General features: G+C 30.7%; 3 protein-coding genes and 1 pseudogene across 3 annotated transcripts; all 4 read left to right on the top strand.

Annotated features, from left to right (window-relative positions):
• The first annotated feature begins 18,403 nt into the window (after nucleotides 1–18,403).
• On the top strand, nucleotides 18,404–21,110 carry LOC148193060 (uncharacterized). The gene is made up of 2 exons (XM_088099678.1): nucleotides 18,404–20,612; nucleotides 20,942–21,110. Exons 1-2 carry the CDS (start codon nucleotides 19,547–19,549, stop codon nucleotides 20,974–20,976), a joined length of 1,101 nt encoding a protein of 366 aa, XP_087955804.1. The 5' UTR covers nucleotides 18,404–19,546; the 3' UTR covers nucleotides 20,977–21,110.
• A 21,153-nt stretch (nucleotides 21,111–42,263) lies between these two features.
• LOC124826589 (cytochrome P450 71D8-like) lies at nucleotides 42,264–46,021 on the top strand (annotated as a pseudogene).
• Nucleotides 46,022–61,120: 15,099 nt separating this feature from the next.
• LOC124848205 (cytochrome P450 71D8-like) lies at nucleotides 61,121–62,836 on the top strand. Its single transcript, XM_047325845.2, has 2 exons — nucleotides 61,121–62,039; nucleotides 62,126–62,836. The coding sequence occupies exons 1-2, from the start codon at nucleotides 61,134–61,136 to the stop codon at nucleotides 62,735–62,737; spliced, it is 1,518 nt and encodes a 505-aa protein (XP_047181801.1). The 5' UTR covers nucleotides 61,121–61,133; the 3' UTR covers nucleotides 62,738–62,836.
• A 3,680-nt stretch (nucleotides 62,837–66,516) lies between these two features.
• On the top strand, nucleotides 66,517–67,158 carry LOC148193059 (uncharacterized). The gene has a single exon (XM_088099350.1). It carries the CDS (start codon nucleotides 66,517–66,519, stop codon nucleotides 67,156–67,158), a length of 642 nt encoding a protein of 213 aa, XP_087955476.1.
• The last annotated feature ends 4,931 nt before the right edge of the window (nucleotides 67,159–72,089 follow it).

Below are 72,089 nucleotides of genomic sequence, written 5' to 3'. Positions count from 1 at the left end.
GAGAGTGGAGAAAATAAATGTTTAACCAATAGTAGAATCCATAAATTAAAGACACGTGCGTAGCCGACTTTGGCACGTGAGTGGAGGATATAAGACATAATTAGGTTGTCGCAATGATGACATGGTCCCTGGCGAAGCAAAGGGACCAGGGAGCGTACGTGTGAGGAGAGTGTGAGAATCACGTGACACATCACAAAAGACTATGGCTGAGAACACTGGAGAAACAGAAGTTGAGCTGTCAATTGTTCTTCTGGTTTAAATTGCAGTTGGAGAAACAAACGCAAAGTGTTTGTTTGGTTTTCCTCTCTCAATTCAGTGTTTGAGGAATCTTGTTGCCCAATCTAACCATACCTAGTTAGTTTCTAGTTACGTTTTAAATATACCAATTCCCACTTTCCCTACTTCCCCTATCTAAAAACCCTACTTCTGTCTCAAGGAAACATACATACAAACAAACACAATTAAATATTTTAATCCATTGATCATCTTTCTAATGGGAAACCTATTTTCTCTACTTATCAAACTAAATTTGCTTAACGTTAACCACAAGCCCTCCCATAGAGATTTTATGCTTCCTATATATGTATGCTCGGCTATATTCTAATCTGGAGGTAAGCTTCTGTGTACACGTCAATCACTTTAATTAATTCACATATAAATATTTACAAATGGTATGTAAATCATGCAATTTCTTCTACCTTAATATCTTCGTATATTAAATATGTTTGGTCGTCTCTGAATTTTTCACCATGTAATATTGTTTTAAAATGTTCTGGTAGACAAGAAAGAAGTCGTATTAGTGATGCTGGACAACTTAATATAAAAGTGTACACAATATTTATATACACCGTGTTTCTGTAAACACTGATAATATATTTTCAATACAGACACATATTTCTCTTTGCTTGGTTGATTGCAACTATAGCATTTTTAAGAGGAAAAATATATTCATTGGTTTGCTGTATCATATATATCGTTAATATTACAAATTGTTGAATTGATTAATATTAATGCGTCTTTTGTCTAATTAGAAACTTCAAGGCCTGTGTCTATATTTATTCAAGTGTGACTAAAGTAAAATTTTGAATAAGAAACTTTGAAAATAAACAATTAAACTAATAGATGTAGAATATTTCTCATACAATTTGAAATAAATTTATATACATGATTTTTTTAAAAGTATTCCTCCCAAAAATGTTTGTTGATTTTAATCAAAAGTATTATTTTTTTATATGATACTTAATAAAAGCTTCATTAAATTAAGTGATGTCTTATTTCCAAAACCCCATATCTAAGATAGCCATATGTTTGAATGGGTTTATAAGCTTTATGGTGAACCATCTGATTAGTTCAATAATGATCTCAGTTTGATTCTGATTATCGATATAAAAATTTATTGAAAAACTGTCTATAACTATTTTTGTAAACTCCTTTTATGCCTTGAAATAATTCCAGAATTTCATTAACATAATTTTTTTGATTAAATTAAAAATACAGAATATGGGAATACCAAAAAATGGTTTTCTGGAATACCAGTTTACAAGAATTTAGGGTATCAACCTCACCTTATTTTCACATGGAAATTAGCACATGGCTGTACTCTAACTGCCTGTGCTATTAAAGGAAAATTGATAGCACCTTTATTCTGATAGGTATTCACACATAATTACTAAGTTTCACGTAAAAAATTATCATAATATATATACACATATATTAAAAATATTTTTTGGTTACATTAAAATTATTTTATGAATTTAATATTTTTGAAAACCTACATCCATAATCACCCTCAAAACTTAATAATTAATAAGCCTTGTCAATAGAAGGAAGTGATTTTATATTTTGGGAGATCAAAATCAAAGAAAAAAATTTATAGGATCAAAATCAAATTTCACATGTAAAATAAAAATAAATTTTTTTAGAAGGTAAAAATATTGATAAATTAAAATACAAACTCAATCCCTTTACAACAACTCACACACACATATATATTAAAAAAATTCCATTTAAATTTTTCTTAAAAAAAATAGAGAATATAAATTTCTCTTATTTCACGAATAATAGATATTACCGTACTTAATATTTCTTATTAAGTTATCGTATATATTAGTAAACAAACACAATTAATTGATAAACAATATAACACTGAGTAACGGTTTGATTAACAGCTTGATAATAAAATTTCAGACGAAGGCCAATAAATGAAAATCTATATTTTGTAGTTTTCGTGATTGTTTACTAAATACAATTGAAAAGAAAATTGGGTGTTTCATGGAAGTAATAATCACCAATTAATCAACTGGTTTTATCTTTGAGGGGCCACTTAAATCAATGTATATACGAAGCTGCACATGTAATTGTCTTGCGTGAGATAACCAAGACAAGAAGAAAATGCCAATAGTAATTTTAAAACGCTTTTGAAAATTTTGCATAAATATTGATAGGACAAACATATCCAATGTATTTAATAAGGCAATTTCAACCACCATATATATATATATATAGTTGCTGTTCTTGAGCTGGAGAAAAGCTAACAGTTGTTTCTTCACACTAAGTCTGTGATTGTGTGGTAAGACATGTTTTTTAGAGTGAGTGGTAATCTATAACAACAGTGTATATATCAAAGCATGAATAAACCTACTAGAAAATATGACGAGGTTGTTCATCATGACAGAATGGACAATTGACATTGCAATTTTGAATGGGTGTCTTCTTTAAATTGATTTTTGTTTGTATTGTTTCAAATATTATTCTTCAAATCCTTTGACCTGAAGTTAGTTAGTTTAAGGTATGGGATAGAGAAAGTCTCACTTGAAAACAAGAAAAGTAATGAATGAGACAAGTGAGACATATCGTTATGTAAATGTGTCTGTTTACGTAGATGATATTGTTAACGTTGAATTCTGAAGACAGATATATATTGCAAGTTTGGTTTTGTAGATTTAAGTGCATTTGAGTGAATGGATTTGTTGGAAAAAACTAAACATCAATGCTCATGATAGAGGATGTGCTGAGAAGAGAAGAAAATCATTTGAATTTTTTTTATTATCTGAATCATGAAAATTTTAAAATTCGCAGAAATAAATTTAAGATAATAAATTTTTAAATCTTTTTATTTATATACTAGTGATATTCATAATTTTTATTGAATATAAGAATTTCAATCCCAATTAATTCCTAATGCCTGTAATAAAAATTAAAATTAAAACTGATAAGCATTAATTACTAATAAAAACAATGCACGATAATAAATTTTAGCAGACAGGGAAGACTAATTGATAAAATTTAGTTGAGAACTTATATAACTAATTATAACGATGTAAATTAAGAAAATTGATTTTGTTTTCTTTATGAGAATTTTTAATGTTGTTCTAAGTAAAGAAAACCAAAATTATATTATTTGCTTTTAAATCACATCACCAACTTTATTTCTCGTAAGAAAAAGAAAAAAAAAAGGGAAAAAGGAAACCTATTTACCAACACACATAAAAATAAAATAAAATCTTATGTATTTCTTTATCAGACTAGTTTTTAACAATAATTTATTTAATGCGTTAAGGTTTTATAATGATTTTAAGGAATAGATTTTTGAAATGTATTAATACCTTCTAAAAATTAATTTCCTAACATTTATCGATTGCCAAGTTAACTTTGGAACTTAACTTATAGAAAGATGATATTTAAAAATACAAACAGAAGAGATTTATAAATAAAAAGTGCTGAAGAAAAAACATCTGCGAGGTTGAAATATCGGATGGTACATTCGATTCTTTCACTTTTATTTCTTTTCAATTTAAATCATATATTTTATTAATTTTTATTCATCTTCTTTTACTTTCTCATCAGAACAAAATAAAGTGTAAACGACTACCTCCAACCCATGCCATATTAAAAAATATTCTTGAAGATTTTGATGAAAAGTATACTTAGAAAAAAAATTATATTTATGTTTCTGGCTTGTATAACAGAATGTCAGTTCCTTAAAAAAAATATGATGCAATATTTGTATTTATTATTAAACAAAAAATATTAAAAAATGTGTTTTTTTAAAGTAATATATTTTTATTTAGTATTGTTGGAAATTATTGAAAAATTGTCCAAAAATGTTGTAAGAATGTACAATTTTTTTTTAATATGTAAGTACCCCAATAATGTTATTGTAGGCAAATGACTAGTTAGTTAAAGACCTTAACCTGGGTTTCTGAAGCTTAAGACTAACCCAAAGTTGTAACTGTGAAATGGGCTACGTAGCCCGGTGTTTATATTTTGGGCTAGAGGGTTACTTCCTACACCACACCACATTACTTTCTGTACCACCACATTTTCTTTAAATTTCAAAATTATCCTTTATATTTTAAAATATTCTATACCCCACCTCTTTTCTTAAAAGAATGTGCCAAATTTGTTAACGAATGTAAGTTTTTTTTTTCTTTAATTTTTAGTTTTTTAATTTATCGTATTTTAAATTGATATATAAATATTATTTATTTTTTTTAAATTATTACTTAATTATTTATAAAATTAATTTTATTTTATTTAATAAAATAATTATTATTAATTTAATTTATCTATTATTATTTAAATAATAATTAAAATATTTTTTATAAATCTATTAAAACGGATGTGGTGACTTCGTTTTCTTTTTTTTTTTAGTTTTTAATTTTTTAATTTATAGTATTTAAATTAATATATAAATACTATTTAATTTTTTTAAAATTATTATTTAATTATTTATAAATTAATTTTATTTTATTTAATAAAATAATCATTATTAATTTAATTTATATATTATTATTTAAATAATAATAAAAATATTTTTTAAAAATTTATTAAAACGGATCTATCACATCGATGTGGTGACATCTGTTGAAGGTTTTTTTATTTTTTAGTTTTTAGTTTTTTAATTTATTGACACCCGTTTTATAGCAATGACAAATTAGATATGGGGTGGTGCAGGGAGCATTTGGTGGTGGTGGAACGAGCAACAAACTATCATTAAGCAATTTTGCTATTATTTATGTATTTGAATATTTGCTTAGTGTGCTTGTTTGTTTTAAGAAATTGTATAATTTTGGAAATTTACTTTCACAACGTCTTAAACACATTTTAAAAATAAATTAAATTTTAACAATACATTCAAAACATTTTGAAAATAAATTTCTGACCCATGTATAATTATTAAAATTCAAATTATTAAGTATATATATATATTTTCGGAAAACATTATTTTAAAAACATGAGGATGATAAATAAAATATTTTGCAGAAAATTATTGCATTACTCGTATACTATATGTTGTGCTATTTTCACTTTGCGACAAAGTGTTATTATATATAAACGTTGGGATGAAAAAATTAATGGGAAGATTTTATTAATATAATTAATCATTTTTACAAAAAAAAAATGTACATTTTTAAATTTTTGGTTAAATTTGATAAGTGCATATTTTTTAATTTATTATTATTTTTCTTAACCTAATTTCGATGCATCACGTAACTTTTCGTACCTTAAGCATTTCATATTTTATGTTTGTCCCATCTCAAATATTATTTTCCAGTTGTTTTAAACTGAAAACTAAAATTAAGAAAGAAAAAAAAACACTAAAATCATAGTTATTTCAAAGTAAACGAGGTGTTGTTGTTTCGAAGTTGATATCAACAATGGACTATAATAACGTTTAGAAAGAAATACTTATTTTGTTCTTTTGTGTTTAACTTCTAAGGATTTTCAAAAGATGCAAAATACAATCAGTAATTATAATAATAATAAAAATTGTCCTTTTCATTTTCTTACTACAATTAAATGCATGTATGTATATTAATTAAAGACATAACAAAAAATATTAATATTGTGTTAATTTTTTGAAAAGAAGCCTCATAACATAACTGGAAAAAATAAAGTAAAGGAGTAATATAGAATAGGTGAAAAATGGTGTGGGTAATATTGTAGAAGAGAAGACGCAGAATGTTTAGAAATGCAATGTATTTGGAATATTTTTTGTTGTTATTCTTGTAGTGATTGGTTGGAAGTTTGATATGAATGATAAGATATGAAAAAAATTTAGATGGTTTAGATTTGTGCATATAAAACAATGTGAGGTAGTTGAAAAGGCATCATGTGGTGAGGAGTGAGACACGTTGTGATGGTGACATATGAGTTTACATAACCTAAAAACTAGGGAGGGGGTCCTCAAATTCATTGCCCTTCAATCTACAATTATCTTTATCTTTGCTTACTTTAATAGGAACAGACATGGGACATATAGATGGCAATATCACTACATTAAATTGGATTTTTAGGAATCAATAAATAAAGCTATCACTAAACAACATGTTATTTGGAGAGGCAGGAAAGTGTAAAAATAGAGGGATGTGATTTGGGATTGTTTTCATTGGTTAATTGGTGAAAAAACGTAAAAGAAAAAGTATTTTTATATAATGAAATTAATAATCAAACCTAGTTGGATTTAATCTAATTGTGACTGTGTATGTTTAGTCAAGCTTACTCAGTGAAATTGCTTCAGTTGAACTTGAAACTTTTTTATGTCGAGTCCTAAGATCGAACTTTTTTCGGATCGAATTCAAGATCGATTATTTTCGAGTAAAACTCTTTTGTGGACTTATGAGTAATAGTATAGGTACATTAAATAGTATGGTTGAATAGTCATAGCATAGTTAGATTAAATAATATCGTAGCATAATTAGATCAGTAATGCTAATGACAGATAATCTTTTAATACAAAAATTAAGTTATGATTAAACTATAATTAGATCGATAAGAAAAAAAAGTCAAAACTAATAATAATTATTATATGTAAAATTATGACCTATGATTTTAAAATAATATACATTACAACATTGATTGCTAATTGAACAATTATCTATTAACTTTAATATAACTGAATTTTGGATGCTGAAAATCGAGTAACTAATATCTAATCTATAATACAATCCGTCCAATTTATGACAACCATAAATTTAATCAAGGATCTCCAAAACTTTAATAAATAAAATGAATTTAATTTAGATTTATTTTAACTTAAAATAAATTAAATTTAATTGATGAATTATAAATCTAGTCCTTTTAATTAGATTTAGATTAGATTTTAAAAAATGAAATCTATGTCCGATCTTAAAAAATAATCATGATTTTATAGGTTTGATTTTGAAAGGACCCAGAAAATAGAAGTAATGGAGTAGATAGATGTATTAAAATAATAGAACCGAGTTTTTGGTGGTAAAATACACCAATAGTATAAAATAGGAAATTTTAACAAGCGGTTCATTATCTTAAAATTGTCTATCTTTCTAAAACCTCCATTTCTTACCTTTGCTCTCCCTTTTCTCTAGATTTCTTCCATCTTAGTTCATCTTTTCAAAATCAGGCACTGCCTAAGCAATCTTGGCACCAAGAGCTTCTATTCCACCGATCAATTTCGTGTTTAAAGCTGGTAAGTTTGTCTCTCTTTGATTCTTGAAATTTTTGCAATTTCTAGTACATGCAAGCACTGTCCGGTTTGCATGTGTTATTCGACTCTTCATCTGAGTTCTGACTTTTTTTCTGGTTCGGTGGTTGGTTTTCTTTCACCGATCCAAAGTCTGTAGGCTATCTTAGGATCACTACGATTTAACAAAACTGTAAAGAAGTTTAAAATCTATCAAGTTGCTTTGAGGTAAGGAAAGCTAGTTAATTTAATTGATTTTGGTTATGATGGATGAAAATGTTGTTTGATGGTTTTGCATGTATGTGAAATTGAATGTTTGTGTGTTCGACATTGTTTATGTGAACTGTTAACTGTTGTGGCCATGCTGATTTCATTTCTGCAAAATTTTGGTTACTTGCCGAGTGAATTGTGAGGAAGTAAAATAGTGAAAAGAGATAATCGGTATCAGGTGTGGATTTGGTTTGTAAGGAGAATCTAGGTAAGTTGTTTAGGACTTCTTAGAACCCTTAAGTCACTCAAAATTATACCAAAAGCGGAAAATCTGATTTTCAGTCCTTGAGTTGGTGATTCTACATAATTGACTCTTGAATCTGAGATGAAACTCTCTAAATGATGTTGGAAAGGTTTAGATAATCATAATTAAGTATAAAGATGTGTATGATATGAGTCTGAAGGATTAGAAGTTGGGAAAAATGCAGTGAATTGGTAAAGATAGGTGTTGATCATAATTTTGCAGTTATTCTGCAGAATTATGCAGTTCGCCGAGTGTCAATAGTTGACCGTTCGACCTTCCTCTTGTGTTCGGTCTTAACTGAGTTCTGCTTTCGTGGAACTTTCCAGTTAATGACCGATCGGTCTTGTACTATTATTTGATTAAATATATCTTTCGGTCTTACTAGCGTTCGGTCTCGTACTAGTATTTGGTTTAGCTAGAGTTCGATCTTGTGTTGGTGTTGTCTTAACTGCGTTCGGCCCGCTCGGTCATGCGCTGATTGGCCGCTCGGCCATGTTTAGGTATTCGGTCATTAACTGGGTTCGGACTCTTTAGTCTTACCCGTTCATGACCGTTCGGTCTTAGGTGGGTAATCAGTCTCTTAGTAGTGCTTGGTCTTGTACTAGCACTCGGTCTCTTAGTAGTACTCGGTCTTACACTAGCACTCGGTCTTTGTAGTTCTCGATTTTGTATTGGTGTTCGGTCTTAGGTCTCTCTTCCTTCAACATCACCGTCCGACCCCCTTTCTTCCTGCTACCGTTCGACATCTTCTCCTATTTTATTCCTAACAAACTGTATTAGGCTTATGCTTGAGCCTTAAATGACCGTTCGGTCATGTCCGTGTGTTGTGAGTGTTTTCCCGTTTGGTTTGGTTCATAGGTTATATTGATCTTTTCCGCTCAGTCGTATTCATGGGTGGCGGTTGTTCTACCATTTGGCCTTAAACTACTGTAAGCTATTTGGTCTTTAAAAGATTATTTTATGTTTTACTCTGGTGTTTATTTCAGTTGTTTAAATGTAGTGTGTATTAGGAAGTATGTTGGTATTGAAGTACGATATGATTTTTATAAGGGGGATTGAAAGAGAGTTCCAAGGAGGAATGTCTCAGTGTTTGGTTATCAAGGTGGTGTTATAGTATGAATATGGACAACGAAACCCACGGTGTTCATCCTAACATTCTAATGATTACCAAGTCTCAAGTAGAGATAGATAAGTCATGTCGTGAGAATAGCAGGAGGCCCTAGCCGAGGGGGGGGGTCCTACGATGAGTGATAACAGGTTAACCTCGTGCGACAACTGATGGTTTTTCAGTTACTACAGCCACGAGTGCATGAACGGCCAAAAGCTACATATTCATACTAGTCCGAACAGTTAAGTTAAAGTGGTCGGTCAATATGTGCTTATATGTTTTATACATGTGTATGATTATCTGACTTGTATGTTTGAATTATATGTTCACATGACTATTAAATTACACTAGCTTACCCTTATTTTTCTGTGGTATGTCTTTGTATGTTGTTTTCTCTTTTGCAATGATCACCTTGATGGTGTGAGTTTAGGGATACAATCTTTCAGTTGTCGCAGCGAGAAATTAAGAGTGAAATTTGCAGTTTAGGTTAAACCTTTATTTTTCATTTGAAGAATTTTGTTCAGAGTTAATATGTAAATCTTATTATATCATTATCCATGTAATGTTTTATTTTAATAGTTTTATATTACAATATAATTAAAATAAGACATAAATTATGTTGATGGTAATATGTATTTCTTTTATTACATTCTTTTAATTGGACTTTCTTTGAAGTTTTAAAATATTTAAAATAATTTTTTGATCAAAAAAGAAAATTAAGTTAAATAACAATAAAAAATTATCATAAATTATTAGATAATAACAGAACACACACCATGACAAGTATTAAGGGTTAATTGTAGAGGTATCCATTAATTAGTACTTAGCAACGATGACAAGTGAACATGTCTAAATTGTTTAAACCTTATGTGTTTATATGATGCTTTTATAATTATTAAATATTAGTTTGGATATGAACAATTTTTTTAATGTTTTATATAAATATTTGACATTTATTTTTTATATTTAATATTTATATAATTATAATTTTTATATTTAAAATTAAAAAATATATTCTTGTACAATGAATACATAAAGAGAGATCCTAAAATAATGTTATTGAGATGCCAACATTTTCGTATATGTTATTGATTTTGTTTTTATAGAAAGATATTTAATGAATATTTGGAACATTGAAGACAGTTGATACACAAGTGTAAATATATATATTCTTCAATTGAATCAGAATAAAATAAAAATTACATCCTAATTAAATATGAAAATAATAAAAAAATTAATTATGTGATTGATTGATTGATGCACAAAATAAAATATAATTATTCTCTGATAATTATTTAAATTATCAATTTTTTTTATCATATTATATCAAATACACAAACTATTTTATTTAATTCAAAAAAATCACTGTTTACACTTTATTCATCTTTCTTTTCGTTCACTTTTTATTTTTTAACCAAAAACATAAGAGATAGGATGTAGCCTCTACAGAGTGGATAAAAAAAACAAGGTAAAATATCTACTTGTATATACCATTAGATTTTAGCTTAATTTCCCTTTAAAATTAATAATAAGAAATTCACTTTTAGATTAGATGTGTTTTCCTTTTTTAATTTGGTTTGGGTTCAGCGTTAGATTTTTGGGCTCTTGTACCTGGTCCACTTGCCAGACCAGTCCTTATTTCCCAGACCAGTCCTTATTTCTTTAAGGATGTTGCTCCTTTCACCATCATCCTATACTTTTTCCATCTTCCCACATTATTTTAAATACAATTATATCCTTAAGTTTAAAAGATTTTTACTTTTATCCTATTTTAAATAATTTGAAACCCTAATTTTACTTTCCCAGCACCCATCCACGAAACTCTTTACTCTTTTTTCCATTTCCGTTTCACCTCCCCACCTCCTGTGCTTACATTCCTTTTTCTTCCGAGTTTTTTTTTGTTTGAAAGCTTCCATTGTCGCCGTAGTGTGAAGGAGTGTCGCCGCCGTGGTGTGGAGAAGCGTCCAGAGCGTCGACCAACGTGAGGAAGTATACATGAACGGAGGTGACATCCTTCAACGGATGTCAACACCCGTTTAAGGAAAAACGGATGTCAACATCCGTTTTACCTTAAACGGATGTGGACATCCGTTGAAGGATGTGGACATCCGTTGAAGGATGTGACCTCCGTTTAAAGGTTACGTTTTTTATTTTGGGGTTTGTTTTCAAGGTTTATTCGAATATGTACCTAGAGGAAGCACGACAAGCACTGCACCACGAGAGCGAATACACCACGAGAGGGAGACTGCTTGATAATTCTTTCCTCCACCACCACCAACCTTTGCAACTTGTAGTATCTCACAACGACGAAAGAAAGAGAGAAAGAAGTATAATGTTAAAATGAAAGAAAAGTATTTTACTCATATACGGGACTAGAATAGGTTATTAGTGAAATAGGTTGTGAATGAGTAAGATTAAAAAATAATAACCCTAAAAATAAAATTTTACTGCGGGGCAAAATAGTAAAGGGGAGGTGGAGGGAGAAATGTGTGGTGGTGGAGGGAGAAATGTGTGGTGGTGGAGGGAGCAACACCCTTTCTTTAATGAGAATTACTCCTTCCATCACCACACACTACTCCATGCATCTTCTCATTATCTTTTTGTCTTTTAGTAATATATTTTTTTTACCCAACAACGAACCACTTCGTTAATGGTCCCCACAACTATGTCAATGCATCTTCACAACAATCCACTTCTTCGCTGGAATGAAATTCCTCTAGGTCCTGTTCTCTTGAGTGGATTTGAGGGAATGGATTTGAGGGGATTTGAGAGGATTTGAAAATAATTTTTTTTTATCGTTTTTTTGAGCGAATTTGGAGGTAAATGAGAGTGAATTTGAAAATAAAATTTGTGAGAATTAGTATAGAATTTTATTGACATGACATATTAAAAAAAATTATTTTTAAATTCACTCTCATTTACCTCCAAATTTGCTCAAAAAAACGATAAAAAAAATTATCTTCAAATCCTCTCAAATCCCCTCAAATCCATTCCCTCAAATCCACTCAAGAGAACAAGGCCCTAAACAAATTAAAAAGAAAATCATTTTAGTTATAATTACATAACAAATTAAAAAAAAACACTAAATTTAAATAGTATATATATATATATATATATATATATATATTAATTTAAAATACAATAAATTAATAAAATAAAAACTAAAAAAAACACTTAGGCCTCAACCGATGTGATATATCCGTTTGGTCTTGAACGAATGTGGATATCTTCTTCCTTTGAAGACACAAAAAACGCAGCCATCAGAAACCAAACAAGATCAAACATGCATCATACAGAATATATTCGAATGCATTCAAATGAAATAATACTATCAAATTTAATTTGAACCAACCTCTTGTAGACCAAACTACACAATAGACGCACCATGAATGAAGCATCACCAAAGCACCACGACCACCGCACCACAAACACACAGTCAAGGGACCAAAATGAATAAGAAAAAACTAAAGAAGTGGAAACAGATATGAAGAATGGGTTGGGAAAAACAAATGTGAAAAGAAAGAGAGAAAGTGAGAGTGGGGTAGGCGGTTGTGAGAATGAAAATGAGAGGTAGAGATTTAGGATTTTCATAAAAAAATAAAAAAGTAAAAAGGTTAAAGTAAAGTTGATAGTTTTATAATTAAAATTCTTTTGGGTATACGAAGCAACAGTCTTCTTCATATATATTTATTATTTTCGTGTATTTCTAAAACAATTTTAATAAATATATAAATTAATCACTTAATATTATTTAAATAAAATATTATTATAATTATTTACCTACAAGTAGTTAGTAGGTATTTTTTTTTCTAGAATTTGGTATGCATTGGAGACAGTGGATAAACTTTTAACGGTCTGTTAAAGACATTTTTGTCCTTTTATAAATTGAAAAAGTTCATCAAATACAAATATTGAAAAAAAAATCATTCATACTGTTAAATGAATCTATATATCAAAATTTTATTATTAAATGAAATTTAATTATTATAGAAAAATAAAATTGTATATTTTAATATTCCAATTAAAAGCACATTTAGAAATATTTTAAGTAACTTTTATTATTGTTTTCTAACTAAACGAAATAAGCATATATTTTAATATGAGAGGAAGAATGTGTAATTTTAACACCAAACTACCTATATGACATTCCTTATCTTATATGTCTTATTCTCAATAAAGCATACCATATAAAAATCATCAAATATAATATAAAAATTTCACTGAACCATTTATCATTTAACTTTCATAACGACTTAGCACTTCATAATTTTATTATTTTCCTTAACCATCACAACTCACTATTCATATTGCTCTTCGTTCATTCACTTTTAACATGTCCTTTTATTCAGAAAAATTCATTGGACAAATTTTAACAAAAAAAATAAATAATAACAAATTGCTTTTAGGTTGCTGTTTGCAAGATGAAACTTAACTCAACCAATGAAAATTTAAGATTTATTAAACGAATTATCATTTGTTGTGTGAATTTTAAGATTTATTAAACAATTGTCGACTATTGTGTTAATTTTAAAAATCATATTTTTTTCTAGTTGAAATTAGTCGAGCAAAATATAATTTGCTAGACAAATTATACAAATATCAACATATCTATTTTGCTCAAATTAGACCAAAACTTATTATATTTAATATCTAATTAAAATTATAATATTAATATTAATCCAATTTCACAAATAAAAAATATACACATAATTCCATGTTAATTCAATTCACTTCACACATGTATAAGAATTTACCTAAAGCCAACATACATAATGAACATAATCTTATTTCCACATCTACGTCGAGAATCACAATGATATTTAAATATCCATTTATGAAAATATTTAAAAAAAAATAAAAATCGTTATCACGTGTGTTTTATTTTTCGAAAAATCCACACACACTTTGATTTTACCAGATTTCACTCCAAGTTATATTTAATTTGTATTGAATATGTGATAACTGTGAGAAATAATCGTCACAAAAATACAAAATAATTAATTTTATACGAAATAAACGGAAGAAATGTAACTGTGAGAATGAAAAAATTTAAGAAAAAGTGAAATTAAAGCAGAAGCACGTAACAAAACTGATACGCGGAAACATGAAATCAATAATTGTATCATTGTTTATATGATTCATGATAAATTGTTTTTTTATTTTTCATTTCTCTTACATTATTATGTATAAGAAACAAAAAAAAAAAAAAAGTTCATCACACGGTTCTATTTTGTATCCATTTTCAATTACGATATTACACTTCATTCTTCTCCTTCTTTCACTGAACAAGAAAAGGTGCAACTTTACTTACTGGGTAACTGACAAAGGAAGAGGACCCACATGCTTTAGTAGACATTGAAATTCAGCTGCCTCTCCTCTCTTCTCCGATTTTCTCCATCTTCGAACCAAACTCGTCTTTTAAAAATTATAATATTACCTTAAAAAGATTCCTCTGTTCCTATTTACCTTTTTTCTTATCCTTTTTTGCGTAGAATCTAAGTACCCCTTTTTTTTCTTTCTTTCTTTTGGTTCCAGGGTATATACACTACTTTACTCTAATCCCTTTGTGATTGTTTTTCGTTACTTATTAAATTATGATTCATCAGAATCCGTTATTACCAAAGATTCTTAATCTCTTCCTGCTCAGTTCACTTCTCACTTCATTCTGCTAACTCACTATTTTTCCTTTTTCTTTCTTGCTTTCGCTGTCTTTAATCGTGGGTGTGGTGCAGTTTTTTTATTTTTCTGAAGTAATTTGACTTGGGTTTGAATTATTCATCAAACGTTCTATTGGGTATTGCGGAAGTGAAGAGATTTCGGCAAACAGGTACGTGTAACTGGAAATTCGAAGATCTTCATGTTTGCTTAGTTTGAGATTTGACGATGCTGGCTGGTGTGCGGAAATGAGGCTGTATTCATATCTTATCGTTGGGATTTTACACGAAAGATTAGATATTGAAATTTGCTTTTCATCTTTTTTGCTGTTATCTTTTCTTCATTAAGAGTTTTTTCTTTTGAACTTACACATATTGCAAGTTTTTTTCTTCTGATAAATCCATATATATATATATATATATATATATATATATCAGTTGTGTGATAGTCTTTCTGTCGTTCTCGTTAACTTTTACTTTCCCTGCAAAACACACAATATTGGCATATCTAATGGGAGCGAGAGGTGCGAGGGGGCGAATAAATTGTCACACAATGACATATAGGTGATGGAGATTGTTTTAATTTTAATTTTAAGGTTTAATTATACATAAAAGCATCTTCTTTAGTCTCTACTCTTAACATTTTTAATCCCTTTTAGTCTCTATCTGTATCCTTTTAATCTATTTTACTCCCTATAAGACCACCTGGAATTAAAAAGGGTATGTATATGGATTACAAGGAGATGCTTATAGGAACTAGAAAGGAAATTTTTTGTAACTATAGTGATCAAACTAAATTTTAATTATCCATTTCAGTTATATGGTCAAGATTCACTCCTGCAGCCACACACACGAAAGAAAAAATCAATGTTGTTTCGGTTATATCTAATCTTAACTATCCAAGATTGAGATTTTCTCTTCTCAAACTCTGGTCTCGAATTTGATACATTTCCTACATATGTATGTCTTCCCAATCTCTAGTTGTCTGGCTGTTTCTGTCATTGCTATTTACCTTAGTGTCATAACATACTTTTTGCGTTATATATTATAGCCAATGCTGGTTAAAAGCTTCAACATCATGCTACTGAATTTTGAAGTTTGGAATCAAGGCATAACATTTACTTTTTCAAAAGAAGCTTAATAGTCTGTAGACCTTCCTTCTATATATAAATTGTGGAATATATTTTTGTGCCTACTCGATTGACATATTTTTTGACAAAAGGTTTGCCAACCTGAAGGTGAATAATTTTGCATGAAATGGGTTGGTTTAGAAAGTTGCTTAAAGGTTCTGATCATATTTCACGTGGACAATACCAAGGCAAATATGGAGAAGACAGAATTTGGGATACCCATCGTAGTTCAATGGTAATCAAAGCTTTCCTTTCATTAAGAGTTAAAATCACTGTCATAAGTTATAACTTTTCATGTCATTGAGCTAGTATTTTTTGTTTTTTTCACTTTAACAAGGCCTAACTCTGTTCTAGTTCCTCATAGCCTTAAGCTGATAATATGAATTTGTCATAATTGCAAACCGAATGCAGGATGATTTAACAGATATAGAGAAAGAAGACATTGACCGTGCAATTGCACTCTCTCTGTCAGAGGAGGATCATCTTAAAGGGAAAAAAGTTGTTGGTAAGATTTATGCTCTTGCATGTCGGTAGTTTTAGTTAATTTTCGGGTTAGTTGGACTACTCTGGCTCAAATTTAATACTATGATGATTCTACACACTGCATGAGGTACCTAAACTTATCTGAATCTGACCAAAATGCTCATTGGTTTATTACAAGTTCTTAAATACCTGTTGTATTATTTCCTGCATGTTTATGCCTATTTCAGAGTCTTGAATATTGTTTAAGTAAATTCTACTCTGTTGATCAAAGGCTATGATGCTATCTGTTGATTCTTTCATTTACATCCTAATCAAAGGAGAATTATAAGAATCATATTAATAAGTTATTAGAATTAGGTTTTTTTTTTTTTTAAATATAAATATAATATGTATATAATATTGTGTCGATATTTTGATTCTGGTGTTTCTCTTAAGTTGCTACTGAAAAGTTCTTTAATTATATTTCTTATAGTTAAGGGTCCATTGAATAGGTTATAAAAATATGTGTAAAAAAGAGTGAACTGAAGAAATTCTGTTGTTCCGTATGGTTTATGTGTTCAGATAATGAATGCGTTAATCAATTATTATTTACACACCAAAGCATAACCAAAATGTCTAATGGCTTTTGTTCCATAATATCCTAGAGGATGACTCTCAGTCTGAAGATGATAAACTCTGTAAAATTGACGATGAGGAAGATGAATATCTTGCTAAAATTCAGCAAGAAGATGAATATCTTGCTAAAATTCAGCAAGAAGATGAATATCTTGCTAAAATTCAGCAAGAAGAGGATGAACGTCTTGCTAAAATTCAACAAGAACATGAGCGTCTTGCTAAACTTCAACAAGATGAAGATGAACGTTTGGCTAAAATTCAACAAGAACATGAGCGTCTTGCTAAACTTCAACAAGATGAGGATGAACGTCTGGCTAAAATTCAACAAGATGAAGTTGAACATCTTGCTAAATCTCAACTTGAGGAAGACGAGCAACTTGCTCGGGCAATTCAAGAAAGTTTGACCATTGATTCTCCTCCTCGATCAGACAATGATTCTTCATTTCTATCTTATCCTCACCTCTTTCCCCCTGGATACAGGTAATTGTGTGTATAATTTCATCTTTTATCTGTATAACGAATCCTTCCTTGTACGTTTATGGAAATTGCTGATTTTTCTAACATTCCAAGCAGAATATGTTTTGAAACTTCAATTTTAAGTTTTGCTGGTTTGAGTGTTTGGTTATACAATTAACTGATCTGGACTTCATTCAGAGTTATCAATCTTATTTTAAAATATTCTCATCTGAATCATTGAACTGGGATAAGCACTGGATTGGTATTTTATGAATGATACCTTGGTGTCTGTTAGTTTTCCTGAGTGTTATTAAGTACCTTCTAATTAGATGAAAATGTTAGAAAATGGTAGTGATTAAAATGAACATATTCTATAATGTTATTAGCTTAATCTTGTTTATGGTGATTCATTAGCACTTCCAGTGGAATATCTTGGAGTTTATTCGACACCCAATAAAACTGAAATTCTCTCCTCTATTTCAATATTATGGATCTACATAGTAAAGATTATATTTTCAAGGTTTCATGAATTTTTCTTAACGGTTAAAAATAGAGATTTAATAGGTTTTTTGTAAATCTGCTTTCAGAACCTGTGCTGGGTGCAAGACTGAGATTGGCCATGGAAGATTTTTAAGTTGCATGGGAGGTGTTTGGCATCCAGAATGCTTCTGCTGCCACGCATGTCGTCTGCCAATCACTGATTATGAGGTTAGAGGCTAGAGTGTCCTTTTGCGTTTGCAGCTTGCTTAGCGAAACAATTAGTTGAAACCTCCTTTTGTTTTCAAGAAAAAAGTTGAAAACTACTCTTAGCTTCATAAACGAAGGTCTTTAAATTTCATTTTTGGTCAATCTCCATTTGATTATGCTTAATTTGTTCCTTTACAGTTTTCCATGTCTAGCAATCGCCCTTACCATAAATCATGCTATAGGGAGAAGCATCACCCCAGATGTGATGTTTGCAAGAGCTTTGTAAGTATCTTGACAGTTGTTTTGCACTAACAGTTGTCTATTTGTCAATTGTGTGTGCTTGTTCTATTTCAAATTTTCTATCAATTATGATGAACTTTAGAAATATCTATTCAATGTTTCAAATGTTATTTTACTGTATTAATTTCTTCATTCATGATTTCTAGTGGGAAAGTTAATCTAACGGGAGCTTTGAACTTTAAAGGAATTCTTGGATCAGCTACTTAAGCTAACAAATGTTACTGATAATCATAGTAATTTACCGTCATACTTGAGCTACAAGATCGATCTCATCATCCTGTATAATTGATTGAGATCATCAGGGAAATTTAAAACCAAACCTTAATTTTGTAATCTACATCAAACATTTTTCCTTGTGTGATGATAGAAAAGGTGTAAGTGAAAGTCTGCAATCCCCAGGGGTAAAATTTTGGTGCTACTTTTCCTTTTAAAAAGAAAAAGGCAAAGTCCTTGTTTTGTTTAATACTTTTTTATAACAGTTTTCTGTTTTTTAAAAATTTGTTTGTCCCGTGTGCGCATCTCTGTTTTCTGATAGTCTGTCTCTTGAGCAGTTGAAGAAAACAGAAGAGGATGAAGAATATCTCCCTTTCTGTTTCTTTAAACACATGTTTTGGAATTGTGGGAAATCAAATAGTATTTTAGGAAAGAATAAATTAGGAAATTTGTGTATTTCATAACAAGTATATATTTTATTGTAATCAGTACAGATTTGAATAAATAGGGACAATCCCATAAATCAAGGGATTCTAGAATAGAATATAGTTATTATATTTCCTAAAATAGCTTAGGTCTCCCGTATATATCTTGTATGATCTCTTTGTAATAAAAATATCAATTTCCATTTAACCTAATTTCCAGATGGTATCAGAGCTTCCGATCTAGGAAGCTCTGTCTGCGCATTGTAAACCCTAAGACGGCAGCCTGCATTGCTGCTGCATTTTTCTTAACCCTAAGACGGCAGCCTGCATTGCTGCTGCATCTCTCATAACCCTAAGACGGCAGCCTGCATTGCTGCTGCATCTTTTCCTATATTCATTACATTTTTTTTTCCTTGCTATTGCAACCTTCTCTATCGCTCAATCTTCCGTTGCTGTTGTCTTCTCTGTGCCTTAATTGCACAGCCTTTCCTTTTTTCCGCTCAGCCATCTTCTTGCTATGATGTCAAGGGAAGCGGAAGTTGTGAACCCAACCCCAGAAACAGGGAATTCCCATTCCCAGCTTCCTGGAGAACTGCAGAATATCCATTCTGCATATCGACTCAATGGAAGAAATTATTTGAAGTGGGCCCAACTTGTTCGTACAGTGCTGAAGGGAAAGGGGAAGTTGAGTCACCTGATGGAGTCTGGACCCAAACAGGAGGATCCCAAGTTTACTACATGGGATGAGGAAGATTCAATGATCATGGCGTGGCTGTGGAATTCAATGATTCCAGAAATCAGCGACACATGCATGTTCCTTAATTCGGCAAAAGAGATTTGGGATGCTGTAGAGCAAACCTACTCTAAAGCCAAAGATGCTGCTCAAGTATATGACGTAAAGGTGAAAACTTTGGCAGCAAAACAAGGGAACAAGACTGTTACAGAATATGCCAATCAGTTGAAATCATTATGGATGGAGCTAGACCATTATAGAGTCATAAAAGCCAAATGTACTGAAGATTCAGCACTTCTCAAGGAATATATCGAACAAGACAGAGTTTATGATTTCCTTGTTGGTTTGAATCCTGAATTTGATCAAGTTAGGATTCAAATATTGGGGAAGCAAAAGGTACCATGCTTCAATGAAGTGGTGGCTATTGTGAGAAGTGAAGAAAGCAGAAGGGGTCTCATGTTGGAGAGTCCAGCAGTAGTAGAGAACTCAGCAATGGTGGCTGACCATAAAGGAGAACAGACGTTGGCCATGGTAGCCAAACAGAAGAAAGGAGGATCAGCAAATGTGGAGAAAAAAGGTGATGGTCTCTGGTGTACCTACTGCAATAAGCCTCGTCATACCCGAGAGAAGTGCTGGAAGTTGCATGGGAAGCCTTTAAATCGAGATCGAGAAGGGGGACACAGAGGAGGCCCCTCAAGGAAAGGAGGACAAGTTTATGTTGCTGCTGGAACAAATGAAGGAAATAATCCAGAAGCTGCTGCCCATCTTAATCAAGAGGAGATAGAAAGGGTGAGAACCTTTCTTAGTAAGCTGGAAAAACCTACAGGTGTGTGTTCTTTGGCATATTCAGGTAAGTTTCCACTTTCTTTTGGATTAAATGTCTCAGATACACCCTTTAACAATTACTGGATATTGGACTCTGGAGCCACAGACCACATGACACCATTAGCCAAATACTTCTCCACATATTCCCCATGTCCCAGCAACAAGAAAATTGCCACAGCAGATGGAACCCTTATAACTGCAGCTGGTCAAGGAAATATCCAAATCAATTCTTTAATAACCTTAAAAGATGTTCTCCATGTCCCAAAGCTGTCCACCAACCTAGTCTCTATACGAAAACTTATAAAGGATTTGTCATGTAAGGTTGTTTTTTACAACGATCATTGTGTATTTCAGGACAAGGATTCGGGGAGGATGATTGGACATGCTAGAGAATGGAATGGCCTTTATTATCTTGAAGATCCAAATCTGTCCAACAAAAACAGAATCTCTCATTCCTTCATATCTGAATCTTTGATGACCAACAGAGAAAAAATCATGCTTTATCATTGTCGGTTGGGACATCCCTCCTTTGGAGTGATCAAAATTATGTTTCCCTCTCTGTTTACAAAGTTAGATGTTGAGAGTCTTCATTGTGAGGTGTGTGAACTTGCTAAGCACAAGCGTGTATCTTTTCCAATAAGTAATAAAATTAGCAATTTCCCCTTTTATCTTGTTCATACTGATGTATGGGGACCTTCTAATGTTTCAAATGTGTCTGGTGCTCGATGGTTTGTCACCTTTATAGATGATTGTACAAGGGTCACTTGGGTTTTCCTACTTAAACAAAAATCAGAAGTCAGTTCTGTCTTCCTAAACTTCCACTCCCTGATAAAAGGTCAGTTTGGTGTTAATATTAAGAGGCTCAGGTCAGATAATGCCAAAGATTACTTCAATCATGTCCTTAATTCTTTTTGTCAAAAAGAAGGTATAATTCATGAGTCCTCTTGTGTCAAAACACCACAGCAGAATGGGGTCGCAGAAAGAAAAAATGGGCATCTATTAAATCAGACTCGGGCATTGTTGTTCCAACATAGTGTTCCAAAAAATCTCTGGGGGGAAGCTGTTCTTACAGCAACACACCTTATCAATAGACTACCCTCTAGAGTCTTAGGATCAAAAAGCCCTATGGAAGCTTTGTCGTCTTTCTATTCAAACCTATCCACTACAAATAATCTTAAACCAAGAGTTTTTGGGTGCATCTCATATGTCCATATTCATAATACAGACAGGGGGAAACTTGATCCTAGAGCCTTAAAGTGTGTCTTTGTTGGTTACTCACTCACTCAGAAAGGGTATAAATGCTACCACCCCCATCCAAAAAATTCTTTGTGTCTAGGGATGTTACCTTCAATGAACAAGAGGGCTATTTCCATCAACCTTATCTTCCGGGGGAGAGTTTCAGGGAAGATAAGGAAAGTAGTAATTCTGGTTTTCCCATTCTTCCAGACCTGATATTTGAACCTAAACTAGATCAAATTGAAGCTGTACCAAGTGAAATTAATTGTGAAGCTGATCAAGGAGATGTTGAAGCTGGAAAATTTGGTAAGAAGCTGGTATACTCAAGAAAGACTAAGGCCATTCCAGGATCAAGCAATGTTCAAGAATCCAACTCAAATCCACAAAAAGAGGTAACAATTTTTTCTCCAGCTGTGCAGGCTGAAATTGAAACCCAAAATGATCTTGAAATTGAAACCCAAAATGATCTTGACCTCCCAATTGCCATTAGAAAAGGGCCAAGAAAATGCACCAAACAGCCAATCTACCCTCTCTCAAATTACCTGTCCTTTGAAAATTTCTCTCCTACCCATAAAGCCTTCCTAGTAAACCTAAATACTACACTCCTACCTAATACCCTATCTGAGGCATTGTCTGACAGAAAATGGAGGCAAGCCATGGATGTAGAGATGGAGGCGTTAGAGAAGAACAACACCTGGGAGTTAGTCACCTTACCAATAGGAAAGAGGCCAGTTGGATGTAAGTGGGTTTATACAGTGAAATACAAGGCTGATGGATCAATTGAGAGATATAAGGCAAGACTAGTTGCCAAAGGGTTCACCCAAACCTATGGAGTTGATTATTTGGAGACCTTTGCTCCGGTTGCCAAAATGAACACAGTTAGGGTGATATTGTCTCTTGCTGCCAATTATGGCTGGAACTTGGAACAATTTGATGTTAAGAATGCTTTCCTACATGGAGACCTTGAAGAAGAAATTTATATGGAGATACCTCCGGGATACGGTAGAGACGTTGTAACCAACACTGTTTGCAAGCTGAAAAAGGCATTATATGGGCTAAAACAGTCCCCCCGTGCATGGTTTGGCAGGTTTACTAAAGTTATGACAGGTCTAGGTTACAAACAAAGTCAAGGGGACCATACTTTGTTCTTTAAACATTCCAAGTCAGGGGGAGTAACAATATTATTGGTGTATGTGGATGACATAATATTAACTGGAGATGATAAAGAAGAGCAGCGATTGTTGAGCCAATGCTTGGGCAAGGAATTTGAGATCAAGACCTTGGGAAAACTAAAATATTTTTTGGGAATTGAAGTTGCCCACTCCAAGAATGGGATATTTATATCCCAGCAGAAGTATATCACTGATTTGCTCAAGGAAACTGGCAAGGCAGCGTGCAAACCTGCTAGTACCCCATTAGAACCAAACATAAAGCTTGGAAATGCAGAAGAAGACGTTGCTGTTGAAAAAGAGATGTACCAGCGATTAGTGGGCAGACTTATATATTTGTCTCATACCAGGCCAGATATTGCCTATGCAGTGAGTTTAATTAGCCAATTTATGCATAGCCCAAAGGAGACCCATTTACAAGCTGCCCACAGAATTTTACAGTACCTTAAAGGAACTCCAGGAAGAGGGATTCTATTCAAAAGGAATGGTAATGTGAAGCTTGAAGCCTATACTGATGCTGATTATGCAGGGTCAATTGTGGATAGGAGGTCAACTACAGGTTATTGCACCTTTCTTGGAGGAAATCTTGTGACTTGGAGAAGTAAAAAGCAGGGTGTAGTGGCTCGGTCCAGTGCTGAAGCGGAATTCCGAGCCATGGCACAAGGTATATGTGAGTTGCTATGGCTTAAAATCATCTTAGAAGACTTGAGGATAAAATGGGAAGAACCTATGAAGCTCTATTGTGATAATAAGTCAGCAATCAGCATAGCCCACAATCCAGTGCAGCATGATAGAACAAAGCATATTGAAGTGGACAGACACTTCATCAAAGAAAAGCTTGATAGTGGCTTGATATGCACTCCATATGTGTCCTCTCAAGATCAAATTGCAGACATTCTTACCAAGGGGCTGGGCTGCCACAATTTTGAGAAGATTGTATCCAAGCTGGGAATGGTAAACATCTATTCACGAGCTTGAGGGGGAGTGTGGGAAATCAAATAGTATTTTAGGAAAGAATAAATTAGGAAATTTGTGTATTTCATAACAAGTATATATTTTATTGTAATCAGTACAGATTTGAATAAATAGGGACAATCCCATAAATCAAGGGATTCTAGAATAGAATATAGTTATTATATTTCCTAAAATAGCTTAGGTCTCCCGTATATATCTTGTATGATCTCTTTGTAATAAAAATATCAATTTCCATTTAACCTAATTTCCAGAGGAATCAATGTTCGGAACTCCATAGGTTTTGGATGAGCAATTTGATTGTTGGGTAGTATGGAATTGTTTAGAGATCAGTTTTTAAAACAATAGGAGTGAGAAGAGAATCAAACAGACCCTAAGTCTTGGCTTTTAAGTTATTTTTTCTAAGTAATATGTATATTGCTGAGTGAACTAAAATGATTGATTCTTTCTTTTCAGATCCCAACTAATTCATCTGGCCTCATTGAGTATAGAGCTCATCCTTTCTGGCTGCAAAAATACTGCCCATCTCATGAGCTTGATGGCACACCTCGTTGCTGTAGCTGTGAAAGAATGGAGGTCAGTAATATTAGCTCCGAAAACATTTCATCCTACAATTAACAATTAGGAGATAACTGATGGATCCGTTCCTTTCCTCCCTCGCCACCGTTCTGTCTTTTTTGTCTTTTCAATCAGTGCAGCCAAGGGATGCAAAATATCTTTTGCTTGATGATGGTCGAAAGCTATGTTTAGAGTGTCTAGACTCATCAATTATGGATACTCATGAATGCCAACCTCTCTACCTTGAAATACAAGAATTTTATGAAGGTCTAAATATGAAATTGGAGCAGCAAATTCCAATGCTCTTGGTTGAGAGACAAGCTCTGAATGAGGCCATGGAGGGAGAAAAGAATGCAAGTCTTCATGTGTTTAACTTTCAATTCATTCATGGAACGTTATTACTATCCGTTCTTCATGTGTTTCTCTCTATTGAATGTAGGGTCATCACCACTTACCTGAAACCAGAGGACTCTGCTTGTCAGAAGAGCAAACTGTGACCACTGTAGGATTTCTCGCTTGCAAATTGAGTCTTCACACATCTAATTCTTCCATTGAAGAAGATCTGTTTATCAAATACTGATTTCATTACTTCAATATATTTCATATAATACTAGATTTCAAGGAGGCCGAGGATCGGAGCCGGCTACCGAGTCACAGACATGATAACTGAACCCTTTAAGCTGATCCGTCGCTGTGAAGTGACAGCCATTCTAGTTTTGTATGGCCTTCCTAGGTATCCTTCGTATGCAATCTGCCTTCAGAATCTACACAGCATTTGTATATGACATTCCCCAGATATAATTCATGAATTTTATTTTTATAGGTTGTTAACAGGATCAATCCTAGCTCACGAGATGATGCATGCATGGCTTAGGCTTAAAGGTATTGAGCCTTTAACATGGAGCAGAAAGTTTATATTTTCTTTTCTCATGATGCCAAGTTGGACAAAGTTTCTGGTTTTTTGACAGGCTATCCTAACCTCAGTCCAGAAGTTGAAGAGGGAATCTGCCAAGTGTTGGCTCATATGTGGTTAGATTCAGAGCTGTATTCGGGATCTGGGAATGGCGGTGCATCATCATCCTCGTCTTCATCTTCATCATCACCTTCCTCCTCTTCTGCATCATCAAAGAAGGGTAAACGTTCGGACTTTGAGAAGAAACTTGGTGAGTTTTTTAAACACCAGATTGAATCAGATACCTCCTCAGCTTATGGAGATGGATTCAGATCGGGTAACAAAGCAATGCTCAAGTATGGGCTCAAAAGCACCCTTGATCATATCCATATGACAGGAAGTTTTCCATACTGAAAATTTTAAACAAGATATAATTTTCTCACCTATATATATTCATCATTACTGCGGCTTCGTCATATAAACCATATAGTTCAAAGATTTCAAGATCATATAGTTTAACACTAAGGAATAAAATTGCTCCTCTTATGTTCAAGTTCCTTAATTTCGTGTCAAATGTGGCACCTCATGTTCTATATGTAAAACTAAATACTGCTTAGGAATTTAGAGGAGCTGAAGCAATGAAAAGAAAATTTGATTATTCCACTGTTGCATGCAAATTTGTCAAATATATATTTTTTTTGAGAAATTATTCTTGGAACTTTATTGTGGATATTAACACGAATTTTCAAATCTTTGTTTTGAAATATAATTTTACATTTTAAAAATTAAATTCTGAAAATATTTTTGGATTAGCACTGAAGTTTAGAGCATTATTATAATTACTTTTCAGAAACTAAAGTCTCGGAATTTGTCTTTTCATTGTTGATGTATTTCGTAAGGTATAGACATCTGAAAAATACCCAAAATCATAATGGTATTATATGAGTAATAATAATGAAAGAAGGGAAATAGAACTCTGGTGTCAATACTAAATAAAAGTAGACAGCATAAAATTGTTGAAAAAGGTAACCTACAAAAAAATAAAGAAAATATGAGTGTTATATCGTGACAGAATATTATATTTTTCAACAATGATAAGGTCCTATGTACTTTATATAAAGCTTTTGATAATATTATAATAAGTGTATTTATTATACATAATAATACAATATTCATGTGTGAGGAAATTTTTAATCAAAAAATTAAAAGTGCTTTTATTTTTAATTTTAAAATCACAAACCAAATACAAAAAAGTCTTGAAAGATATAATTTTATTCCCATCCTTTGTTTAATAAGTAGAAAGAAAGCGAGTAACATTTTTCCTTTTATGACATCTTGCCTTTCTATAAAAAAAAGTGGATGAAATAGCTTGTTATTTATTTTATTATTATTATATATATATATATATATATATATATATAATATATATATATATATATATATATAATATATATATAATATATATATATATATATAAAATATAATATAATAAAATAAAATATCAAATATTTATAATACATCAATCTTAATATTTTAAATTTAAATAATAATTAAATATATTTTATCTTTATACAAAAACTAATTTTATTTTTTTTAAAATTCATTTAAATAATGATATTAACTAAATATTCTTAACAACCTTATAGTTTCACTCCAAAAGAAAGACAACCAAAACAAGATCAAGATGAATCCAAACTAAACTAAGACACTACTTTTCTTACATTATTTTTTTTTAATAAATGTTAAAATTTAATTATTTGTTAGAATCATTATATTGTAAATATATTAAAAATTGCCACGTTAATCATATTACAAGCGAAATTTGTTATTCTTTTGGTGTAAATTGATTTCACATTTCTTATCAGCTGCTTTACATTCTGTTTACTTAGCCTGGCCATATAACGTATAAATTAAATTATTGATTCCAATAATACGCTAGTTTCTTCCTCCACTTCTACATGTTTTCTTCTTGCACTTTCATATAAAATATTTTTCACTTTGTCTTTTTAGATTATATAATTTGAAAGATAAAAATGATTTTAAGATTATACGATAGTAACTTATGAATTATAAAATTTAAACATAAAAAATAATTATCTTTTAAATAGCACGATCTGAAAATCATTTAGTTTCTGAATTATATAATTTGAAAATTATTTGACCTGCATAATCCAAAAATCATTTTTGATTCCCAAAGCATGTAGCCTATGGTTTTTTTAAAGGAGAAAACTAATTTCCGAATTATATATTCTACAATCTAAAAAATAACTTTTTTTAGACGGAGGTGCAGAAAAAAATATAGAGGTGCAGAAAGAAACTTCCAAACAATACCGAAAAAACCATGTAACACATGCACCTCTTCTGTATACACACTATATTTTAGAGAATGAACAAATTATTTAAAATAAACTTTAATATTTTTTTTAATTTAATTATTAAAGTGATGTATAACATAAATTAGTTGAATAAAAATGAATAATTTTGGGAATAATATCCAATAACAGAGGGATGCACTTAAGGGTCACAAGCGTATTATTCTCCAATAATCGTTCACAGAATGATCTTCAATGCATTCACAAAATTAATGTAATATTAAAGCACAAATGTTAATGCACTATTCAGCTTATGAATGATGCATTTAATACGTAATCAAATCGATCTGGATTCCAGCATTTACATCATCAAAATGTTGGCTAAGATAAAGCCATCTCTATTCATGGTATGAAAAATTCTAACCGTCTCCGCCTAAAACAATTAATTTAATAATTTTACCAAGTTTTAGATAAACATCACAAGATAGTGGAAAATCAACATTAGATTATCACAAAATAACTAACTTTTTAATATGTAGTCAAATTTTGATTCTAGAATGCGTAAGGAGAAGACTTTATTTTTACGACAAAATATCAATTTTGACGATTTATATGTTTTGAAAGAAAGCTAGTTTTCAATTTTGACTTTGAAAGGTCCTTCAAATTTGAGAAAAACCTTTTTAGTTTATTAAAATTGAAAAAATCAAATGCTATTTTAAAAATTATATTTTAAAAATTCTGAAAAACTACTTGATTTAAATTGGGCACCATTACTAACTTGTAGAAATGGTCTTTTTTTCATAAAGTCGAAGAAATTGTCTGATGGCTGTGGATTGAAAATTAATCCTGGAAGAAAGAAAAAGAAGAATGGTTGAATAGTGGAATGTGACAGATAGTTGAACATCTATTGCTACAGTTAGTCAAGGATCCTCATAAAACCATTAACTACAATGAACATTTTCAGATGAGACATCGATTGATAATTAAATTCATGTCATCTTCATTGAATTTCAAAGCAATTGAATTTAACTTAGTGATTATACGTATTTATTATGAGGACGATTGAAATAGTGTTATAAATAGGGATGACAACAGCTCGTCGGATAAAATCGTATCTGTTATCCGACCCGATATTTGCCGGGTACCCGTTTAAAAAATATTCGCGGGTACCCGCGGATACCCACAAAAAATAAAAAATAATATTTAATATATTTTAAAAATAAAATTTAAATAAAAATACAAATATATATATATATATATATATATATATATATAATATAAATTAAATTAAATGTAAATTAAAATTTAATTTTAATTAAATTTAAACTAATAAAATATAATTTTATTTTATTTTTAATTAAATTTAATTAAAAAATATATAAATTATTTATTTTTTAATTTTTTACGGGTAACGGGTACCCGCAGAGCGGGTAGTATACTACCCACAAGACGAGTAGTATACTACCCGTACCTGACCCGTTTAGAAGAGGGTATTAAAATACCCGCTTACCCGTTACTCACGGGTAGTAAATATCCGCAGATAGTTACTATCCGCTGCGGATTTTAGTTATAAATGGTAAATTTCTATGATTTTCGAATTATGAAGATGATTAATTGGAAAAAAGATATGAATCTCGATTCTTTTATAAGGTATATTTTTAATTATGATTTTATTTTCATAAAAAACTTATTATTATTGAGATTGACCAGCAGATGTAAAAGCAGAAAAGATGCTTAATTGCAAACATGCCCATTGAAGATGTTCTACCATCCAACCCAAAATAATTTTGACAATTACATTTAAAAAATATGAGTTAACTATTTACGATAATTTTTAACTATTTATATATATTTAGTAAATTTAAAAACGTGAAATTATAAAAGTTATTTTAGTAATATATATATATATATATATATATATATATATATATATATATATATATATATATATATATATATATTATTTATGATCTTTAATTATTATATGCATTATACAACATTTCAACTTCTTAATTAAAAATATATAAATATAGAAATATAATGTAATTCAAAAGACGAATGTACATACTTTAAAGAGTATTCTTTACAAAACCTCTTGCTTTACTAAATATTATTATTTTTAGAATATTTTTGAATGTTTGTAATTTTCGTAATTTAATGTTATAGAAGTATATTATAATGTTTCTTAATTAATAAACAATCTTAATTAAGTCATTAGGAAAAAATACGGGACGATATGAAACTTAAGAATTCTGTAACTAAAATCCTAGGTGATGATGACTTTAACTGCTGCATAATTTGGTAGCTGATAGATTGATTTTTGTTTTCTTTTCTTTTTACTTTTTTTTTTCTAACTGCAGATAAGCAAGTGAGAAAATTATTTATTGACGTAAATAAAAATCGAATTATATCTATATTGTTTATTTAAATGGACAAAATTTACCGTAAGATTGTAAATGTCGTTTTGACATTTAATAATATATAATCTTTATGTTTTATAATTAATGTTTACATCATCACGAATGACAACGTGGTTCAACACAAAATATAACGTGATTAAATAACATGAAACGAATTTAGGATATAAATAATTATCAGCATATACAGAACGACGCCTATAATTTATTTATTTTTACTTATCAGCAAAATGTTGAATTCAGATACTAAAAAATTTGCAATAATTCCTACGCGGAGTTGAACCAATTAGATTTCCTTGTGTCGTCGGTGCTACCATATTATTCAAACTTCACTAGTTTTTATAAAACATATTGTTATAATTGCCTGTTGATCTTTATAATATATATAACATTATCAATAATGATATTAGATTCTTAACCATATTTTATATACAACTTATTAGTATTATTTTATTAATATAAGTTTAATTAGTTACTTTTAAGGTCAAATATATTTTTTTCCTCGATTATAACGAAAAATTGGAGTTGGGAAGTTGGTCTCTTTTAAAAAGGTTTAATAGGTTCGGAGGTCCCTATATTTGCGGGTTCGTTTCACTTGGGTCCTCCAATTTTAGAAGTGATCAATTATGTCCCTAATTTAACAAAATTGAGTCAATAATACCCTTTCCGTTAAATGCAAGGGAATCTGAATGCAAATTAAACAGGTGACATGCTGAGGCATCATTTTATTTGCAGGTGGCAGAGTTTGAGCTTAATACGTGGCAATTTCTGCAATTTTTAATTTGCATTCAGATTCCCTTGCATTTAACGGAAAGGGTATTATTGACTCAATTTTATTAAATTAGGGACCTAATTGATCACTTTTAAAATTGGAGGACCCAAGTGAAACGAACCCGCAAATATAGGGACCTCCGAACCTATTAAACCCTTTTAAAAACTTTGATTTTGTTTGATTTTTATTATTACGAAATTTAATTTTCATTAAAAAATAAAATTTAACATATGACAAACACGTGTTAGTATACACTTATGTAATGCAAATATTTACATAAAACGTGTCAGAATCCATTACAAACTTCAAGTAGTGGGAGCCAAGTTCAAGGAGAGAGTCAAAGTTTTAGTTAGTGGAAAACAGATGGCTGCAGGAGAGTGACCGTTCGATTTTAGTGACGACAATATTTAATGCCAAATTTCAAATGTCGTGTCACTTCTCTGCATGCTTTCCTTCTTCTCCAAACTGCTGAAACCATTTCCTCCTCCTTCTCTCTAAATCTCCTTCATCTTCTCTCTAAGAAAATCTCATCTTTCTTCTTCCGATCACCTCTCAGGCACCGTTTGAACTCTCCCGGCGTCAAGGACTTTCGTTTAAAACGATCGGGTTGTGGTTCTAAGCCGGTGAGTTTCTTTCTCTTTAGCACGTTCGTTTCTTTTCGCATGCAAATCCAGATTTCTGGTTGCCTGAGCGAATCGTATTATTCTGAGTATTTCTGGTCTTTTGTTTGGTTCGGTTTCTTAAAGTGTGACTGTCGAACGTTAAGGTCTTCGGTAGTGGTGAGCTCTATTATGCATTTGTGAGCGTTCGGTTACGTTTAGAGGTAAGGGAAGCTTATATAATTTGATTAAGATCCTTGTTTTAAACGTTGGTATGTTTGTATGATACTTTGTTTGATTATTTGATGAGTATGAAATATGCGTGTTACTGCATGTTTGGATTTGTGGATGGATGATTGATAAATGGTGTGAACTGAGTTGAGATAGAGTTTGATCTTCAAGTTGTAGTACTCTGAGTAAATGTTGTAGTATGGTCGAGCGTCATTAGTGATCGTTCGATTCTCCATGGAAGTGCATGGTCTTAACTGATTTCTCATGCTTTACGGATATTGTCTAAGAGTCACTCTGTAATACTCTGCAGAATTTTGTAAACTATAATCGAGAGTCAGTGTTGACCGTTCAGTTTTCCTTTGAGCGTCCGTCTAAACTAAATTCTTCTTCTGGAAAGAATTCCGTTCATGAAGATCGTTTTATATTATTAGATATATGTAAATGAGGTTCGGCCTAAGTGTAGTTCTCCTTTAGGTTTCCTAAACAGTTTAGTTAATGTATACTATACTACTTGTCGTAGATGTTATCGTTATTTTTCATTAAAAATAAGTGTGGCGTAAGTGTATATATATATATATATATATTCATTCATTCATTCATTCATTTTATAAGTTTAGGAGTGCTCGGTCTTGGACCAAGCGTTCGGTCTCAGTAGCGCTCGTTCTTGATAAGTGTTTGGTCTTGGACCAACACTCGTTCAATAGTGTACGGTTTCTACAGGGCTCGGTCTTAAACCAAGCGTTCGGTCTCGTTTCAGTAATCTATTATTACCGTTGTTAAAATAAGAGTCGTCAGCCAAACTCAATAGCGTTCGTTTCTTCATAGTATCTCACCAGTTATTAGTATTTGGTGTCAAACAGTTTTGGTCTTTAAAAGGTGTTCGGCCTAGAGTCTTAGTACCCGGCCTAGGCTTCGTGGCGTCCGGTTTGAACTCTTAAGGGTCTGTTTATTGAAATAGATAAATTCGTAAATAGCGTTCGATCACGTTAGTTTCTAAGAAGTGTTATTCCATTTGGACTTGTGCTAGGATGAGAAAGTGTGATCTGATTTCAGTTGAATGTGTTGATGATGAAGTATAAGAGAATTTGAAATGTGATGCGAATGAAATAGTTTGGTTATGAAAGAGTTTTCCAGGGAGGAATATCTCAGAAAGTGGTTATTGATTGGTAAAGTATGAATGTGTGCAAAGCTTAGCGAACATTTATCCTGATATTCCGTTATTACTCATTCTCACGTAGAGAGGAGTAACTCATGTGTGAGAATGGTAGGAGGTCCTAGTCCATAAGGTTAACTTGGACGGAACGAATTAACCTCGGGTGGCAGCTGTTGAGGGTATCCCAGTTACTACATCACCCGGGTGCACAAACGTCGTAGCTACACATGATTCATACAGTCCGGACAGTCAGAGTCAAGTGGTCGGTCTTGGTTGTTGTTTGATTTAATCACGAACATTGTATGTTTTTATTGAAATAATTAAATTACATAAGCTTACCCTATTTATCATCTTGTCTGTGTTGTACGTTCGGTTGTTTGTCCTGTTACAATGATCATCCGTGTGGATGTGAGCAGAAGGAGAAGAGTTGCTGGAAGAAGCACTGAAAGAGGTGGAAGTGAAGGCCGAACCTTTGAAACGTTCGATTAGTTGTTGGCCTCTTCTTTTGTAGGACCGTTCGGTATAAGTTTATTTTGTAAACCGTTCGATCTAGTTGTAGCCAGTGTGCGGTTTTAATTCCTTGATATTATGTAAGGCCGTTCGACCATAATAGTATCTCGTTATGTGTAGAACTGATATATAGTATTATTAATATGTGATTATTCTCGTATATGATTTTATACTTTATTTTTAGGATGTTACAAAACATATTTATCACATTAGACAATTTAATATCGTTGGCAAAAGATGGAATAATCCGTTGTAATGAACTAAAGAAAATAAAGATACAAGGAGAGAATAACTATAATTTTTTATAGAATTAAAAGAAAAAGAAAAAGAAAATATATTTAATTTTTTATTTTATGTTGAAAGTCTCACATCAACTAGATCAATTCATAATATATAAGTAGATGCAAACCTTGTCTTATAAGTTGATTTTGTGAAATTAAATTAGATTTAAAATTCATTTTTTAACGTGATATCGGTTCGTTATTAGACCACCTTTTAATGTTTTATCTCACGTTCAAAATATATATACATCAACGTAAAAAGATATGTTGGAAGCCGTTATCAGATAACCTATTAATGCACAGTTATATGAAAAACAAAGCCTATGTTGATGTAATGACATTTATAAAAATATTGAAAAAGTATTAGCTCCAGTTTCATCCTATTGTAGCTTATAACTCATTGAATATAATTATTTTTTTTTCATTTTTCACTTTCCTGCAAAAGTCACAATTGCCTCACGTTATTGTAGAATTCATTCTTTTCCTCTACCACCATGAAACTTTTACTCTTTTTGTTCCTTTTGGTTTGGAAGCATTTACGTTGAAGTTGATGTTTGTTCCCTTTCGTTTTCTATCTTATTATTCGTTTTTAGTCTCTAACTAATTTATTTTTGTGCTCAACTTTACAGGGACCAACCACAATAAACCTTTTTTTCGCTTCTTATTGACATGCATCGTTACAATGTTCATCCTTTTTTCTTTGTCCATTGTTTCTCCTCCTATTGTTTGTTGCTACGACAACACCTCTATTGTGACTGACCTATATATTCTTAGTTTTAAATTCATAGACTATAATTTTTCTAGAAAAAATGTAATATATTTGAATTCAAATAATTGTTTATTTGTTGTATACAATTTGCATTTATTATTGACTTGAGCTCATATTGATTATTGTGGCACATAATTCAACATATTTTAAGAAAATACATTAGTATTTGATAAAGAAAGAACACATATAACCTACATTCAAAATTCAAACCCTACTATTTTGACTTATATAACAGTGGAATACCAAGACTCGTTCAAATATTTGCATCGGATATAGATTTTTTTAAGACAATAATTATTTACTCCCTAAAATTATATTAATATACTATTTTAGTTTATAAATAAATGCAATAGCAACTTACTTTACCGACGTCTATGTCAATTATTTTAACTAATAAATTATAATAATTAGTTAAATTGATATGTGAAATTGATAAATAATAAAATAATTCCTAAGATAAAAATCATAAATCAATTTTAGTTTTATTATTGAACGGAGTTGAAAAGACAAATTCAATATTGAATGTCTAAGTGAAAACCTATGGTAAAAGTATATGACAATAGTATTAATAATTTTAATATATAAATTAATCGGTGCGTTATATTTAAAAATAGTGAGTCATCTTTAAAATAATAACAAATGATTATGAAATATTTTTGTATAATTTTTTACTAATTTGTTATTCATTTATTGTTATGTTGACGTATTTTATATTTAATAAAAAATGAATACTTGTATTGTGTTAGAATGTTCTCATAACTTTGAATATATCATTGTCATAGATTTAAAATTGTATGAGAACCGGTATATCAGGATTCTCAGCCAGCAGTGAACTCCTGACCCAGTTGAGTGTATTGCTACTCACATCAACCAGCATTAGCAGATTCACTTCAAGCACCTTCAACTTGCCAAATATCTGCAGAATGTTGCTTTTATATGAAGAGGCCCCAACTTCATCAGTGCTAACTGGCTGAAAGCCAAATTCGACAAAATTCACAAAACCATGCAGACAAAAACATTGGAAAAGATTCTCAGAAAGCATAACGAGAAACGAACAAGAGCAAAAGAAAGCTAGAACATCTTTTTTCAGAATCCAAGAAATTGGCAGCAACGATTCCAAATAACTACCAAAGTTAAACATCAAAGTTGTGATATGAATGAGTTGATACATTTTCCGAAAAAATCATATTTTTAGTCCCTATCACAAAAAAAATGTAGGGAGTAACACAGATTTTTTTTTTTGTCTTTATAGATTGTTTTTAGTATTAAAAAAAAATTATTTATGAAGAATATATATAAGTTTATATCCATATTTTATTTTATTTAACATGACACTTTGTTTGTATCGTAATAAAAAGAATGATAGATGTTAATGGATAACATGCAAATCATATCTGCTGCATTTTAAAATTTGTTGACATCTTAAGATGAAGTCATTACCTTAAAAAAGAAGTCATTTGATAACACACCATGCGTGTGTGATGTTTGCATAATCTAAGTGCCACAAAATTAATTCGATTCTGACCCAATTAATGGATAACACTAAAAAAATAAAAGAATACTGCACGAAATTTGTAGTAAGAGTTAAAGAAAGAAAAACAACAACAATTCACATGAAGCAGGAGGGATAATAAAATCCAACGGCGAAATTTCATTTTGTATTTCTTCTACTATTACACGTGCCTATAGATTTGGGTCTCCTACAATTCTGGTGTCTGAACAAATTTCGTTTGGTGGGTTCAGAATAAAAACGAAACATTATGATCCATTGTATTTTATTATATATATATATATATATATATATATATATATATATATATATATATATATATATATATATATATATATATATTTTACGGTAGTTAGTATAATATTGTTAAGATGAATCACGATATTCAAAGTATTGTATTTAGGGACGAAAATTCTTTTAGTCTTTAAGGAAACTTGGTCTAATACATTCAATACTTTTACCATTACTTAAGAATTAAGGTTATAGGTTAGGTTAAATATATAGATTTTCCAAATCATAAAAGAATTTTAGACTAATACTTGAGTAATTAATTTTAATGATATTATCTCACCAAACAAATAACTAACTTGTTTTATAAAATCATAATTATAAAATTGAATGCATATATAAGAAATCTATGTTTTCGGAGAAATAAAGATATGACAATACTTTAATTGAAATCCAAAACTTTTGAAAGTGTTGTCAAGCAACACAGAGCTCACGAATATGGTTTTCTATGATGTACTATTTTCGATTATTGGATAAGTTATAATTTGGAAATACATTTACATCCTTAAAATTACTTTAGACTTATATAAGTTTGTTCCGTATCTTGGGTAGTCGTAATTATTTGATAAAATAAAAATAGTGTGATACACTATTACATTTATTAAATATATAGTACAGAGATAAAATAATTATAAAAGAATAAAATTTTGTATTTTTTAAAAGAAAGAAAATAAAAAATAGTATTGAATGTAAAATTTTTATCAATGTCAATATTTGATAATATCCATACATTTTAATTTTTAGTTGAATGTGGTAACAATGTTTCTTTTTGCTGTCAGTTCCAATTTCTTTAAGATTGGCTACCTTTTAGGGTAACTTTTTTTATTTGAGTGATTGATATATTATCAGCATCTCTCATTGACTTTGATACTTATCTTTTGGAGCTATTCGTCGTCAAAAGTCATGTCTAATATAATTCATTTAATCATATATATGATTGAGATTGACATACTTGTATGTTTTAACGATGAAGATTGACCGAGTCTTTCATGCATATGTATTTGAGAGTTCAACGAGCTTGTATTCGCTATGTTTTTAGTTATTTGAGTGAATAAAGATGGGTAGAGCATTATAATTGACTGGACTTGGTAAATAGCACCATTCACACAGTGGAAAAAAAACTTGGTGACGTGGTCGTTACGTTAGCTGACGTTTTGACACCTCATGTTTTAGTACACGGTCCTTCTGCTGTCAAATGGTTTATTTAAATTAGATGTATCATATTTAGTTTGAATAATCTCGTTTCCAGAATCCAATGCCTTTTAAAAGGTCAACTGGGGTTAAGACCACCTTCGATAAATAAATAAGTGCATTAAGTATTTATTTCTAATAACTTAATTATAAAGTTTTATGAAAATAGTTTCATTTTTTTTTCTGATAAATTTGAAAAATGAAAAATCAAAGTTATTTTCGTGGACTCATGTATGGATTCGAATAGCATCGTTCACCTTACCAAGCAACAGTAGGTTCAAACATAGTAACATTTTAAATCTACCCCCCAAGCTGTGATTATTTTTGTTTCATTAATAAATAAAATTGTTCTATAAAACAAATCATTTTTGTTTTATAAATACGTATAAAAATATATCATAAAATTACTTAGATAATTCCTAATTAAAAAAGTAATTAATATTAGTCTATTGAAATATCTGAAAAAAACTGAGAGTAAAGACAATAGGAAATGAAAAACTATGGCCATATAGAAAAATAGGAGAGAGAGAATTAGAATTATACATGAATAGAAACAAAGGCAAGAAAACTGAGTTTTAATAACTTTTTTTATATAAACACAAACTAGTTGTTGGTTACAACTAATTCGAAATTATATTTAATAATACAACTAACTAACTTTATTTCTTTAACTAGCTCTATTCTTAACATATATAATTCTACAAAAAAAATTGTTAACAAATAAAAACGGTACTGAACAAGTAAAGTTTACGTTGAATGATCTATAAAAATAACTTATATTATTTTGATACACAAATTAAAAAATATATCCTTATAACAAAATAACAGAAAATGAAGATAGTTAATTCAAAAATTTGAAAGTTTTGAATTTTTTATTTTTAATTTATAAATAAATCAGTTTTACTTCATAAATTATTTTATCATCCTTTTCTCTTGACGTGTTTTCAAAAAAATTCATCCAAAAGCATTTCATTAGAATTTGAACAAGTCCTTTTTAAAAATATTAATCTGCAAGGTATACACATTTGATGCAATAGTCCGTGACGAAAGCTAAGGGCTCGTTTGGAATGCAAAAGAATAAAAAGTTTGGACATATTCGAGTTTGGTCCAGAAAGAACAACCAAACATAAAAAGTGGACTTCATCAGTACTGACTATGGATTCTTCAACAACCAATGGAGCTTTCAAAACAATAATAAGAAAAACAAATTAAAATATAGAGATTAGTTATATTATGGAACCTTACAAATTTTAGTAAGAACTTGGTCTGAGGAGTCTCGTGTTTAGCATGACTTAGATAAAGGAGAAGAGAAAAATACATTGTATTCGACTTACAGACTTTGATGCACTTATATAATAAGAGGTTTAACTCTAAAGGGTTTCATACAAGAAAAAAAATACATTGCATTCCTATGTTTCTTTTCAAATTGTTGTTAAACTTTTATTGATTTATTTACAAGAGGTAACACACTTGCCTAAAGTCCTAATTCTGGAGTTGAATTCAAATGAAATTAAATAAATAAAAACATTACATTCGACCATATGAATCTATGACAATTAATTAAAATAATATTTTAATATTTTCTATCAAATAAAATTTAAATTAATTAAAATATAATTTAAATATCATGATATTAGAAAGTTCTTGTTGTATTTAAAATCAACATACACTTTTTGATATATAGAAAGAAGCAACATACTTTGCAAATTGCATTATGCTTTCTAGAATGGTATCGTCGCAGCCGACGACGATTTGATAGAACAATAAGTGTGAAACTCATTCGTGATTTCTATTATAGACTCTCAAGAAGACATGCAAAGTATGCTGATTCCTATTACATCTGGGAAATTAGAACTTTCATGTGGAAACGCCAACATTATCGCAGTAGTAGACATAATCATTTAAAATAATCTAATAATGATAAAACTTTATGACTCTAATATTCTGTTAAAATAATAAAATTTAATTTTAACTCAATTTTATAAAATTAAAATAAAAAAAATTTGCTTCTATTTATACAGTATAAGATTTATTCCTTATGCGAATATTCAAACATGATGAAAGTGAAAATAATAAAGTATGAACTCAATTGGCCTAAGAACTGCGTCGTCTTTATGGTGTGAAAATTATCAATTTGAAGACATTCAAACCGTTATCTTTTTACGACTTCGTATTAGTGTGCGAGGTAAGATTTCGTACAATCTGATAAATGAAAGGAAGAAAAAAAAAGATTAGAATAATCTGATGTTTCTAAGTAGCATATTTCCGGCAAATATAAATTTAAATTTGGAAGTGTACCTCATGTTTGATATTTATTAAAAATCATACACTCGAAATTTATAAAATATTATTTTTTAGTGAATGAACTTCTTTTCTTTTTCGTCGTCTTTATTATTTTGTTAAATCAACGAACTTGTTTACTTCTAATGTTATGCTAGAATGACATCGTCATGACCTATATATTAACGGAAAGACAAATTACGAAACACGTTTTCTGATTTGGTAAATGTTGTATATGTTATGTTTAAATTTCATGTCTGTCCATTTTTGATTAATACTAAATATGAAGTACATTTTCTTTTCAAGAATGTTATAAGTTTAGATATATGTTTGACAATTTTTAGTAAATATAAAATACGAAATACATTTTTTAACTATGACGAGTTAAGTTTAAATTTATGTTTATAATTTTGTTGTTGTTAATAATGTTAGATATGATTGAAAAATCAAAATTAAAAGTCACAAGTTACATATATGATTGGATGATTGATGTATATCAAGCAAGACACTACACTAGTTTTCTTTGTTGAAAATTTGAGTGTTTTTTGTAGCAACCTCACATTCGTCACTAAGATGTATCACTAGCTAAAATTCCTGATGCAGCTCATGAACAATGATTTATTGTCCTATTGTATTTAAATCCTCTTAATTTGACTGCTCATGTCAATGGTAATTTGGGATAATGTTGCTTCGACTTTAGGCATTTTAAGACTCACTGGACTCCATTGATAGTGAAATCCCAATTGAATCTTCCATGATTTTCTACAGCAACCAACTGAATCACCATCAATGATCAAATATATGATATTGACTGAGAAATGTCACCTTCCCTCTTCTCTCAGGAGATAAATATGCCATTTTTTATTTCATCCAAAGAGAATTCAACATTCCAAGGAGCAAAACACAAATATATATACATTAAGAAGGATTTAAGAAAATATTAATTTATATTCAATATATATTGTTTAAGATTACATTTTATTTTTATATATTTTTTTAAATATTTTTATCTATTGTTTATGTTTTTTAATGTAAGAAATTTTGATTGTTAAAACATGTAAACCTATACTTTGTCAACCTTATAAAATATCTTTTCTTTTCTCTTTGATGCTATGTTTCATTTTATTAAAAAAATACATTTATTTGTAATGATGGCATTTACAATACATTTTATTTTATTTTATTATTTCTTCACTTTATGTTTGAATCTCCAAGTTAATTAACATTGATATTGTTATAGTTTTTTTAGTTTAGAGAATAGTTTGTTTTTATGTTTTCTTGAAAGATTTAATTTTGATATATTCATTTTATTTGAATTTTAGTATTATGTTTATTTATTTTATTTTTATTTTATTGTAAATAATAAACTCATGAGAGGCAATAAAAATTGAAACATCAAAACAAGATTAATATTATCACAACATTTATAAATTTTTTTAAGATTTTGTTTATGTGAGTTATTCTCAGATTCGTGAGTATGAATAGTAAAATGGGTCGAGTCTGACACCTCGGAAAAAAAATCATGTGATGACCACTTTAATTAGATAGTTCGACACAATCCATTTTGTCCAATTCCTGCATACCAGCCTGACAACCTGACATCATTAAAAAAACCTAAATGTATGGAACTTGCAACAACACTTAGGCTGGCTTAGCCAACCCGACAGGTCAATTCAGTTAGTCTAATATCATTAAAATAATCTAAATGTAAGGAACTCAACCTGGTCCGCAACAACACCCAGACTAGCCCGACCAACCCAACAAGTCACTTTACAGTCTAGCATCACTTAAAAAAATCTAAATTATTTAATCTATAAACATGTTTTAGAAAATTCAAATGGAGATAGGGATGTTATTTTTAAATTAGTGATAAATTATTTAAATGTAGTTCCACATTTCCACATCAACTTATTTCAGTTCGATAACTCAACATGTTCTTAAGTAGCAGCCCAACCCAACTTGACTTGTTTTTAACATACCAAAATAAAGTAAAACTTAAATGGATCAAGTTGGAATGTTTTCTACCCCTACCTATACATGTGTGTTGATCATTATGTAACAAGCCAACAAAAATAACTCTTAAATGTGAATTTTTTTAAAATTAAACTAATTAACCTCAAAGCCAAGTTTAAATACTTATAACAAAAAAAATTTTGCTTATAACATTTAATGACCCTAATACTACTAATTTAATCATCACATAATTAATAACAAACCAGATCAAACACACACAATATATATATATATATATATATATATATATATATATATATATATATATATATATATATATATATTTCGAACATCAATAGTTAAATATTTTTATTAGTTGTATTAAATTTAAATCAAATTGTGGTTGAAAAAATATAGTCTATACTAAAAGTATAAATATATATAGAAGAATATTAAAAGTAAACATTTAACACACTTTATATTTTGAATGCATTAAATAATAGATAAACATGTAGAATAAGAAAAATTCAAAAAAAGATAAGTCGTAATCCATGGATTTTAGATTAAACAAAAGGAAGGATTGTTGTCCCAGGGGATTGAAGATTCTATAAATAGGAACGGGTAGCGCTAGGTAAACAATATAAACACTCGAGAGGTGACTCTAGAAAGCCATGGAAACTCAAACCTGCATCTTGGTTATTGCCTTCTCCCTAATCTTTCTATTGAATTGGTTTGCAAAACATTACAAGAATAAATCTCATGTCTCTCTCAAACTTCCCCCAGGCCCAAAGAGGCTACCCATCATAGGAAACCTTCATCAACTAGCAGTAGCAGGTTCACTTCCACACCGTGCTCTCCAAAATCTTTCCCATAAATATGGACCTCTCATGCACCTCCAACTTGGTGAGATTTCTGCAGTGGTTGCATCCTCCCCGGAGATGGCCAAGGAAATAACCAAAACACATGATGTCGCTTTTGTGCAAAGGCCTCAGTTTATTTCTGGGCAAATTTTGTCCTACGGGGGCATAGATGTTGTTTTCGCTCCATATGGTGATTACTGGAGACAAATGAGGAAAATATTTGTCTCAGAACTTCTAAGTACCAAGAGAGTTCAGTCTTTCTCTTTTATTAGAGAAGACGAGACGGAAAAACTTATCGACTCGATTCGAACATCAGCAGGTTCACCAATCAATCTTACTGGCAGAATTTTCTCGTTGGTAAGCACTACTGTTTCCAGGGCAGCATTTGGTAACAAATCAAAGGACCAGGATGAATTTCTACTTTTGATTAAGAAAGTAATAGGATCGGTTGGAGGATTTGACCTTGCTGATTTGTTCCCTTCGATGAAATCCATACATTTCATAACTGGGAAGAAGGCCAAATTGGAGAAGCTGCTGAGTCAGGTTGACAGGGTCTTGGAAAATATTGTCAAAGAGCATCAAGAAAAGCAAAGAAGAGCGAAAGAAGGGAGAGCTCAAGTAAAGGAGGAAGATCTTGTTGATGTTCTTCTCGGAGTCCAACAAGCCGACGCTGCTCTCGATATCAAAATCACCACTAGGAACGTCAAAGCTTTGATATTGGTTAGTAAAAATGCCGCCGAACACTTGTCTTTTAAATTGCTCATTGCTTATTTGTTTTTTCTCAGCTTCCAACGTTACAAAATTACGCACAAAAACTATTGTGTAACAAAAAAAAAAACATTAACACCTTTTTTAAATTTGTTGAAACAAGTGTTTTTTTTTTTTTGGATAACCAAATTCAAACCATTCCCACAGTTACTTCTTCTTACGAAGTTACGTACGAACATGAACCAGCGATAGCGAATCGTGATTTGTTTTTGAAAAACAATGCATTCGGGTTTACTAAGTACGAAGTTAAGTAATTGATCTTATTTAGATATGTATGCGTTTCTTCGCGAACTTCAATATTCAATTACAATATATATATATATATATATATATATATATATATATATATATATATATATATATATATTTATTTATTTATTTATTTATTGTTTGCAGTAAACAAAGTTTGAACCTAGTCGAACAGGTGGGGTTTGGTTTTTTATTTCAGTATTCCCATGATAGCCTTCGGCTTGTTTTACAAAGTAGCATATGTCTGATCTTTGGAAAAAGAGTGGGAAATTAAATGGTTGGTCATATATTAATTTTGATTATACTTGAAGAATTGGATTAATTGAGTCCTTTTGGTCAACTAAATTAACCAACTAAAATGGTGAGGTGAGTCAGCTATAAATATATATAATATTCAAAAGGAAAAGACACAGCAAATGATAAACACAAGTAAAACAAACGTAATTGAGAAAGAAGAGAAGGATACAATAAAATCTCAGCACCAAAAAGTTGACGAGTATAAAACAGTCAAAACTTCTAAAAATTACTTTGTCTTAGTCTTTTATAACATCATTTTTAAAGACTCTATCTTAGTATTTGTTTCTTCTCCCGAAAGTAATACAATTTTATTACATAAGTGCAAGTTCTCTTATCATCTTACCAAAAATTATGTGTATATTGTTTGACTAGGACGTATTTGCGGGTGGCGTTGATACTTCTGCATCAACAATAGAGTGGGCAATGACAGAAATGATGCGAAGTCCAAGAGTGATGAAGAAAGCACAAGCTGAGTTAAGAGAAGCCTTAAGAGAGAAGGAAATGATCCATGAAAGGGATCTAGAGCAACTTAGTTATTTGAAGTTGGTGGTCAAAGAGACATTGAGGCTACACCCACCAACTCCATTGTTGATCCCTAGAGAATGCTCTGAACGAACCATCATCGATGGGTATGAAATACCTGTGAAAACTAAAGTGATGATAAACGTATGGGCAATTTGCAGGGATCCGAAATACTGGAATGATGCAGAGATGTTTGTCCCAGAAAGGTTTGAGGGAAGTAGTATCGATTTCAAAGGGAATAACTTCGAGTATCTGCCATTTGGCGCAGGAAGGAGAATATGCCCTGGCATCTCGTTTGGGTTAGCAGGTATCATGCTTCCACTGGCTCGATTACTTTATCATTTCAACTGGGAACTTCCAAATGGCATGACACCTGAGAGTATCGACACGGTTGAACGCTTTGGAATGGCCATTGGGAGGAAAAACCAATTGTGTTTGATTCCCCATTGTTTATGATCCTTGACTGCATGCTTCTTCATGTTCATGTATCAAAAGTATCATTTTTATGCTTTGGAAAAATACACTATTTAACACCTATATAGGTAAATTAAGAGAGAAATATAACAATTATAGGTGATCTAGTATAGAAAATTATCATAAATGTTGTGAAGTTGTTTATACATAATCTCTTTTACTTTCTAAATATTCTGTCGTTATAAATCATATTAAGAAGTCTTTATATTGTGAGAAAAGAAACATGAATTTTTTTTTTTTACTTGAGTTGATTTTTAGTGATATATAGAATAGTAATATGTGTTAATATACATGGTAAAAAATACATTTTATTATTTTCATCGATCACTTCTCTAAATATGTTATATGTATTTAATAAATTATAAACATGAATTATTTGAAAGAGGTAGAAAATCAATTAGAAAGAAAAATAAAAAACCTTAAGAATGAATATTTTTGTGAAACTATGAAAAAACAATAAGTAATGTTATGTTTACAAGTATTTTTTTTTAATTTTAGCGTAGAAAGATATATATGTACTAAAACTTTATATTTTTCTTATCATATTCTTAATCTTCTTTATATATATTGTCATGGAATAATTCATCTCGATATAGAGAAAAAGAGAACCATAACATATTAAAGTGTGGGAGTATTTTACATCTTTTTTAATTAAAAAATAGAAAATAATTGTCTTTTCATTGGTTATTCTTTGTACGATACAACATTGATCAAGTGCAAGTTTTCAGATATTGTGAACACTAATGTTTTTAAAAATAGTATAAACATAATGAAAACTTTTTATAAAAGTAAATAAAAGAATGAAAACTTTTGTTGGAGTTGTTTATTTACACTTTAAAACAATGGAGCTACATTCACTCATTTACTTGTAAAAGGTAACTTTAAAAACCATTGTAAAAGTAAAGTGAGAATAGGATAAAAACTTATTCTTTTTAATTATACTAATACTTCCAAAAGATTAAACATAGGACTACGTATATATAGTCCTCGAACATATATATAATTTAATAATGACTGACTAACTTTCAAAATTTTGATAGTGTGTTTGGAAAGGTTTCTTGCTGTCAACGTGTAATTTGATATTTTCTTTGACTAAATGTTTTTTTACTCATTCAGTTGCATTCCTGTGTCTATTTCATTTTCAACTTTTGTTTTGAAATTAATGATTTAGCCATGATGAAAATGAACCATATATCTTGAATGTAATCCTGCCTATGTGTTTAAGAAGCTTGCTAATTCCATTGATCTTCCACAGAATTGTAGTTATACAACATCACAAGAAAAACAAGTTGACCAAGATTTGATTATATCTTTTGAATAAATAGATTTGTTATATATGGATAAATTTAGCCTATGATTTGTCATCTCTAGAACTACAAAAAAAAAAAAAATCCTCAAGCCCTAGTATATATAAATTGCATTAATTTTATAAAAAATGTAAAGGGGTGTCTGATATTTGAGATGTGGCCCTAAGTTTGCAAGTTTGCTTGATTAATTCTAATCGATAGAAGAAAAATATGTTAAGTCTGATTTATTTCAGGTCTTCTGAAAATATGATATATTCATGGATAATGAAAAAAGAGAGAGTATCGTGTGATGATTTCATCATTGGTATTGGCCATTCCTGGTTTTGAAATCAAGGAAGTCATCAATATGAATGCGTGAAACGAAGCTATTTTAAATTGGGAGTGTGGCAGTTTAAGAAAAGTTTCTAAATTTCTGTAAGCAAGTTCTCTTTAGTGATTTCCGATGTGAATAGAATTCTAGCTTGCTATACAAGTTTGGCCTTTCATCCCCTTCGGAACTGACGAAACCACTTTAAAGTTATCTATCACTTTCTTTAATTGTAGCAATCTTTGAAATTTGCGTTGAAAATATTGTTATTAATAAACTTGGAATTCGATTGATTGCGATGTTCCAACAAGATAAATGTATTCGTATTTGACTTTATATATTATTATATCAATTAAAATGTACGAAGATGAGATGATTTTTTTCTTGGAGAATTAGACAAAATGGAAAAACCCAGCGGAATAAAGGGAATACATACATTAAAATAGGAAGGATAAATGAATTTTTGTTTCGTATATATTGTGCAAATCATCTTTATGGATGTTGTGTATATATTTTCATAAGAAAATATTTTAATATAGGTTAGATATAGATATGGATATGAATATTATCTAATTTTTTAAATTGAATTGGGTAATGATTATATATATAACATATCATTTCCATTCTTGTCTCCATTTTACATTCATTTCGGCTTTAAATTTGTAAAACATTTTTAATTTATTAACTAATTAAAAGACTTGTGTTAGCTTTTCTTTTATCCTAATCTATTTTCAAGGCATAAATTTCAGTACTTTTACTTTTATATAACTATTTAATTTTTTTGATATCTCTTATTTTATATATACTATAAAAGTATAACTTCTTTTTAAATATTTGATATATTGAAAAAATATATATGTATATCAGTTTCACATTGAATACTTGATGAATATCATTTTTTTGTTGTTGTAATTTTTTATTTTTTTGTAAGAAATATATTTAATTAATATTTGAAATAATAAAGGAATATGTAGATACAGTAAACGAGATGATGATGAGACAAAAAAATTTATATCTATTTAAATATGGAAATGAAGATGGAGGATGAATTTTTATTTTGAAAATAAGATGATGGGAGATAGTCAAATTAATTAGTAGTTGCTAATTCCTATTCTCATTCTGCCAAAGGCATTAAGGAAATAATCAAATAGAAGAAATCAATAGAAACATTGGCATACAAAATGAAAAAAAGGATATATGTCAAGACAAATGGAACATAGAGTAGTATTGAAACATAAAAAGGAACTTGGTTATGATAAAAGACATCAAATGAAGGTAGATCGAAACAAAGATAGAATCAGGAGGATAGTATTCGAAACAAAGATCTAAAACCAATTCGAGAGGGAGGTTATATGCAAAACTTGGAGGCAATGATAATTGATGCAGACAATTTTAGTTATTCTAATTTATGTATTTTTTGTATTTTATTGTGTCAAGTAACTATTAAAATAGGGAGAAAAATATAAATAAATAGATCAAATGTAAACAAAAAAGTGACCAATTGTGGATAGAATTTTAAACATTCTGAGACATTAATGTCACAATCAGTGAAAAATAATGAAAAGTTCAATGTTGATTGTAGGCAATATGAGTCACAGTTTTCACTTATTTCCTTTGTCATTTCTTATTTTATTTATGGTAATTTGCTTTACTGCAATTTATATTCTTGGAAACCCTTCATCATCATTCTCTTCTTTATCTATCTTTCTCTCCCTTTTCTTTCATTTTTATTCCTTCACATTCCATCCTTAATGATAAAAAAACCAAAAATATTATTCTTGAAAAGAAATGTATGAATTGTTTATTGAAGTCAATAACAATCAGGAGTATAGTGATTTAAATATTTTTGTGACTTTGATCTACAATATAAAGTGAGTTGTTTGTGAACTTTATTCTAAGAATAGATGCATAAACACTGAGACACTTAAAATTAAATTAAAAATAATCAAATTTTCTAGTTCACTGAAAATCAGAGTAAATTATTTGTAAACTCGCATCAAGTAAATTGGTTTCATTGAAAAATATAGCACAAACATCTAATCTTCGAGAAAGATATTTCTAGTCAGAGATTTCACTTTATCACTAACTTATAATATGTACGTGAAATATAATTTAATTTTATCTTGCTAATATTGATGATAACATGACTTTATTGGAAATATAAATTTAATCTAACAAATCAGTTTTTTTTAAGACTAAATTAAGCCTCAAATCATTGTATAAAATTATAGGCTTAATTACCTACTTAGTCCCCATGTTAGGAGGTAATTTTCTGTTTAGTACCCGGTTTCAAAAATGTAGGCATTTGGTACCTATGTTTTGAAATTTATATCAATTCAATCCTATCCAGTTAACGGCGTTATAATTGATGCGAGAAACTAAGGACGTTAATGAAGATGCATTCAAACATTTGATAGCTATTCCACCCAGGCTATCATTAACGTCCTTAATTTCTCGCATCAATTATAACGCCGTTAACTGGATAGGATTGAATTGATACAAATTTCAAAACATAGGTACCAAAAGCCTACATTTTTAAAATTGAGTACTAAACAGAAAATTACCTCCTAACATGGGGACTAAGTAGGTAATTAAGCCAAAATTATATCATAAAATAATACATCATAATTGTTATATTTTGTAATTATTACAATCACGTAATTTATTTTACTAATCTTTTACGTTTATAGTCCGAACATTTTTTATTTTCTCAAAATAAAATATCTCGATATAATCATATTTTTATCAAACATGTTAACATATGATATGTATTGAGAGAGAAAGTACAACTTTTTCAAAGTGTTGAGCTTTTTGAGTGTTTCATCCTACACCTTCAATATCTCATCCTACACCTCTAACATCACTCTAACATCTCATCCTCTAACATCTCATCCTGTATTTCCAAAAATTTTATTTTTACCCTTCTAACATCTGTACCTCCATTTGTTTCAAAAATTTTATTTTTAACTTTTTTCTCTTTCTTATTAAAGACATTTTAATAAATATCTTTTTATTTTATTTTCTTTCTTATTAAAGACACTCTACACCACTTTAATAATAATTCTAATTTAATTTAAATTTAAATATTATTTAATATAATTTTATATTTTAATAATTATTAAATACGATTTATATTATAATAATAGCTATATTAAAAAAATAAAAATAAAATAATAATAATAATAATATAAAATTTGACTTAATATATTCAAATATATTAAATTATATTAAAATATTAAAATAAATTAAACAATTATTAAATTTTAAATAAAAACAAAAATTTTGATATCTGATGAACAAATTTTTAAAATTTTTTGTTTATTTAAAATTTAGTAATTATTTAACTTATTTTAATATAATTTAATATATTTGAATATATTAAATCAAATTTTATACTATTTTATTTTATTATTTTAATTTAATTTTTAATATTACTATTATTATACTATAATATTTAATAATTATTCAAATATAAATTATTAATAATACTTAAATTTTAAATTAAATTATATTATTATTAAGGTGATGTAGAATGTCTTTAATAAGAAAAGAATAAAATAAAACAATATTTATTAAAGTATCTTTAATAGGAAAGAGATGAAAATAAAAAGATATTTATTAAAATTAAAAATGAAATTTTAAAAAAGTTAGAGGTGCATGATGTTAGAAAGTTAAAAATAAAATTTTTTGAGGTGCATGATGAGATGTTGGAGGTGTAGGATGAAACACTCATATTTTTTTCATGGACGATCTTATTGGGTGATGATCCAAATTTAAAAGAATATACCAATATTTCGCGGCAGTTGCTCCCTGCACCACCACCGAATACTCCATGCACCACTCCATACCAATTTTACCCTTCTCTAAAACGGATGCAACATCCGTTTCACCTTCAACGGATGTTGACATCCGTTCGTTCACATATTTTATATTTTAATTTATTGTTTTTAACATATATTTTAAATTTAATTTATTTTTTTATTTTAAAAAAAAATAATCTTCAACGGATGCGACGACATCCGTTAACGGATTGTCACATCCGTTTTAATAAAATTTTTAAAACTATTTTGATTATTATTTAAATAATAATATATAAATTAAATTAATAATAATTATTTTATTAAATAAAATAAAATTAATTTATAAATAATTAAGTAATAATTTTAAATTCATTAAATAATATTTATATATTAATTTAAAATATAATAAATTAAAAACTAAAATTTAAAAAGAAAAAACTTCATAGGATGTTGCCACATCCATTTTAATAAATTTTTAAAAACTATTTTATTATTTAAATAATAATACATAAATTAAATTAATAATATTATTTTATTAAATAAAATAAAATTAATTTCTAATTAATTAAATAATATATTTAAAAAAATTAAATAATATTTATATATTAATTTAAAATATAATAAAATAAAAAACTAAAAACTTTGAAAAGAAAAAAACTTCACGGATGTGTAACATCCGTATCCGTTTTAATAAATTTTTAAAAAGTATTTTAATTATTATTTAAAATAATAATACATAAATTAAATTAATAATAATTTAATTAAATAAATAAATTAATTAAATAATAATAATTTTTTAAAAAAATAAATAATATTTATATATTAATTTAAAAATTTTAAAAACTAAAAACTTAAAAAAAAAAAAAACTAAACGGATGTACACATCTGTTAAAGAATTTTATTCAACGGATGTCGACATCCGTTCAAGAGAAAAGGAGGAGGTGTAGGATATTTTAGAATATAAAGGATAGTTTTGGAATTTAAAAAAAGTGTGGTGGTAGCAGGGAGCAATGTGTGTTGGTGTAGGGAGTAACTCTCATATTTCGCTTTCAAGGAAGTTGAGTTACATGGAGGAGTTATTACTCCTGCACCTTCCACTTTTTTTCCCTGCACCCTCACATTCTAAAAATACTTTTTTCAACAAATTTTGAAATCTGTTAAAAGCTTTCCAAAAATCCTTTACTAGATGTCAAAATCTGTTTAAATTTTTTTTCAACAGATGTCAAAATCTGTTGAAGAAAAATTACTTCAATTGATTTTGAAATTCGTTGAAATTTTTTTCGAAAGATTCAACGAATTTCGAAATTCATTTTAAAAAATCTTTCAACAGATCTCGAAATCCATTGAATTTTTTTTTCAGTAGATTTAGAAATCCGTTAAAGAAGAAAAAAATAAGATGTAGGACTTTTTTGAAATACAAAATAGTTTTAAAGTTTTTAGAAAATGTGAGAGTGCATGAGAAATGTGGTAGTAACTCTACATGGAGAAGTAACAAATAAAAATTATGGGAAGACACACTCGTGAATCAAAATTTGGAGAAAGTGATTCATGATATATGCTATAATTATTAGAATATATTTTAACATGAGCTATAATGCTATAATGATTAGTTATGATATGTTTTTTGTAATTAATGTAATATCTTTATAGTTAATAGTTGATTAATTTTTTTATATTTACGATAAGAATAATCTGATTTCCTTCATGATATGCTTTCTATTTTTTAGAAAGTAATTATATCTATATAAAATATGGACATGTAAGGAAAATTAACTATGACCACATGTTTTTTAGGTATTCTTATTTGAAATTATGAATACATATCCACCATATGCATGATTTAAGTGAAAACAAAATAAAAAATCAGTGGATGGAGTGGGTCAAACACTGGTTATATGAGATGGGTCAACAGCACATGTTTAGAAAAGATAAAAGATATAGGTGTTTGAATTTTGTGAGGAAGCTATTCGAAATTAAAACGACACGTTAACTTTTTATATTCATTTTAATATTATATTTTTTTATTTTCTTTTTTAAATAAAAATATATTTTTTTAATTATTTTATTTTATAATATGTATCAAATTAATATAAATTATGTTATTTTATTATTATACTATTTGATGTCGTGTGCCTATGTCAGAATCATTAAAAACGCACTCAAAATCCCTCTGAACGGACGTCAGGTGTCAAGTAACGAGGAATTTGAAATCAGATAGTGGAAGGCAGGTGTCAGCAGATGAGCGGATGTTCGTTTGGACGTGGGAAGCGAAACTGATTTTTCTGAAAACCCGTCTCACTCTCTCTGTATGCACCTTCTTCCCCAAAACCTGATCTTTCAATTTCTCCTCCTTCTCTCTAGAATCTCGCCCTTCTCTCTACCAAAACTCACCCTTTCTCTACTCTGATCTCTGTTTAGGCACCGTGGAAGCACTTCCGGCGTCCCAAGCTTCATTTTGAACCGAACAAGTTTCAAGTTTGAACGGATAAGTGTATCTGTCTTTAGTCGTTCGTCTTCTGCTACATGCAAACCTAGTTCTGGTTGCATGCGGGCATGTAGTCTAAGTTAGGTTTGGTTTCATGTTGTTTGGTTTAGTTTGGAGAGTTGTTGATCGTTGAGAGTAGAAAAATTAGTGGTCAGACGAACCAAAACCTACCTTTAGGACGTTCATTCACGTATCGAGGTAAGGGAAGCTTATTAATTTAATTTACATGTTTTTATACTAAATGAACGTTCGTTGACTTGATGATGGTATCTGAAAAATGATTGAGTGATGTTATGATGCATGAAATGTATGAAATCTCTATGTTTGGATGTGATGAAATGTGAAAATGATTATGATATGGATGTGAAGGATTATGAAGTTATATGTTAAGAAATGAGTTAGAATATAAATAATTCTGGTATGAAATTTCCACTATGAAATTGTATGTTCGGTACTGAACGGTCCTCGACCGTTCGGTATTTCTAGTAAGCTTGGTTGAAATTGGATTCTTTCATTTGGAAAGAATCCTAGTTGGGGACGAGCGTATTCGTGTGGTAATACTATGCTTGAGCGTTCGACCAAGCACAATTGTGTTTGTGTATCCTGTGATAAACTCAATATATATATATATATATATATATATATATATATATATATATATATATATGTAATTGTATATTATTGTTGTTCGTAGACACTACTTCAATAGTATCTTATTATACTTATCAATCCGTTTATTATAAGTTTATTAGTGCTCGGTCTTACACCAAGCGCTCTTACTGAGTAGTGCTCGGTCTTATACCAAGCGTTCGTACTCATTTCTTGTATGATCAATAGCGTTCGTTCAACTTTAGTAGAATTTCATTTTACCAAGTTCGGTCATTGACGGGCATTGGGTTCCTGTATATGAATTATTCTAAATATGGTTCTTTAACGTCTTGACGTGTCTACATTAATTGGATCCGGCATAGAGCCTCCGTACTTGATATATTATTTGAGTGTTGGTTTGAACTCACGAGAGTCAGTTCATTTAACTGATTCACGTAGTAAGTAACGTCCGTCATATATTATATGTTTGTACTCGGTTTATTCCTAAATCTAATAGTAACCCTCTCGGTCTTATTCTATTATCGAACGGGAGATTTCTCGGTCTCGTTCCTAGTGTTCATCCTCGTTCTGAGTGAGGACTGAACGTTCGGTAATTGATGATTTTAGTAATTGGTGATAAAGATGAAATAAAAATGATGGATAATAAAAGATGGAGAGTATATGAGATAAATGAAAGATTGTGGATTTTAAACGAGCGTTCCAGGGAGGAACGACTCTTGGATGAATATTGAAATTGTAAAGTATGAATGTGGTAATGCTTAGCTGGCGGTTCATCCTGATGTTCCGTGAGTACTCGTCCTCACGTAGAGGAGGGTAGGTCATGTGTGGGAACGGCAGGAGGTCCTAGTCCTTAGGGGTACTTTGGACAGATAGGACTAACCTCGGGTGGCAGCTGAGGAGAGTATTCTAGTTACTACATCACCGGGGTGCCTGAACGTCGTAGCTACACAGATTTCATACAGTCCGGACAGTCAGTCTAGTAATAGGATTTGTATGTTACGAATGTTGAATTTGCCTTGTGCGTTTGATTGTTTGAAGTGTATGCGTATACTTGAAATTAAATTACATTAAGCTTACCCTGTGTTTTATTGTGTTGTCTCGTCTTGTACGTTCGTCTTGTCGTTGCAATGATCATCCGTGTGGATGTGAGCAGAAGGAGACGCGTTGTTGGAAGATGCGCTGGAAGAAGAAAATTTGATAGAGGTGGAAGTGAAGACCGAGCAGTAGGAACGTTCGATTGGTAGATGGTAGTTTTATTGTGAGGTGATCGTTCGGTCACCTCCTCTTTTGATTTTATCTGACCGTTCGGTAGGATCTTTTGTAAACCGTTCGGTCATGTCTTCCCTTATCGTGTATGGTTTAAATGAAAACCTTTATGTAAGGTCGTTCGGCCATGAACTTGCGTTGATTAGTGTAAGACTGAACTGATATATTATTAAATGTAATTATTTCTATCATATGGTTTACTACTGTATTTTTGGGATGTTACAGCCTATGTTATTGTCTCGGTGGTGGATTGTACGTGTAACATTCCATAATCTCACACTTGATAATTCATAATTTATACATTGTAGCATTATATTTAAGGTAATATCCCATAATCTCACACTTGATTAGTTGATATATATATATATATATATATATATATATATATATATATATATTTTAAACTCATATTTCAACTACAAACTCATAAATATAACTCGAATTCTTCTAATTTATTCTTCTATCTCTTTCTTCATTGGCACTGAATCAAACGATCATCGCACATACACAAACACAAACAAGTAGGGTGAACTAACATGCAACAAATCATTTATAAAACATGCATCATACAACAATCGCATCATAGATATTCATCCCATCATACTACAATCCCTAATAGATACTCATCCCACAATACCCAATAGACATTCATCCCACAATACCCAATAGACACTTATCCCACAATACTCAATAGACACTCATTCCACAATACCCAATAGACACTCATTCCACAATACCCAATAGACACTCATCCCACAATACTGAATAGACACTCATTCCACAATATCCAATAGACACTCATTCGGATTATACGTTGATGAGCAGTCACGGGAGGTTATGCACTTGTGATGACTTCTACTTCTTCTTACAAATACACTTACAAAATACTCCATACCATACACAAGGTTAGTCTTCAACACTATGTCCAAAACCGGCACATAGACCAGGACCTCCTGCCCCTCTCACCACATAATTCATCCTTCTCTACTTGAGACTGGATGATTATTAGAGTATCAGGATAACCTCCAACAACAAGACCCTCAACATCAACATATACACAAATACCATATCATTACAGAATCTCTCCACGAGACTCATACCATGCTCATATTCCTCAACTCATATTATACCATTACAAAATCTCCCCATAATACTCATATCATGTTCAGATGCATAAATTCAAATCCAATACAATAAAATACAATCATCACAAAAATCATACAAAATGAATATATCACAAAATAAATTAACAATACTAAAATATCACCATAAATGGTCACTGGAGAAGAATCAAATGTTTGACGAATCAAACTCACCATAAACGCCAGTACATATGACTAGTCACAACTTACTGGATTTGACCAGGGCTGCTCTATGATCAAGGATGTACCAACTCCGGTTTTTAAGATTCCTCTATCCTACCATCACAGTTATAATTCATAATTCCATATCTACCACAATAACATGAATTCATCAGAAATTTTCATTCCAACAAGATATATTGCACAATAATTTAACATTACATAATCTGTTCAACAAGATTTAAGTTAAAAACTTGTCAAGTAGACTTCTAGGAAAGAGAGGTGCGTCACAATGGACAACTTAAGTACCAAGTCTTTCCTTAGCCAAAGTGTTCCTCAACTAGTTTTAACAAATTTCTTATTTGCAGATTCAAAACAACAATATGTAATATTAACACAGAAATTTAATATAGATAGATATATAACAAGCACCTATGTTTTTCATTAACAGTATTCACACAGAATTTCAAGACATGAATAGTAATAAAACAATATTAAATCATAATATAAAAGCTTAGAAAGGTTAGCTCCCCTACCTCTATTTCAGACTTAATCTCTTGCTCAGAATTTGTTTCCCCGAAAACCCTCAAGAACTTCTACTCTTCTCGCAACTAAAAATTTCTTCGTAACTCTTTCTTCTCTATTTCTCAAGATTTATAACTTGATTCTTCCTCTCTTTGTGCAAAATAACCTCCCCTCTCATGGCTATTTATAGTCCAAAAAATTTTACTATCTAACAATTTTTTAATATTATTTATTATTTTATTATATTAATATTTTAATCACCACTTGACATATCTGATCCCTCAATAATGACTTCAAACATGGTGTGCTTATCCACTATCATTATTTTAATTTTTTTTAAACAAAAAGGTTGAAAAGAGTTTGAACCCATGTTCTTGAAATCACCACAATTTTCTACCATTTAAGTTATCAAAATTTTTTATTTAGCTTTCCACATTTTATTTTTACATAAACTTATTAATTATATTTTTCATTTACAAAGAAATTTATTACTACTACTAGTAATAAAATTGTTACTATTAAGGTAAATATTTTTCATGGATCTTAAAGTACGTCACTAGTTTACGGAGTAGCCTGCTTCTATCATTTCCGTTGCTCTGCCAAAGACTCCTTCAGCTCTATTATGTCTCTTTACAAATAACACCAATCTCTTTATTAATAAGTGCAATATTTTTCGTATTAATAAATATATTTTGACTTCTTAAAACAACAATTTCTCTTACTATGTTTTCATGCTACAAAGTATTTTAAATTTGGTGATAAAATTAATAGCTAATTCAAGTATCATGGGAGTATCTTCATTCATAATTTTTCTAAGTTTTGTGAATTCATGTTTTTGTCACTATTTTATCCTTCATTCCATTTGAATAAGTAAATGTTATGTGTATAAGGTATTTCATGTCAAACTCAATGTTAAACAGTTATAACAGTTAATGTACAATAAATACAATATACAATAACTTATAACTTGTATTTATAATTTTGGATTAATACTACTTAATTATGATTCAGTTATTGATAATCCTATTTTGTTCTAAGCTAATAATTATTGATATTAATCTCGTGTTAAAGTGATCATTCTATCCATAAGAAAAAAAAAGTCATTAATTTGTATGGATATGGCCATATCACAATACAATATAACATATAAACTAAAAACTATAAAATACATATATATATATATATATATATATATATATATATATATATATATATATATATATATATATATAATTTGTGATCTTTTTTCACCAAAACGTTAAAGACTGATTTAAAAAACTGAAATTTATTTAAAGAATGGATAAAATACATGCAAATATAAGAAATCAAATCCCTATAATACTTAAAAAAATGAAGTTATTTGTTAACAATATCGCACCATATATAATATATTTTGTTTTGTAGTAATACCGGAATACTTTATCTATTGCTTTTAAAATGACATCACGTATCATATTTTTCTTACATTTCACAAATTTTCTTTTGCATACTAGAAGAAAGAAAATGTTGTCTCCTGACGAAAAGTAGCAACGAATGAGACATAATGTCTACTTATTTATTTTTTAAATATTATATGCTACTTTTTTTTGTATAATACTTAGTAAAATATTAAATATACGTACATTATCTAATTTCGTGAATATGATAGGTTATGTTTAAATTCAATGTGTAGCATTTTAAAACAAATACTATATATAAAATACAAAGTATATGAAAAAATTTCATATATAAACTTTTTGAAAGAGAGAAAATAAAGTAAAGTGAAACTTTATGTTTTTTTTTTAAATACTGAAGAATGACAAAATATTCCTGTAGCCTACAATGACAAAATCTACGCCAATTTAACAATGTTAGAAAATCATAATGGATATAATGACCGCCAAATAGTATCTAGATATACAGCATTTTACAAAATGATTTTTTTTTCTTGGCTAAACAACTTTTTGGTTTCTTTTCAACCACATTTTTTTGACAAGTCCACTCTATGAAAGACTTTCAGTCATAGTTCGGTAAGATGACTTTTCGAACCAGACGAAAAGGGAACCCAAATTTCTCAACGTTGATTTAGCATTTTACCAATGTATAAATAATTTTTTATATCTAATGAAAATTTAATCAATGTAAAATAACAATCTTACATAGAATAAATATGAAAATATTACTAACTAATTATAAAAAGGTCACCGTATCTTTTTCTATATCATATATTTAAATTTATGTAAATATAAATATATAAGATATTACTTTTGTAATAATGTTTCTATCTAAGTAATATAAATTCATTATTTTCTAAAATCAAATGAACCACGTGGTAACTACGTGGTAATACAAGCGTGCGAGGGACCGAATGAGAAACAAGTATATGAGATCAGTTATATATATATATTTGAGTTAGTATATTTTAGTAATAATAGATTTTAATAAACAAAAATACTCTTATATTATATTATAGATTCTTAAAACTAAAAAAAAAAAATAAGAAATCGTTAAATTCTTATTCATTCCTCTCTCATCCCTCGTTCCTCTCAACCCCTTCTCTTTCATCTTTTTCACTCTAACCTTCTCTTTGTCATTCCTATAGTAGTTCTAACTGAAAAAAATCAGAAACACTTACCTAACCCTAATCCACCTTCCTCACTTATTCAATTTGTTTCTTTCTCGTCTTCATCCTCTCTCTCTCACCCATACACAACAACTCGCGATACCGTAATGTGTTGCTCTTCCTCAGTTCAGTTTAGCAAATCCATATATGTATATATCAATGTTATATAATTGATTTATTTTAATAAATAATTGTTATGCCAACAACTAAAATATGTAAGATATTAATTTTGAGAGAAATTAAGATTTTTTTCAACTTAAACCTCATATTATAAATATTAATTCTTACGTTACATAGAATATTCATAAATTATAATAAAATTTTGTATTACTATTAATTTTTTAATAAAATGTTATAAGTATAGTTTTTTAGAAATTATTAAATTAAAATGGCGTGTTTTATTGTTTAGACAATATAGTCAACAACCATCTAATTGATTGTTATGCTTTCTTTAAAGAAGAAAAAATAAAATAAAAGATCAATGACTAAAGACAATTGTTTCCTTTTTGAAGGTTTATATAGTCAAACGTTTGAATCATATATTTGAATAAAAAATACATTAGAACATCAAAATCAATGATATAAAACTAATACAAAGCATACCCTAAGTAGTGATAGAAAAAAATGGTTTGTAAGTCTTAAACCTCAAACTATCCATCTTATATAATGTTTCAAATTACACTTACCGCATTGATAAAGATTGATAGAAATATTTAATTCACAAATCCTTAGTATATATACAAGAAAATACCAAAAAGAACTTGAAAAATAAATTATATTAAAAAACTATTTTAAAATAAAAATAATTATTATCTCAAGGTATCCTTGAAATTTGACATTTTACCTATGCTCACACGACCAAACCTAATAGTATTCAAATGAAAATTTTATTAAAAAGAATTAAAAATTAAGAACAAAAACATGAAGATCATACCAAACTCATAATAAAAATAAAAATTACACTTCACAAATAAGATCTATTATTGAAAAATATTTTAAATAAATATATGGAAATTACCTATATTGTTTTCTATAAAGAAAAGTCTAAATGAGTAACTTATACGTGTAATAATTTTCTTCTGAACTCTATTAAAGATTTCGCGGTAAGTTTAATTTCAAATATTATATATAAGATAGATAATTTGAGGTTTAAGACCAAATAATTATTTTTTTAAAACTGTAATTTCTGATGAAAATTAGTCAGTAATGGTAAATAGTCATTGATAATGGATATTTATCAATAAATTTTCGACGGTTAAAAATTCGTCGGTAATTATCGACGGATAAAGGATTATTGGTAATTATCGACAACAATTATCAGCAAATAAAAGTTGTCGATAATTATCAACGATAATTACTGACTGTTGTAATCTTTCAATAATTACAGATAATTCGAGGTTCTAGATAATTATTGAAGTATTATGATCGTCGATAATTATTGAAGGATTATGGTCATCGATAATTCAAGTATACGAGGTGATGAATTTATTCGTCAATAATGACCAACACAGGTTGAAATGCTATTAGTAACATTTCTTACCCACTACAATAGACCTTTCAATAAAGCACTCAATGCATTCAAAATTCTTAATTCAAACAAGTAATTAATATCATGAAACATCAAACATGAATTATATAGGTTTGATATTATTATTGATCCCAATTTTTATCAATTTTATTCGAAATAAAGCACATATAAGAAAAGATTTTTATTATTGTAAATACATTAATGCTATGGAATAAGCTTTTCCTGTGATGTGGACACGTCTCATTAAACAAGAGTTATAAAAAGAGAGGGAAGCGATTGAAAGAAAATGTGAAAATATCGAAGTTAAAATATAAATTGATTATTTTCTTATTATTTTTCTTTTAGTGGCAAGTATTTAATGTATTTTATATTTTGTAGATATTAGGTAAAATGTAGAAAAACTAACAGGTACTCACGGAATTTCAACGCCCAAAGTATTGTTCTTCCATTAAAAAAGGTAAAATTGTTGTCGAAGCGGATCGAAAATTCTATAAATAGGAAGCAGGCCATGGCAAACAATACAAACACTTAACAGACAATAAACTATAAAGCCATGGAAGCTGAAGCCAACTTCTTGGTTATTGTCATATCTCTCTTCTTTCTATGGAATTGGTTTGCAAAATATTACAAGCTAAAAGCTAACGACTCTCACAAACTACCCCCTGGTCCAAAGAAGCTACCTTTCATAGGCAACCTGCATCAACTATCAGGAGCAGGTTCACTTCCACATCGTGCTTTCTACAAGCTTGCTCATATATATGGACCTCTCATGCACCTCCAACTTGGTGAAATTTCTACAGTGGTTGCATCCTCGCCCGGCTTGGCCAAGGAAATAATGAAAACAAATGATACTGCTTTTGCGCAGAGACCTCAATTTGTTTTCGGTGACATTTTGTCCTATGGAGGAAAGAATATTGTTTTTGCTCCATATGGTGATTACTGGAGACAAATAAAAAAAATATCTGTGTTGGAGCTTCTAAGCGCCAAAAGGGTCAAGTCTTTCTCTTTCATCAGAGAAGAGGAGACGGCAAAGTTTATAGATTCAATTCGAAAATCAGCAGGTTCACCCGTCAATCTTACTGCTAAAATTTACTCCTTGATGAGTGATTTTGTTTTCAGGGCAGCTTTTGGTAGAAAATATAAGGACCAAGAATTTGTTGTGCCTCTGATGCGAAGAGTAATAGAAGAAGCGGCAGGATTTAGTTTTGTCGATCTCTTTCCTTCGTTGAAATTCATACATTTCATAACTGGGAAGAGGGCAAAATTGGAGCAGCTGCAGAAGCAGGTTGACAAGGTATTGGATAACGTTGTGAAAGAACATGAAGAAAAACGAAAAGAGGCAAAAGAAGACGGCGTTGAAGTGGAGGATGAGGATTTTGTCGACGTTCTTCTCAGAATTCAACAAAATGACAATCCCGACTTCAAGATGACGACGACACAAATCAAAGCTTTGATATTGGTTAGTAAACACTTGTCTCCTAAATCTACCTTAATATATGTGAGAGTACGTGTTTATCTCCTTGTTTTTTGAATATTTGATCGAAGGATATATTTGTGGCGGGAACTGATACTTCAGCGTCAGTATTAGACTGGATAATGGCAGAAATAGTGAAAAACCCAAGAGTGATGGAGAAAGCACAAAGCGAGATAAGAGAAGCATTTAGAGAAAAGGAAAGAATTGGTGAAAGTGATGTAGAGGAGCTTAATTATTTGAAGTTGGTGATGAAAGAAACGTTGAGGTTACACCCACCAGCTCCTTTGTTGCTCCCTAGAGAATGCAGTGAAGTAAGAAAGCTTGGTGGATACGAAATACCGAAAAAGACGAGAGTTATGATAAACGCATGGAGTATTGGAAGAGATCCTGAATATTGGAGTGATGCTGAGAGGTTTATACCAGAGAGATTCGAAGGTAACTGCGTGGATTTCAAAGGGAATAACTATGAGTATGTGCCATTTGGGGCAGGAAGGAGAATGTGCCCAGGCATGGCATTTGGTTTGGCAAGCATTATGCTTCCGCTGGCTCTCTTACTCTATCACTTCAACTGGGAACTACCAGATAACATGAAAGCTGAGAATATGGATATGGCTGAACACTTCGGAGTCGTTATTAGTAGGGAAAACCAGTTGCTTTTAATTCCCTCTCTTTATCATCCCTGACTTCATCTTTATCAGCTCCTATCAAAATTAAACCTCCTGCTTTATACCATATTAATCCACCTCTATGTCCATCTATGTATTGGCTACACAGTTTCGTATTATTAAATTATTACTTTTAAAAATATATATACAGTAATACAAGCTACTTATTTTGTAATTTTTTTTTTATATAATTCTCTTTCTCTCTCTATTTATATATCCAGCTCATCAGCTTAATATCAAAAACTCAATTTTTACAAGGTAACAAACCTATACTTAAATTTTAGCTGTATTATTGTTAATAAATATGACATCGTCGATCGATATATTGTTGTTACATTTGAACATCTTAATGAACTTTGTAGAAACTAATATTAATAAATTCAATTTGCTCCCATTAAAAAGTAGAATTTTGAATTGTTTTTTAGTTATTTCCTTGCTAATCACTCACTTTTACGTATAGCTTTAAGATGCTTGTTTTATAGAATAAAATTTTAAAATAAGTAGATTTTAACCAAGCGCACACAAAGGAGGCTTTTTACATTTTTAAAATGAATGTATGCAATAAATTATTTTTGTTCTAGAAGTCTAAATTTAGAGATTATAAATCTTCTCCCGATCATTTTTTTCTCTTTTTTATATTATTTTTTCTCCTAGACTGATTTTTTTTCATTCACATATTTCTCTTTCATCCAATGAAAAAAAAATTATCTCACCAAACAATTTTTTCAAATTAAAGTCATTATTATTGGCTTAAACAATGTTAAATTAAATAAATTTTAAAACACATTGAATAAACTGTTCTAAATAAAATCAAGTTAATAATTAATAATAAGTTAGTCTCGACTTAATGAATACTAGTTAAAATTAACCTTCAAAAGTTAATACTATTTCATTAGAGTTGATTTTTATAATTCACTGCACTGCAAATTTGATACTATCATAATTAATTAGTGTCAATTTGTTATCATTGTCTTTATCCAATGTTAAATATCTAGTTTTTTTACAGTAATGGAATTAAGGAAAAAAAGTTTGTCTGTAAATGGCAAGAACAATATTTTACTTGTGAAATTAGACTATTATTAAGTGCGATTTGAATAGTCACCAGACTTTTTGTGTGCATGATGTAAGCAGAAACAAAGTTTCTCCAGTTTATAAATTATGTTATGTATTTCAATTAAAAGGATAGCACATGTAGTTGAATAATCATCTCCTTTCCAGAATGTGCCTCTTCTTCTTGCAAATAATATTCGGAAAGTTAAATGAATAATAAGTAAAAGTGGACTGAGCATTAAGGCGTGTAAAATCAATTAGTACAAAAATCCCAAGTCCTTTTATATGTGTTAAATTTGAACATTAAGCTCTGAAAACTATGGACTCCATCATTTGAATCAATTCAAGTCATAGATTCTTCAGAGAAGATAAGTAAAATGCAGAGATTCTATTATGAATAAAATGGTCCTGTCAATTAACAGCTTAATAGATAATTTTTCAGAGACTATACCCAACACGTTTTCTAATTTCATGGATTAGGTTGTTGATTAGACTCTTCTATTATTCTTTGGTCGTTCGGTTTTATGTTGATAATCGTTCGGTTTGTTCTGGTCCTTTGTGACTGAACGTTCTCTTATGATCGTTCGGTTTTGTAGATTCGATTTTGGTTCGTATGTTTCTTTTTTCAGTCTTTGTTATACTCGACCTTCGGTCAGTTTTTTCTTAAACGACTGTTCGTCTTTCTGTTGTTTGTTTTCAGTCGCTTGGATTGGCTATATATTGTAGCCTGTCATTGCGTTTTAAGAATCAATTCAATCTCGAAATATTCAGATCTTTTTTTCTCTCTGTGTTTTCTCTTCTTTCTTCTTTGGGTTTTTCTGTTTCTCCGTTTCACACTCGAACTCAACAATTGGCACCCACCGTGGGGCTGTGAATCAAGAAACTCCAGAAGCGACGACAACCAAGTTCGACATTGAGAAGTTCAATGATTCTAATGATTTCGGGCTGTGGAAGATCAAGATGGAGGCGATCTTGATACAACAGGGATGCGATGAAGCGTTGAAGGGTGAGTGGAACATGGGTGCTGCAATGTCGCAAGAAGAGAAGAAAAGAATGGTGGATAAAGCAAGAAGTGCAATCATACTGTGTCTGGGTGATAAGACGCTGAGGGAGGTTGTGAAGGAAAAAACTGTGACTGGAATATAGGCGAAGTTGGAATCTTTGTACATGACGAGATCACTGGCTCATAGGTTGTGTCTGAAGCAACAACTCTATTCGTTCAAGATGACAGATTCAAGAACCATAGAGGAGCAGCTTGCAAAATTCACTAAGATTGTTGACGATCTGGAGAATATTGACGTGAGATTGAAAGATGAGATAAAGCAGTTATTCTTCTGAATGCACTTCCAAGAACCTTCGAGCATTTCAGGGATGCCTTGCTCTATGGTAAAGATCAGGTGATCACGCTAGAGGAGGTTGTGACGTCAATAAGAACCAAGGAATTTCAAAAGTTCCAAGATTCGAAGGCAACCGAGGAGGTGGCATTTGGGTTGATTTCGGTGAAAGGGAAATGGAAGAAGCGGGCTGGAAATGGGAAGAAGTAGAAGCTAGAAGGTGTGAAACAAGTGAGATGTTTTAAGTGCCAGAAGATGGGACGTATCAAGAAGTATTGTCCATAGAAGGGCAAAACCGTTCGGCCACAGGAAACTGCTGATGTGGCAGAGGCTTCTGAAGGATATGAATCTGCTGGTGTTCTGTTGACTTCGTCTGAAGATTCTCAAAGGAGTTGGGTCATGGATTCTGGCTGCAGCTATCACACGTGCCCGATGAAGGAGTTCTTTGAGAGTCTGGATCAGAAGAAGCATGGAAATGTGCTGCTGGGAAATAACAAGGCTTGCCGAGTGAAGTGGGGTCGGTAAGGCTGAAGATGTTTGATAATCGGAGATGGTACTGCAGGATGTGAGGTATGTGCCTAAACTGAAGAGAAATTTAATTTCAATAAGTTCTTTTGATCTTGGAGGTTACACCACAAAAGTCTAAGATTAAGTGAAGAAGGTGTGTTCTGGAGATTCTGTGGTTGTCAAAGGGAGAAGGAAGAATGACTTGTACATTTTGGAGGGATCCACAGTCATTGGTCATGTCTCGGTAGCAAGTGGGAAGACTGAACACTGCTCGGCTTTGGCACTTAAGGATGGGTCATATCAATGAGAAGGTTCTTGAAGAATTGGAGAAGCAAGGCTTACTTCTGGGTGATAAACTGCAGAAGCTGGATTTTTGTGATCATTGCGTCTTGGAGAAATCACACAGGATACCGTTCGGTTAAGGGAAGCACTTAACGAACGACCATTTGAGTACGCTCATACTGACTTGTGGGGACCTGCAAGAACTCAGACTCATGGTGGAGGAGCGTATTTCCTAGCATCATTGATGATTTTTCAAGAAGAGTGTGGATTTACGTTCTGAAGAATAAATCTAAAACTTTTTAGAGACTCAAGGAGTGGCATACATAGACCGAGAACCAATTGGGGTGTAGGCTGAAATGTTTGAGAACTGACAATGGTCTGGAGTTTGTTTTAGAGGAATTTAATGAGTTCTGCAAGTTTAAAGGGATCAGGAGGCACAAGACTGTAGTGGGAACTCCTCAACAGAATGGTCTGGCTGAAAGGATGAACAGAACAATTCTGGAGAGGGTTCGGTGCATGCTACTTGGATCAAGGTTATCAAAGGCTTTCTGGGGATAGGCTGCCAATACAGTCGTATACTTGCTTAACAGGAGTCTGTCTTCGGATCTCAATCACAAAACACCAATGGAAGTTTGGAGTGGACGACCGACTGATTACTCAAACTTGAGGGTGTTCGGTTCTTTGGCATTTGCTCATATCAAAGGGGATAAGCTGGAGGCCCGAGCGGTAAAGAGTGTATTCCTTAGATATGCTGAAGGAGTTAAGGGATACAGGCTATGGAGGTTAGATACTAAACCGTTCAAGCTGATAATTAGTAGGGATGTCGCTTTTGACGAAACGAGAATGACAATGCATACTGAAAATCCTAGATGCGAGAAGAATACGTTCGTTGAGGTGGAGCATACTACTGATGGAGTCGTTCGGTCATTGATTGAGGAAGACCGATTGGATGAAGTGCGAGACGAAATCGTTCGGTCATTAGATGAGAACCGAACGGGTGAAGGGCAAAGCCAGTCTATCACAGATCTTGGTGATGATACAGATGGTATATCTGGTGATGTGAGTCACTCAAGAGGAGCTGGTGATGAATTGAGGAATTATCAGCTTGTCCGTGATAGGGAAAGGAGGATCTCTAAGCCAACCAAACGGTTTGGAGAGGCAAATTTAATTTGCTACGCCTTGAATGTTGCTGAAGATCTTGAAAGCTCGGGTGAACCGAGAAGTTACAAGGAGGCTCTTCACAGTAGTGATCGACATCTTTGGTAGGGTGCTATGGAGGAAGAGCTGAAGCCGTTGAGGAAGAATAACACCTGGAGATTGGTGGATCTGCCAAAGGGTAAGAAGGTTGTAGGTTCAAAATGGATCCTCAAGAAAAAGGAAGCTATACCAGGGGGTAAAAAAGCAAGGTACAAAGCAAGGTTATTGCCAAAGGCTTTACTCAGATTGAGGGTGTAGATTATCATGAGATTTTTTCTCCTATTGTGAAGCAATGTTCGGTCAGAGTTTTAATGGTGATAGTTACTCACCGCAATTTGCATCTAGAACAGTTGGATGTGAGGACTGCGTTTCTGCATGAAGACTTGGAGGAAACCATTTATATGAAGCAGCCGGAGGGGTTTTCTTTGGATGAAAGGGTGTGCCTGTTGCATAAGTCTCTGTATGGCTTGAAGCAAAGTCCAAGGCAGAGGTACGGGAAATTTGATGATTTCCTGAAAAAGCTAAACTTCAAGCGGTGCAATTATGATGACTGCGTGTATACTTGAACTATGACAATGAGATACTGTATCTTCTTCTATATGTGGATGATATTCTGATTGCCAGCAATGACATGAGATGAAAGCAAAGTTGAGTGGTGCTTTCAAGATGAAGGAACTTGGAGAAGCAAGGCGGATCTTGGACATTGACATAAAGAGAGATAAACTGGAGGGAAACTTGTTTTTATCTCAAAAGATTTATTTGCAGAAGGTGATTTTAAGGTATCAGATGAATGAATCAAAACCAGCTGGCACACTGATCGGTCAACACTTGAAACTCACCAAAGAACAATGCTCGAAGACCAAGGATGAAAGGAGGAAGATGAAATCTGTTTCATTTTCAAATGGGTTTGGGAGCATTATGTATGGCATGGTCTGCACAAGACCTGACCTAGCGCATGGGGTAAGTGTTCTCAGTCGGTTTATGATTGATCCTGGACAAATTCACTAGCAAGCGTTAAAGTGAATGCTTAGATACATACATGGGTCTCTTAATACTGGATTACTCTTTCGGAATAACTTTCAAGGTGGAGGTTATATTGAAGGTTTTGTTGATTCAGATTTTGTTGAAGGTTATATTGGAGGTTATATTGAAGGTTATATTCGGAATAACTTTCGCTCTAGAGTTCAATTGGTACCTTACGGTTAAGTGTGAGTTTAATACCGTTCTGTTAAGTGTTGAATTAGTACCGTTCGGTCAGAATTGGATTTAGTACCGTTCGATCAGGCTTTGATTTAATACTGTTCGGTGAAGTGCTGATGTGGTACTGGTCGGTCATGTGTTAGTGATCATTAGGCCAGGATTCTCTCGTACTTTAGGTGTTCGGCAAATTGACCTAGGGGTTCGACCAAGACTCAAAACGTTTGTCCTAATGGTGTCCGGTTTAATAGTGTTTGATTTTGAGTGTTTGGTCTTGATACATTAGTGAGTATAAGCGTTCATTCTTAACTTGGTACTCTTGGGTAACAATCTTGAGCGTTCGGCCTTAAGTTGGTATTCTTAGGTTTGGATCTTGAGCGTTCGGCCTTGGTGTATTAGTGATTATGAGCGTTCGACCTTAAGTTGGTAATCTTAGGTTTCAATCTTAAGCGTTCGGTCTTGGTACATTAGTGATGGTTAGCGTTCGGTCTTGATGATGTTTATTCTTAGTTAGTGATCGTTCATAGGGAACGTTCGTTCTCGATGATGTTTATCCTCAGGAAGTACTCGTCAAAGGTAGTGTTCGGACTTGATGAGGCTTGATCTTTGAGCGTTCATCCAAACAGTAGTCGATTCAATATGATGTTCGGTTTTAGCGTTCGACCTAATAGTGTTTAATCCAAGATGGTGTTCGGTTTTGGCGTTCGGCCTAATAGTGTTGAATTCAATATGATGTATGGTTTTAGCGTTCGGCCTAATAGTGTTTAATCCAAGATGGTGTTCGGTTTTGGTGTTCGGACTAACAGTGTTGAATTCAATATGGTGCTCGGTTTTAGCGTTCGGCCTAATAGTGTTGAATCCAATATAGTGCTCGGTTATAGCGTTCGGCAAATAGTGTTCGACCAAATAGTGTTCGGCCAAATAGTGATCGCCCAAATAGTGTTCTGCCAAATAGTGCTCGGTCAAATAGTGTTCGGTTCCAAGTTCACTTTGCTCTTGTTCTGGATTGAATTGAGTGTGCACAATGTTCGGAATATATATACTGTGATGTGATTTATGTGAAAAGTATGTGAATGTATGAGATATGTTGGATTTACTGTGATAATATGGTGGTATCTGGTTATTCATGACTTGGGTTTCAAAGTAACAGTATGATTCATGGACGTAATTCCATGATCCTCAAGGAGAGGATACATGGTGGTGATTTGGGGGTGTATAGATTGATTGCATGGTAGCTCAGTCTTGGGGGTTTTCCTGACGCTCTAATGGTCTTTCATTCTCAAGTAGAGAGGATTGATCCATGTGGTGAGGAGTAGCAGGAGGTCCTAGTCTTGGAGGCTTCCAGTATGCTCCAGGGCGCGGAACGGACTAACCTCGTGAGGGTGGTAGGGTGGAACCCATTGGCAATGACTTTGCAAAGCAGTAGAGGCCACCACGAGTGCATAACCCGCCATAGCTCGGTAATCATTATGGTCCGGACGAGTCGGTCTATAAAGCAACGAGTCGGGGTATAAAGTAACAAGTCTTGTGATGTCAGTTTACCATGTTTGGATGACTTTTGCATGTCGGGTGAGATTGTATAACATGCTTTTTATATCTAGCTCACCCTTGCTTATTTGTATTGCTTGTGTATGTTTCTTTGGCGATGATCATCCACTTGGATGGGAGCAGATGGCAGGGAGGATACTTTGGGAACAGCTCTTGATGGAGACGGTAGTGCTGCAGCTTAGATTTGCTAGTTTTTATTCCATGAATTCATATTATTTGGAAGAACTTTTGAGTATTTAATGTTTTAAATTCTCCGTAATTTCCAGGGAGAAATTCTAATACTCTAGTTGTCAATTTCGCACTATTCAAAGAATGACTGTAATCCTTAATTACTCTTGACTGCTTTCCTATATTATGCATGATGACATATTTATTATATATGTATGACGTATATAATTGGGATGTCACCCTGGCTACTCCAATTTTTCTACAAACAAATATTTACATAATTTTAAACCACTCAAAGTATAAAACATGAACTACTGCAGAGTCCTCCTCTTTCTAAAGCTATTTTATTAGTTTGGTATAATTTAATTTTGAAATTATTAAAATGAGATAACTTCAAAAAAAAAAAATTCAACAAGTCATCATGCTCACTCGACACAATTATATAAAAAAGAAATTATGTGATACTAAGACGATTTTATTTTAACTTAAATTAAATCGTGTTAAGTTGATTTTTATGAAAAACAATTAAAGTTGTCACACTTCTTCAATACATTTTATAACAAAAATTTAAGTTGTTATAACATAATACAACTTCAATATATTCAACTTTAATTCATTTAATAAAAAATTAAAAGAGTCACAACATCATATAAATACATTATGTAAATCACATAAATCATCTCAAAATTCACCTGTGATGACTTCAATTTCTTTTATAAAAATTATATTAAATTAACACAACCTCATTTCAATTAAAATACAATTCCCTCAACATAACATAATTTCTTTATAAAATTGTGTTCACCTTCACTTCTATAAATTATATTTTTTTTAGTTACCATAATATTTTCAAAATAAAATTACACCAAAATGGTTAAAAACCCTTTCTAAACCTATATTCCTATGAGTCATATCTACATCTACTTAACAACACTGACATCAGTTCTCTAGCTATCATTTGCCTACTAGTTGGGCCGTGTTGTTGGATTTTGTTTTTTTCTTTTCTAGTTTCTTTTATTTTTTTCGTTTTGATTTGGCCAGATTCTTTTATATATATATATATATATATATATATATATATATATATATATATATATATATATATATATATATATTTACGCATATAAAAAATTTTGAATAGCATTTTAAATATGTAGACAACAAATTTAATGTTACGTTTTTAGGCAAGTGGTGGAGGTTAGACGACTTCAAATGAAGAAGTCGTGCTCTCTTATACGATTTCACCCTGACACGATGATCAAAGGTAAAGTTGTATACTTTCAAAACGATTTTGAACTCTGATAATTGATTATCATGACTTGTATTCGATTACACCATGTTGAACTCGTATAGGAGACACAACTTCATCTATAATCAATTACACTTTTCTTGTCAGTAGGGTTGTAATATATTGTCAATAGTGTAATTTTTTGTTTAAATAGTAACTTATTTCTTTTAGGATATATTTATTACTCGAATTGATATTTCGACATCCATCCTAGATTGGAGCATATGAGAGAAATGATGAGAAAGCCCATAGTACGGCAGCAGGCACAAGCTGAGTTAAGACAAGCTTTTAGAGGAAAGAAACTAATCCATGAAAGTGATTTAGAGGAAATTAGTTACTTAAAGTTTGTGATCAAAGAGACATTGAGACTGCATCCTCCTGCTCTTGTTGCTTCCCATCATTGATGGGTATGAAATACCTATAAAGACGAAAGTCATGGTAATTGTATGGGCAATGGGAAGAGATCCTCAATATTGGGATGATGCTGAGAGACGAAAAGCTTTTAATGTCTATTTATATCGAGTATATATTTATGTATATATATTTCTCTTTCATTTATACATAAATGATTAAATGAAAATAGTATAGAGAAAATAATTATTGTTTTGTAGAATCAAAAACTTTGAAAAGACAACTAAGAAAGAAAGTTGGAAGATTATAAAAAAGAAATTAAAGTAGGACCATTATACATTAACAATTTCTTTTAACAATTTTTTACAATGTGTCACTAATTTATTGATCCATATATTTGAAATAAACTAATAACAAACTATCATTTGTAAAAAATTTGTCAAAAAAG

This window comes from Vigna umbellata, chromosome 9, assembly GCF_029865625.1.
Source record: "Vigna umbellata cultivar VRB3 chromosome 9, Vumbellata_1.0, whole genome shotgun sequence".
NCBI lineage: Eukaryota > Viridiplantae > Streptophyta > Magnoliopsida > Fabales > Fabaceae > Vigna > Vigna umbellata.
This window is presented reverse-complemented; position numbering and strand designations above follow the sequence as displayed.

Bases quoted from the DNA above. Each gene is read 5' to 3' on its own strand.
- LOC148193060 (XM_088099678.1), top strand. From the start codon at position 19,547: ATGATGTCAAGGGAAGCGGAAGTTGTGAACCCAACCCCAGAAACAGGG. The intron at 20,613-20,941 runs GTAAGTTTCCAC...TGTGTATTTCAG, and splicing joins GTGTTCTTTGGCATATTCAG to GACAAGGATTCGGGGAGGAT.
- LOC124848205 (XM_047325845.2), top strand. From the start codon at position 61,134: ATGGAAGCTGAAGCCAACTTCTTGGTTATTGTCATATCTCTCTTCTTT. The intron at 62,040-62,125 runs GTTAGTAAACAC...ATTTGATCGAAG, and splicing joins AAATCAAAGCTTTGATATTG to GATATATTTGTGGCGGGAAC.
- LOC148193059 (XM_088099350.1), top strand. From the start codon at position 66,517: ATGGAAGTTTGGAGTGGACGACCGACTGATTACTCAAACTTGAGGGTG.